The 72,089-nt window shown below is 44.7% G+C and overlaps 2 protein-coding genes across 3 annotated transcripts in view; both read right to left on the bottom strand.

Annotated features, from left to right (window-relative positions):
• The window catches only part of LOC311134852 (neuronal cell adhesion molecule-like), a gene marked incomplete at both ends in the record, with an annotated part of 41,722 nt that extends 37,025 nt beyond the window's left edge, over positions 1–4,697 (bottom strand). Inside the window, 2 exons of the mRNA XM_084168629.1 lie at positions 3,875–4,089; positions 4,597–4,697. Of these exons, the coding sequence (XP_084024755.1) occupies positions 3,875–4,089; positions 4,597–4,697 (316 nt within the window). The remainder of the gene's footprint in view (positions 1–3,874; positions 4,090–4,596) is intronic.
• A 30,094-nt stretch (positions 4,698–34,791) lies between these two features.
• Positions 34,792–70,067, bottom strand: LOC311134556 (calcium-independent phospholipase A2-gamma-like). 2 transcript variants are annotated; one of them, XM_084168261.1, is made up of 11 exons: positions 69,951–70,067; positions 69,392–69,479; positions 67,913–69,305; positions 66,789–66,938; positions 61,596–61,747; positions 61,225–61,319; positions 58,042–58,213; positions 57,777–57,834; positions 56,840–57,034; positions 41,014–41,209; positions 34,792–38,152 (listed from the first exon to the last, which is right to left on the bottom strand). In XM_084168261.1, exons 2-11 carry the CDS (start codon positions 69,457–69,459, stop codon positions 37,875–37,877), a joined length of 2,757 nt encoding a protein of 918 aa, XP_084024387.1. In that variant the 5' UTR covers positions 69,460–69,479; positions 69,951–70,067; the 3' UTR covers positions 34,792–37,874. The 2 variants fall into 2 exon arrangements, with proteins under 2 accessions (XP_084024387.1, XP_084024386.1); XM_084168260.1 differs by having other exon boundaries at positions 67,913–69,479.
• Between the last annotated feature and the right edge of the window lie 2,022 nt (positions 70,068–72,089).

The raw sequence follows: 72,089 nt of genomic DNA, 5'->3' as shown, positions 1-72,089 counted from the left end.
ACAGACAAGCTCCCTGGTGCCCCAGAGCGTCTGACCAGATCACGTTGAAATGCCTTCCAACCTACATACAGACCAGACAGACAGACAAGCTCCCTGGTGCCCCAGACAGACCTCTCTGCCACACTGGCCGCTTGATTGGGTTATCAGCCCAGCAGATAAATGAAGTCGCCACTCATCCCTTCATCCTCTCCTCTTCACTGCTGGGGCCAGAGCAGGGAATTATCTCAGTGACAATGACGTTCTTTCAGAGCCACCAAAGAGCCTGTCTGAGCTGAGAAGCAGAGAGGGAAAGGAAGAGGACGACAGACACAGAGGAAAGAGATCCCACTGATTGATGTTCCACTGTAGTGTGTTTGATCGAAATTGCTCTGGCGTAGGAATGTATTCTAGTCAACTGTGGCTGTTGTCGCCGTGGCTGTTGTCGCCGTGGCTGTTGTAGGACAAGGAGGGAGGGTTGTTGTAGGACAAGGAGGGAGGGTTGTTGTAGGACAGGGAAGGAGGGCTGTTGTAGGACAGGGAGAGAGGGCTGTTGAAGGACAGGGAGGGAGGGCTGTTGAAGGACAGGGAGGGAGGGCTGTTGAAGGACAGGGAGGGAGGGCTGTTGAAGGACAGGGAGGGAGGGCTGTTGAAGGACAGGGAGGGAGGGCTGTTGAAGGACAGGGAGAGAGGGCTGTTGAAGGACAGGGAGGGAGGGCTGTTGAAGGACAGGGAGAGAGGGCTGTTGTAGGACAGGGAGGGAGGGCTGTTGTAGGACAGGGAGGGAGGGCTGTTGAAGGACAGGGAGAGAGGGCTGTTGAAGGACAGGGAGGGAGGGCTGTTGAAGGACAGGGAGAGAGGGCTGTTGTAGGACAGGGAGGGAGGGCTGTTGAAGGACAGGGAGGGAGGGCTGTTGAAGGACAGGGAGGGAGGGCTGTTGAAGGACAGGGACAGAGGGCTGTTGAAGGACAGGGAGGGCTGTTGAAGGACAGGGAGAGAAGGCTGTTGTAGGACAGGGAGGGAGGGCTGTTGAAGGACAGGGAGGGAGGGCTGTTCTATGCTTCCCGTTCTTAAACCTAATTTTTGCATCTTTTACATTCGGTTTTGTACACCAGCTTCAAAAATATGAAAATACAATATTTTGGGGTATTAAAAAGATATTTCACAGCGGTTTAGATGGTAGAATAATTATCTACACTGTTTCTGTCACATAAACTGAAATTAGGAAAACTATTAGAATTTTTGCAACCAGGAAATGATGAACCTGCATAGTGCACCTTTAATACACCAAGCTGTAAACAGTTCTCTCAGGGATGGTGAAAAACAACATTCCTAATGCCAGCTCTACTCTGCTCTCTCCCCCTTCTTTTTCTTCCTACCCCTTCCCTTCTTTCCAGTCACTAACTGCTACAGGCTTGGAGTTGGTAGGTATACTGGTAAATGCCCAATATATTTTAAATTAGAAAAACAAATCAATATGGGAATATGGGATAAAATACAGCAAGCTGTTAACAGTCCTCTTAGGCAGAGAGAAAAACAACATTCCTGGTGCCAGCTCGGCTCTCTCCCCCTTCTCCCTCCACTGTCCTAACTGTGGCAGCACCCTAGCCCGAGAGAGAAGAATTATCATTGCTGACAGAATGCATTAGACTTCCAGCAAACATGTCTAATGATAATTCTTCGGACACTGGAGACGATTGGTACGTTTAAATGTTCCTCAACATGTGACCTGGAAATCTGGGTGTTTGATTGGGTGTGGTGGAAAAAAAAGGGGAGTGGCTTTAATGGGGGACTAATTTTTATGACTAATGGCTTTTTGACCTCAATCTTCTCTAATCATTTTGAAGCCCTAGACACACAAAGATTATGGTGGGTTATAGATTAAGCTTTTGAACAAAGTGCGTACCACAGACAAGGATGAGAACAAAAGGAAAAACAGCGTCCAGATCCAGCATTGTTTTGGTTTGAAAAAAGATCAAAAGGGACATGGATTGGAACATTTATTTTAGGTTGAATGGAGATAGAGGGAGAGGAGAAAATCTCTGATAGATTCGCAGTAGGATTTCTTCATCATCCCATGTCTTTTGTCTCTTACCCCAAGGGGAGAATTTTCCCAGGATTCCCGTGGCTGTGTTTGGGGGGTTTGGGGGGTGTTAAGGGATGAAAAAAGAATGAAGGAAGAAACAGAGATGGAGAGCCAATCTATCATCCCAGTCAGATTAACATCCCTTCAGTAGAGCAGGCTGAGCCCTTGACATGGTCCCTAACCCTGGACCAGGGGGCAGAGTGGAGAGGACACACAGACACACACACACACACACACACACACACACACACACACACACACACACACACACACACACACACACACACCACACAACACACCACACACACACACACACACCACACAACACACCACACACACACACCACACACAACACACACACACACACACACACACAACACACCACACACACCACACACACACACACACACACAACACACCACACACACACACACACACACACACCACACCACACACCACACACAACACACACACACACACACACACACACACACACACACACACACACACACCACACAACACACCACACCACACACCACACACCACACACCACACACACCACACCACACACACCACACCACACACACACACACACACACACACACACACACCACACACACACACCACACACACACACACACACACACACACCACACACCACACACCACACACCCCACACACACACACACACACACACCACACACCACACACCACACACACACCACACCACACACACAAACTGGGGGAAGGCAGTGGTATTAGAGAACCAGGACCTAAATGAGTCTCAAGGGTCAGTCGGCCCCCTGAACCATAGCAAAGCCACTTTGTCACCTTTATTCACGAGCTGACAGCTAAGTGTCTGGCGTCATCTGGTTACATCAATCACTGTTGCATGTGATTGGTCAAGGAGGATGAAACAAATCTTCTTATTTACCTTTATTTCACCAGGTTGTCCCATTGAGGTCAGGTTTTAGAAAATACCTATTTTTCAAGGGATAAATAGCCATTATTTACTATTTTACACCTAGGGTTACTATACATGATTTTAACCCAATTTATAAGAGATTGTCCAAAATTGAAATGCTCCAGGCATTTATATATAAACCCCAGTCGATCTTTATCAAATGCCTTTTCGAAGTCTGCTATGAATAGTAGGCCTGGTTTCCCAGATTTTCCATAGTGTTCTATTGTTTCCTGTACTTGCCTTATATTATCTCCAATGTATCGTCCATGTAAAAAACCTGTCTGATTAGAATGAATAATGTCCGACAATACCTTTTTAATTCTATGCGCTATACATTTTGTTAGAATTAGTTTATACCCAGTGGTAACATAACATCCATTCAATAAGAGACATCAACCACAGAGAATGGTCGTGTGGAAGGAATCCATGGCTGGTGGGTTTAATGTGCTCCTATCTTGGCAGGCCCGGCTCTTTAAATCTCAGACATGAAAAGCGGGTTAAGGGCTGTGGTGGCATATTTGCTGAGCAATTAGACAACACAAATGGGCCAGAGAGAGAGGGAGGAGGAAGAGGGGAGGAAGGAGGGTGATGGGTTCTTCTTAAGCCTATGCAAATCGAGGAAGGGAGCATGAGAAGGTTCTCGGGAGCGTTCAAGTGCACGTTCTCTTTCCCAAAGCCCCTACTTCCACAGCCATCATGCTGCTAGGGCTAGGGGCAGCACTCCTGTCCTGCTGTCTGTTCCAATTGGCAGACTAGAGGACAGCGTCAGGCAGCTCCTGTGGCATTCTTCCACTGTGACCCTCTTCAGAGCAGGTTTCTTACAAACATCTGCCGCCCATGCAGGATACTTGGCAAAAGCCTGGGGCGGGGGCTGGGGCTGAGATTGGGGATGGGGATGGAGCTGTGGCTGGGGCTGAGGTTGGGGCTGAGTTTGGGGCTGGGGCTAAGGTTGGGGCTGGGTTTGGGGCTGAGGTTGGGGCTGGGGCTGAGGTTGGGGCTGAGTTTGGGGCTGGGGCTAAGGTTGGGGCTGGGTTTGGGGCTGAGGTTGGGGCTGGGGCTGGGGCTGAGGTTGGGGCTGGGGTTGGGGTTGGGGCTGAGGTTGGGGCTGGGGCTAAGGTTGGGGCTGGGGTTGGGACTGGGGCTAAGGTTGGGGCTGAGGCTGAGGTTGGGGCTGGGGCTGGGGCTAAGGTTGTGGCTGGGGTTGGGGCTGAGGTTGGGACTGGGTTTGAGGCTGAGGTTAGAGCTGGGGCTGAGGTTGGGGCTGGGGCTGGGGCTGATGTTGGGGCTGAGGTTAAGGCTAGGGCTGAGGTTAGGGCTGAGGTTGGGGCTGAGGTTGGGGCTGACTATAGGCTGAGGTGGTTCTCCTCCACTATATAGGATCTCTGGTCTCTTCATACAAATATCAAGATCTTCTCTTCAAACAGAGAACCCAGCCAGCGCCCAGGTTTATATTGCACCCCAGACTCCCTAGTCCCCAGCCCCAGCCCTGACCCGGCAGCACACCCCTACTTCATAAGAAAGGCTCCAAGAACAACGGACCAGCCAGTGGGGACGGGGCGAAAACAGACACCTTTTGTTCCCCTCGCCCCTTTTCAGCGTTCCACTGAGGTGCATGACCCACCACAGCTCCCCCCCCCATCCTCCTCCCCCCCCCCCCCCCACCCCCGTCATCTTAGTCATATTCATATCACAGAGAATAAATTCAGTAACTCAGGTTTCGAAGAATGAATCCCCAAGTTAGCTAGCTGCCTAGAAGCTAAAGTGGTTTACGTTAGGTTGTTTAAATCAAAGATGGTGGGTTAGCTTAACCTGACAACTTGGTCTCTAATGGAGGGGAGGGGGAGAGAACTTAGAACATAAAACCCACAACATCACACTCTACTATGCTCAGATTCCTACCCACCACCCACTTCAAAAGGCGGCTTTCTGCTAGTCGAAACCTCACAGTCCATTTGAACAGAAAAGAGCATCGCTTTGCCTTTCTTCTCACTGAGGGGTATAATAACCTAACATGGGAGGGCGATGAAACCGTATCCTGGGGTAACCTTGCGCAATTGGGTCGGACGGCTATAATGGTGTAATAACCAGACATTGGTAATAATTCAGTCACAGTGGGGCTACTGCTGCCACTGCTGCTTCTACTATTACTACTGCTGCTGCTACTACTACTACTGCTACTACTACTACTGCTACTACTACTACTGCTACTACTACGACTACTACTACTACTACTGCTACTACTACTACTACAACTGCTACTACTACTACTACTGCTACTACTAATACTGCTACTACTACAACTACTACTACAACTGCTACTACTAATACTGCTACTACTAATACTGCTACTACTACGACTATTACTACTACTACTGCTACTACTAATACTACTACTACTACTACTAATACTGCTTCTACTACTACTGCTACTACTAATACTGCTACTACTACGACTACTACTACTACTATTACTGCTACTACTAATACTGCTACTACTACTACTACAACTGCTACCATTAATACTGCTACTACAACTGCTGCTACAACTGCTGCTACTACTACTACTACTACAACTACTACTACTCCTACTCCTACTACAACTGCTACCACTAATACTGCTTCTGCTACTACTACTACTACTACTACTACCACTAATACTGCTACTACAACTGCTGCTACTACTGCTGCTACTACTACTACTATTATAACTGCTACTACTAATACTACTACTACTGCTACTGCTGCTACTGGTTCTGATACTACTACTACTAATACTGCTACTACTGCTACTACGACTACTACTACTACTAATACTGCTACTACTACTGCTGCTACTGCTACTACTACTACTGCTACTGCTGCTACTACTACTACTACTACTACTACTACTACTACTACTGCTACTGCTACTACTACTACTACTACTACTACAAATACTACTACTTCTACTGCTATTTCTGCTACTGCTACTACTCCTGCTATGTCATCTGTCCTAGCAACCAAACAAATGACCACAAGTTAATAAAATAGTAAAATATTGAGGTATTAAAGAGCACATTTATAACACTAGTATATGAAACTGGGCTGCTACTACAGCTAGAAGGGACCAAGGCTGACCACTGACTAACTGGCCACTCCTGTAGCCCTGCCATCTGTCCTAGCAACCAAACAATGTCCTGGCCTGAGATGCTTGACCACGGAGTCATATAACTAACTAGGTAATAAACACACATAGACCATAACACTACTATATAAAACTCGGAATAGTCTCTTGAGACAGATAAAACATTACTATATGCTAGACCAGCGCGCATGGCTTTGGGAGATTACACTTTGAATGAATATTGCTCCAGATATCGTACGTGTTTTCTGTCTGGTACAACAAGCCAATCAATATCCTGATACATGATGTTGGTGTAATGAAAGGTTACACAAGGGACCTTGAGAAGAAGGCGGTGTTGTTTACAGCAACAGTAAGAGCCGTCAAGCTAACAACCAAAATAGAATGTTTCTAGTCGAGACAATCATGTCTGAGTCAGTCCAGCATCACTCAGACATCCCAATGCGTGGATCAACTAACAATCGCCTCTTTTTCTAAGTCATCAGTCTTCATCCGGTCATGATAATGGATTCCAGGTCTATGATTTAAGCAACAACAGTTTGTGTGCAGCTGTGTGGAGAGAGAGGAGAGGGCTCACAGGAACCCGTCATTCCCCATTAGGACCAATGGCTAACCGGGTGTGAAACTCTAATTGCACTCCCCAGCTTGCCACCACTCAGGCATGTGTGTGTGTGTGTGTGTGTGTGTGTGTGTGTGTGTGTGTGTGTGTGTGTGTGTGTGTGTGTGTGTGTGTGTGTGTGTGTGTGTGTGTGTGTGTGTGTGTGTGTGTGTGTCTATTTGCGTGTGCAGGTGAATGCCTGCCTATCTGTACCCAGTGGTGGAAAAAGTACCCAATTTTCATACTTGAGTGAAAGTAAATATACCTTAAAATTACTCAAGTAAAAGTGAAAGTCACTCAGTAAAATACTACTTGCGTAAAAGTATTTGGTTGAAATATACTTAAGTATCAAAAGTAAAAGTAAAAATAATTTTAAATTCCTTATACAGTATTAAGCAAACCAGACAGCACCATTCTATTTTTTATTTTATTTACTGTTAGCCAGGGGCACGCTCCAACACTCAGACATCATTTACAAATGAAGTATGTGGTTAGTGAGTCCGCCAGATCAGAGGCAGTAGGGATGACCAGCGATGTTATCTTGATAAGTGCGTGAATTTGACCCTTTTCTTGTCCTGCTAAGCATTCGAAATGTAACGACTACTTTTGGGTGTCAGGGAAAATGTATCAAGTAAAAAGAACATTATTTTATTTCCGAATGTAGTGAAGTAAAAGTTGTCAAAAATATAAATAGTAAAGCACAGATACCCAAAAAAACTACTTAAGTAGTACTTCAAAGTATTTTTTCTTAAGTACTTTCCACCACTGTCTGTACCCATGCATACATTTATTAAAATCTGTGGCTCAATCAGCTCCAGGTTACTAACAAACAAACAGGCAGGCAGGCAGGCAGGCAGACAGACAGACAGACAGACAGAGGTCCCCACAGAATTAAACAGAACAGTAATATAGGGTCCGTGTCCCAAATATCACCCTATTCTCTACATAGTGCACTACTTTTGACCAGAGCCCTTGGAATAGGGTGGGTATAATAGGGATAGGGCGCCATTTGGGACGCAGGCTATGTGTCTCTATGGTGGTCCTCCTAATGAGACATCCATCTGGTCCCACAGCGAGGAGGACAGGGGTGTGACAGAGACTCTGGACTAAAGCACTGTCACTGTGACGCCTGCCTGGCCCTGTGGGAGAACACAAGCAAGCGCACACACACACACACACACACAGCACACACACACACACACACACACACAGAAAGGCCCAGAACGTGGTGCCACTAATGGATGTACATGGGCCTCTCTTACTCCCCTGGGATTACTAACATCAGAACAGCAGATATTCAGATCATTGAGTAGCAGACAGGCTACATTCAGATCATTTAGTAGCACACAGGCTACATTCAGATCATTGAGTGGCAGACAGGCTACATTCAGATCATTGAGTAGCAGACAGGCTACATTCAGATCATTGAGTGGCAGACAGGCTACATTCAGATCATTGAGTGGCAGACAGGCTACATTCAGATCATTGAGTGGCAGACAGGCTACATTCAGATCATTGAGTAGCAAACAGGCTACATTCAGATCATTGAGAGGCAGACAGGCTACATTCAGATCATTGAGTGGTAGACAGGCTACATTCAGATCATTGAGTGGTAGACAGGCTACATTCAGATCATTGAGTGGCAGACAGGCTACATTCAGATCATTGAGTGGCAGACAGGCTACATTCAGATCATTGAGTGGCAGACAGGCTACATTCAGATCATTGAGTGGCAGACAGGCTACATTCAGATCATTGAGTAGCAAACAGGCTACATTCAGATCATTGAGAGGCAGACAGGCTACATTCAGATCATTGAGTGGTAGACAGGCTACATTCAGATCATTGAGTGGCAGACAGGCTACATTCAGATCATTGAGTGGCAGACAGGCTACATTCAGATCATTGAGTAGCAGACAGGCTACATTCAGATCATTGAGTGGTAGACAGGCTACATTCAGATCATTGAGTAGCAGACAGGCTACATTCAGGCAGAATAATACTGTCCATTCAAACCAAGAGTGCACTTTCATTAACTGACTGACTGACTGGCCTGTGAGGACATACTGTAGTGTATGACTAAATAATGTAATGTCCTGTATACACTACCAGTCAAAAGTTTGGACACACCTACTCATTCAAGGGTTTTTCTATATTTGTACTATTATTTACATTGTAGAATAATTGTGAAGACATAAAAAACTATGAAATAACACATATGGAATCATGTAGTATCCAGAAAAGGTGTTAAACAAATCAAAATATATTTTATATTTGAGATTCTTCAAATAGCCACCCTTTGCCTTGATGACAGCTTTGCAAATTCTTGGCATTCTCTCAACCAGCTTCATGAGGGAGTCACATGGAATGCATTTCAATTAACAGGTGTGCCTTCTTAAAAGTACATCTGTGCAATTTCTTTCCTTCTTAATGCGTTTGAGCCAATCAGTTGTGTTGTGACAAGGTAGGGGGGGTATACAGAAGATAGCCCTAGTTGGTAAAAGACCAAGTCCATATTATGGCAAGAACAGCTCAAATAAGCAAAGAGAAACGACAGTCCATCATTACTTTAAGACGTGAAGGTCAGTCAATACGAAACATTTCAAGAACTTTGAAAGTTTCTTCAAATGCAGTCGCAAAAACCATCAAGCACTATGATGAAACTGGCTCTCATGAGGACCACCACAGGAATGGAAGACCCAGAGTTACCTCTGCTGCGGAGGATAAGTTCATTAGAGTTACCAGCCTCAGAAATTGCAGCTCAAATAAATGCTTCACAGAGTTCAAGTCACAGACACATCTCAACATCAACTGTTCAGAGGGGACTGTGTGAATCAGGCCTTCAAGGTCGAATTGCTGCAAATAAACCACTACTAAAGGACACCAATAAGAAGAAGAGACCTGCTTGGGCCAAGAAACACGAGCAGTGGACATTAGACCGGTGGAAATTTGTTGTTTGGTCTAGAGTCCAAATTTGAGATTTTTGGTTCCAACTGCAGTGTCTTTGTGAGACGAGGTGTGGGTGAACGGATGATCTCCGCATGTGTAGTTCCCACCGTGAAGCATGGAGGAGGATGTGCTATGGTGTGGGGGTGCTTTGCTGCTGACACTGTCAGTGATTTATTTAGAATTCAAGGCACACTTAACCAGCATGGCTACCACAGCATTCTGCAGTGATACGCCATCCCATCTGGTTTGCGCTTAGTGGGACTGTCATTTGTTTTTCAACAGGACAATGACCCAACACACCTCCAGGCTGTGTAAGGGCTATTTTATCAAGAAGGAGAGTGATGGAGTGCTGCATCAGATGACCTGGCCTCCACAATCCCCAGACCTCAACCCAATTAAAGATGGTTTGGGATGTGTTGGACGGCAGAGTGAAGGAAAAGCAGCCAACAAGTGCTAAGCATATGTGGGAACTCCTTTAATGTTTGGCATTCTCTCAACCAGGTGAAGCTGGTTGAGAGAATGCCAAGAGTGCGCAAAGCTGTCATCAAGGCAAAGGGTGGCTATTTGAAGAATCTCAAATATAAAATATATTTTGATTTGTTTAACACATTTCTGGTTACTACATGATTCCATATGTGTTATTTCATAGTTTTGATATCTTCACTATTATTCTACAATGTAGAAAATAGTAAAAATAAAGAAAAACCCTTGAATGAGTAGGTGTGTCCAAACGTTTGACTGGTAGTGTACATCCTCAGCCAGCTTGGATTGTGCAGCAGACATGGTAAAACACCAGAGTACAAAAATGTGTCCTACAAGCAACAACCTCCGAGACACAAAGAAGAATCAATACTGTGGATCTGTGTTGTTTTGGTCATGTAGCGTACCTCCAAAGAAAGCATCAGGAACTGCATGATCAGTCAACTGCTCTGCCTTTACTAAACTGACGCACATCCATAAGTGTGATTCCATGATGTGAGACAACAGCTCCGAAATGAACCATCATGGCTGTAGTGTCAACACTTCCGTTCTGAACAAATAGCGATTGACTTGACGCACGCAGACGTCCATAAAACATGATTTTATATAATGAACCATCATGGCTGTAGTGTCAACACTTCCGTTCTGAACAAATAGCGATTGACTTGACGCACGCAGACGTCCATAAAACATGATTTTATATTAATGTGTCACAAGAGTTTATATTCAATTCTTCAGAGGAAACCGTTATGACATCAGCATGACTAGATAAGTCTGGGTAGGTAGGTTGGTTGCAAGATCAAGACACATTGTCCAGTCTTTGGGGAGGGGGAGTTGGTTGACAAGCTACTGCCTGGCAGACAACTGGCTGGAACTAAAGAATGAATCACTTCTCACAGAATAGTCTGCATGCTTCACCAGCCCACAGGGTGGAATAAGTGGCATTTTCTCTCCGCCACCACGGCCTTTCCCATCGCTCTAAGTACTGGCTACTTCCAGGTCATCATTTGGCTATTTGCTGGTAATCATTTGGCAACTTCCTGGTCATCATTTGGCCACTGCCTGGTCATCATTTGACTACTCACTGTTCATCACTTGGCTACTTGCTGGTAATCATTTGGCAACTTCCTGGTCATCATTTGGCCACTTCCTGGTCATCATTTGGCTACTTGCTGGTCATCATTTGGCTACTTGCTGGTCATCATATGGCAACTTCCTGGTTATCATTTGGCCACTGCCTGGTCATAATTTGGCCACTTCCTGGTCACCATCAACTGGGTGACTTGGACTCTCACAATACCACAGACACCACGCCCAGTCAATGCACGTGGGTCATGATTATGGTGCCCCCTTTTAGTTATGCAGATCTCTGTGTGGTGCCGTTTACAGTCGGCTGTGGTAGATAGTTACAGACAGTAGCCATGGACCAGAACTGGTCTCTTTGTGTCACATGAATGTCACAGGGTAGAACTGCTATGGTGACAAACTGATCTCAGAAATATATAGTGCCAGTTTACTGGACACAGATTAAGCCTAGACCAGGACTAAAAACCATGTTCAATGGAAATGTATGGTTTTTAGTCCAGGCTTATTCTGTGTCCAGGAAACCAGCCCTTATTTAGTATACTGCACAGTTGAATAACAACAATTAGGAAGCCAACAACAAGAACACAACAACAATCAAAATAAAATATAAAAGATGGCTCTGGGATGCACAGCCGCCATTTTACGGGCTCCTGACCAATTCTACTATTTGGTGTGTTTTTTTACGTTGATATTTTTTTTAAAGATAATGTTTCCGCCAAAAAAGCTTCTGGACATCAGAACAGTGATCATTCACCTCGATCTGGACGAAGACTTATCCTTCGGCACAGGACGTACCGCTCACCTCGGATCAGGCCCACATCCCGACACTCTGAAGAGGAAAAAACATCACTATAGAGGTCCCTGTGAGGGCACATTGGTGAGACTATGGCGAGACGAGTGAATATACTGCCCCTACGCTCTGTTCTATTGGCGAATGTGCAATCGCTGGAGAACAAACTGGACGAGCGCCGTTCGAGACAATCTTATCAACGGGACATTAAGAACTGTAATATACTATGCTTTTCAGAGTCATAGCTGAACAAGGACATGGATAATATACAGTTAGCTGGGTTTCCCGTGCATCGGCAGGACAGAACAGCAGCCTCTGGTAAGATCAGGGGGGGTGGGGTTTGTCTCTTTGTCAACAAAGACTGGTGCACGATCTCTAATACTAAGGAAGTCTCGAGGCTCTGCTCGCCTGAGTTAGAATACCTCATGATAAGCTGTAGACCATAATATTTATCAAGAGAGCTTTCATCTATATTTTCCGTAGCTGTCTATTTACCACCACAAACCGATGCTGGCACTGAGACCGCACTCAACGAGCTGTATAAGTCCATAAGCAAACAAGAAAATGCTCATCCAGAGGCGGTGCTCCTAGTGGCCGAAAACTGAAATCCGTTTTAACTAATTTCTACCAGCATTTACAGCTTCTAACCCCAAGCCTTAAGACTGCTAAATAGTTAACCAAATAGCTACCCGGACTATCTGCATTGACCCTTTTTGCACTAACTATTTATTACTTTATGCACACACACTGGACTATCCACACACTCACACATACTTACACTGGCACTCCAACACACACACACACACACACATACATAACATGTACACACAGGCACACATTCACAACACACACACTTCCACACTCATCACATACACTGCTGCTACTGTCTATTATCTATCCTGTTGCCTAGTTACTTTAACCCTACCTACAGTATACTGCTGCTACTGTCTATTATCTATCCTGTTGCCTAGTTACATTAACCCTACCTACAGTATACTGCTGCTACTGTCTATTATCTATCCTGTTGCCTAGTTACTTTACCCCTACCTACAGTATACTGCTGCTACTGTCTATTATCTATCCTGTTGCCTAGTTACTTTACCCCTACCTACAGTATACTGCAGCTACTGTCTATTATCTATCCTGTTGCCTAGTCACTTTACCCCTACCTACAGTATACTGCAGCTACTGTCTATTATCTATCCTGTTGCCTAGTCACTTTACCCCTACCTATATGTACATACAGTACATGGCCAAAGGTATGTGGACACACCTTCAAATGAGTGGCCCGTACTGAAGAGCTCAGTGACTTTCAACGTGACACCGTCATAGGATGCCACCTTTCCAACAAGTCAGTTCGTCAAATTTCTGCCATGCAAGAGCTGCCCCGGTCAATTGTAAGTGCTTTTATTGTGAAGTGGAAGCGTCTAGGAGCAACAAGTGGCCGCAAAGTGGTAGGCGACACAAGCTCACAGAACGGGGTAAAAATCGTCTGTCCTTGGTTGCAACACTCACTACCGAGTTCCAAACTGACTCTGGAAGCAACATCAGCACAATAACTGTTCGTCAGAGCTTCATGAAATGGGTTTCCATGGCCGAGCAGCCGCACACAAGCCTAAGATCACCATACGCAATGCCAAACGTCGGCTGGAGTGGTGTAAAGCTCGCCGCCATTGGACTTGTTCCTGTACCCAGGAAAGCAAAGGTAACTGAACTAAATGACTATCGCCCCGTAGCACTCACCTCTGTCATCATGAAGTGCGTTGAGAGACTAGTCAAGGATCATATCACCTCTACCTTACCTGTCACCCTAGACCCACTTCAATTTGCTTACCGCCCCAATAGATCCACAGACGATGCAATCGCCATCAAACTGCACACTGCCCTATACCTTCTGGACAAGAGGAATACCTATGTAAGAATGCTGTTCATTGACTATAGCTCAGCATTCAACACCATAATACCCTCCAAGCTCATCATTAAGCACCATAGTACCCACCAAGCTCATCATTAAGCTTGAGGCCCTGGGTCTGAACCCACCCTGTGCAACTGGGTCCTGGACTACCTGACGGGCCACCCCCAGGTGATGAAGGTAGGAAACAACATCTCCACTTCGCTGATCCTCAACACTGGGGCCCCACAAGGGTGCGTGCTCAGCCCCCTCCTGTACTCCCTGTTCACCCATGATTGCGTGGCCAAAGACGCCTCCAACTCAATCATCAAGTTTGCAGATGACACTACAGTAGTAGGCTTGATTACCAACAATGACGAGACAGCCTACAAGGAGGAGGTGAGGGCTCTGGGAGTGTGGTGCCAGGAAAATAACCTCTCACTCAACATCAACAAAACAAAGGAGATGATCGTGGACTTCAGGAAACAGCAGAGGGTGCACTCCACTATCCACATCGACGGGACCGTAGTGGAGAATGTGGAAAGCTTCAAGTTCCTTGGCGTACACATCACTGACAAACTGAAATGGTCCACCCACGCATACAGTGTGGTGAAGAAGGCGCAACAGAGCCTCTTCAACCTCAGGAGGCTGAAGAAATTTGGCTTGGCACCTAAAACCCTCACAAACTTTCACAATTGAGAGCATCCTGTCGGGCTGTATCACCGCCTGGTAAGGCAACTGCACCGCCCGCAACCGCAGGGCTCTCCAGAGGGTGGTGCGGACTGCCGAACGCATTACCGGGGGCAAACTACCCGCCCTCCAGGACACCTACAGCACCCAATGTCACAGGAAGGCCAAAAAGATCATCAAGGACATCAACCACCCGAGCCACTGCCTGTTCACCCCGCTATCATCCTGAAGGCGAGGTCAGTACAAGTGCATCAAAGCTGGGACCCAGAGAATGAAAAACAGCTTCTATCTCAAGGACATCAGACTGTTAAATAGCCATCACTAGCACATTAGAGGCTGCTGCTGCCTATTGAAATCACTGGCCACTTTAAGAAATGGAACACTAGTCACTTTAAAAATGTTTACATATCTTGCATTACTCATCTCATATGTATATACTGTATTCTATAATATTCTACTGTATCTTAGTCCATGCCGCTCTGTCATTGCTTGTCCATACACAGTATCTCACAAAAGTGAGTACAACCCTCACATTTTTGTAAATATTTGAGTATATCTTTTCATGTGACAACACTGAAGAAATGACACTTTGCTACAATGTAAAGTAGTGAGTGTACAGCTTGTATAACAGGGTAAATTTGCTGTCCCCTCAAAAATAACTCAACACACAGCCATTCATGTCTAAACCGCTGGCAACAAAAATGAGTACACCCCTAAGTGAAAATGTCAAAATTGGGCCCAATTAGCCATTTTCCCTCCCCGGTGTCATGTGACTTGTTAGTGTTACAAGGTCTCAGGTGTGAATGGGGAGCAGGTGTGTTAAATTTGGTGTCATTGCTCTCACATTCCCTCATACTGGTCACTGGAAGTTCAACATGGCACCTCATGGCAAAGAACTCTCTGAGGATCTGAAAAAAATAATTGTTGCTCTACATAAAGATGGCTTGGGCTATAAGAAGATTGCCAAGACCCTGAAACTGAGCTGCAGCACGTTGGCCAAGACCATACAGCGGTTTAACAGGACAGGTTTCACTCAGAACAGGCCTCGCCATGGTCGACCAAAGAAGTTGAGTGCAAGTGCTCAGCGTCATATCCAGAGGTTGTCTTTGGGAAATAGACGTATGAGTGCTGCCAGCATTGCTGCAGAGGTTGAAGGGGTGGGGGGTCAGCCTGTCAGTGCTCAGACCATACGCCGCACACTGCATCAAATTGGTCTGCATGGCTGTCGTCCCAGAAGGAAGCCTCTTCTAAAGATGATGCACAAGAAAGCCCACAAACAGTTTGCTGAAGACAAGCAGACTAAGGACATGGATTACTGGAACCATGTCCTGTGGTCTGATGAGACCAAGATAAACTTATTTGGTTCAGATAGTGTCAAGCGTGTGTGGCGGCAACCAGGTGAGGAGTACATAGACAAGTGTGTCTTGCCTACAGTCAAGCATGGTGGTGGGAGTGTCATGGTCTGGGGCTGCATGAGTGCTGCCGGCACTGGGGAGCTACATTTCATTGAGGGAACCATTTACATTCACATTTACATAATTTAGCAGACGCTCTTATCCAGAGTGACATTGAACCATGAATGCCAACATGTACTGTGACGTACTGAAGCAGAGCATGATTCCCTCCCTTCGGAGACTGGGCCGCAGGGCAGTATTCCAACATGATAACGATCCCAAACACACCTCCAAGACGACCACTGCCTTGCTAAAGAAGCTGAGGGTAAAGGTGATGGACTGACCAAGCATGTCTCCAGACCTAAACCCTATTGAGCATCTGTGGGGCAGCCTCAAACGGAAGGTGGAGGAGTGCAAGGTCTCTAACATCCACCAGCTCTGTGATGTCGTCATGGAGGAGTGGAAGAGGACTCCAGTGGCAACCTGTGAAGCTCTGGTGAACTCCATGCCCAAGAGGGTTAAGGCAGTGCTGGAAAATGAAGGTGGCCACACAAAATATTGACACTTTGGGCCCAATTTGGACATTTTCACTTAGGGGTGTACTCACATTTGTTGCCAGCGGTTTAGACTTTAATGGCTGTGTGTTGTGTTATTTTGAGGGGACAGCAAATGTACACTGTTATACAAGCTGTACACTCACTACTTTACATTGTAGAAAAATGTCATTTCTTCAGTGTTGTAACATGAAAAGATATACTCAAATATTTACAAAAATGTGAGGGGTGTACTCACTTTTGTGAGATACTGTATGTATATATTCTTAAATTCCATTCCTTACTTAGATTTGTGTGTATTGGGTATATGTTGTGAAATTATCAGATATTACTTGTTAGATATTACTGCACTGTCAGAGCTAGAAGCACAAGCATTTCTCTACACCCGCAATAACATCTGCTAAACACGTGTATGTGACAAATAAAATTTGATTTGATTTGAGTAGTGGAATCGCGTTCTTTGGAGTAATGAATCACGCTTCACCATCTGTCAGTTCGACAGACGAATCTGGGTTTGGCGGATGCCAGGAGAACGCTACCTGCCCCAATGCATAGTGCCAACTGTAAAGTTTGGTTGAGGAGGAATAATGGTCTGGGGCTGTTTTTCATGGTTCGGGCTAGGCCCCTTAGTTCCAGTGAAGGGACATTTTCACGCTACAGTATACAATGACATTCTAGACGATTTTGTGCTTCCAACTTTGTGGCAACAGCTTGGGGAAGGCCATTTCCTTTTCAGCATGACAATGCCCCAATGGACAAAGCCAGGTCCATACAGAAATGGTTTGTCGAGATCGGTGTGGAAGAACTTGACTGGCCTGCACAGAGCCCTGACCTTAACCCCATCGAACATCTTTGGGATGAATTGGAATGCCGACTGCGAGCCAGGCCTAATCGCCCAACATCTGTGGCCAACCTCACTAATGCTCTTGTGGCTGAATGGAAGCAAGTCCCCGCAGCAATGTTCCAACATCTAGTGGAAAGCCTTCCCAGAAGAGTGGAGGCTGTTATAGCAGCAAAGGGGGGACCAACTCCATATTAATGCCCATGATTTTGGAATGAGATGTTCGACGAGTAAAAGCGATCATTGACTTGGTACTGGTACCCCACGTATATAGCCAAGCTATCATTGACTTGGTACTGGTACCAGACGTATATATAGCCAAGCTATCATTGACTTGGTACTGGTACCAGACGTATATAGCCAAGCTATCATTGACTTGGTACTGGTACCACACGTACAGTGGGGAGAACAAGTATTTGATACACTGACGATTTTGCAGGTTTTCCTACTTACAAAGCATGTAGAGGTCTGTAATTTTTATCATAAGTACACTTCAACTGTGAGAGACTGAATCTAAAACAAAAATCCCGAAAATCACATTGTATGATTTGTAAGTAATTAATTTGCATTTTATTGCATGACATAAGTATTTGATCACCTACCAACCAGTAATAATTCCGGCTCTCACAGACCTGTTAGTTTTTCTTTAAGAAGCCCTCCTGTTCTCCACTCATTACCTGTATTAACTGCACCTGTTTGAACTCGTTACCTGTATAAAAGACACCTGTCCACACACTCAATCAAACAGACTCCAACCTCTCCACAATGGCCAAGACCAGACAGCTGTGTAAGGACATCAGGGATACAATTGTAGACCTGCACAAGGCTGGGATGGGCTACAGGACAATAGGCAAGCAGCTTGGTGAGAAGGCAACAACTGTTGGTGCAATTATTAGAAAATGGAAGAAGTTCAAGATGACGGTCAATCACCCTCGGTCTGGGGCTCCATGCAAGATCTCACCTCGTGGGGCATCAATGATCATGAAGAAGGTGAGGGATCAGCCCAGAACTACACGGCCGGACCTGGTCAATGACCTGAAGAGAGCTGGGACCACAGTCTCAAAGAAAACCATTAGTAACACACTACGCCGTCATGGATTAAAATCACGCATGGTCCCCCTGCTCAAGCCAGCGCATGTCCAGGCCCGTCTGAAGTTTGCCAATGACCATCTGGATGATCCAGAGGAGGAATGGGAGAAGGTCATGTGGTCTGATGAGACAAAAATAGAGCTTTTTGGTCTAAACTCCACTCGCCGTGTTTGGAGGAAGAAGAAGGATGAGTACAACCCCAAGAACACCATCCCAACCGTGAAGCATGAATGTGGAAACATCATTCTTTCGGGATACTTTTCTGCAAATGGGACAGGACGACTGCACCGTATTGAGGGGAGGATGGATGGGGCCATGTATTGCGAGATCTTGGCCAACAACCTCCTTCCCTCAGTAAGAGCATTGAAGATGGGTCGTGGCTGGGTCTTCCAGCATGACAACGACCCGAAACACACAGCCAGGGCAACTAAGGAGTCGCTCCGTAAGAAGCATCTCAAGGTCCTGGAGTGGCCTAGCCAGTCTCCAGACCTGAACCCAATAGAAAATCTTTGGAGGGAGCTGAAAGTCCGTATTGCCCAGCGACAGCCCCGAAACCTGAAGGATCTGGAGAAGGTCTGTATGGAGAAGCGGGCCAAAATCCCTGCTGCAGTGTGTGCAAACCTGGTCAAGACCTACAGGAAACATATGATCTCTGTAATTGCAAACAAAGGTTTCTGTACCAAATAATAAGTTCTGCTTTTCTGATGTATCAAATACTTATGTCATGCAATAAAATGCAAATTAATTACTTAAAAATCATACAATGTGATTTTCTGGATTTTTGTTTTACATTCCGTCTCTCACATTTGAAGTGTACGTATGATAAAAATTACAGACCTCTACATGCTTTGTAAGTAGGAAAACCTGTAAAATCGGCAGTGTATCAAATACTTGTTCTCCCCACTGTATATAGCCATTGTATATTTATTCCTAGTATTACCATAATTATTATTTTTTCGTTATTATTATTATAAAAATATATATATATTGTATTCTGCATTGTTGGGAAGGGCCGTACGTAAGCATTTCACTATTCACTAAATAAACAGAAAAAAAAACAGTTTAAACATTTTTGGCGCTCTCTAAGAGTGAATGGAAGATGCCATATGGTGGGTCAGGGAGTTGTTATATACTTGAGGAGATTAACAATAGTCTGCTTAGACTCAACAAACATTAAATAAACGTAACTAGAAAGTGTGTCACAGTTAGAAGAACGCTGGCTACAGACAATAAAAGCATTAGTCATTCATTATTAGTAATTAGCATTGCATTAATTGGACTGACTGAAAAGTGAAAGTGGCGCGTGTTTGGGTGTGTGTGTAGGGAAGAATGGGGAAAGGGGACACTGGGTACACTATGAATGAATGGAGCTTGTCTGACAAGGGGACAGAGACAGAGTGGGGGAGGTAGGGTACATGGGTGGGAATGTAATTGCAGTAATGCATTTGTTTGGCTTGAGTATTAACGTCTCAAACAGGCTATACGACGGATCTCCAGGGAATATTATAATTACATTTTTGTATTATAATTACATTTTGAGAAAATAGAGTAACCTAGATATTGTTGTAAATTAAACTAAATAAACATTTTTTATTTGTACAATTATATTTTGAGAAATCGTATTATGTGTGACATTTCTCATGTTAAATAACAGGAAACACATGATTTGATTTCGAACAACTGACAGGTCCAAATCCCCTCCAATTCCCAAACAGAGTTATGCGTGTATAAGCGTTTTACACCACGGAATTACATTTTGGCCGCTGCTCTGCTCTGTCTCTCTCTCTCCCGTTATGTGACGAAAACAAGGATTTGTAAAAAAAAAAAAAAAAAACCTGCAGCAAAGGTAAATAACATGGGCTGTCACATTTTGGGTAAAGTGTGAGTCGGGTTGACTCTATTATTTGATAACCAGCCGTAGCCGAAAAAATTTACAAATTATGCCAGGGAAAGTCGAACACTTGCCAGCAGTCCACCGGACCAGCCACACAGATGCACACACATAGGTACAGGGTTGTACAGCTGTTTTGAGTAACATATCACATTTCTGTAGGCCTACCACACAAGAAGTACAATAAAAACTGTTCTCTGTCTATTTCTACACAGCATGTCATTTCATTGTGTCCGGTAATTGAATGCGCCAAATGAGTTGTTGCCTACACACAACATTCATCCCTCGTTCACATGCATAAACTACTGAAGTGAATGACAGCGACATCCGACTCTGATCCTGTCTTTGGGTTGTTATGGCATAAAAACATTATTTACTCACCTAACCTGCAGTCTCTATGGTGCGCAATGCGATGGATGAGCTCTCGCTTCCAGGTTCTTGCAGTAGGCTAGTAGACTGATATATTTCCCCTGTCTGTATTTTCGTTGGTGCCCGGTCCGTCCGTTCAGAGTCTCGCTCTCTCTATAACACCAGTTCACAATAGCGCACGAGCAGCGGCGCCTTACAAGAGCGCGCACTGCAGAGCCGCTGCGGACAGATGGTGGAGGCCTTGAGCAATTATTTTGTCAAAGTAGGTTTCCAAATTCAAAATAGGTCCCCCTGTTACTGTCAACATCACAGATGGGGAACAGCTGTATGGGGTAAAGGATCATGTAAGCTAAACTAATTTTACATGCTGCGGTTTATAAATGATTCCCTGCTATACTTTAACCATTTATAAACAATTTATAATCCAGCAAAACAAATAGTCATGCAATGTTTGCTTATTATCCTTCGTCCTTCAGGCATAAACAGTAGGCCTATACATTTGTGCCTTTATATGATTAAGTCTCCTAAGAAACATGTTCTCAAACAGAATGCATTATCACCAGCAGGAGAGAAGCTACAGTTAGTCCCAAATGGCACCCTATTTCCTGTGTAGTGCACTACTTTTGACCAGAGCCCTATGATCCCTGGTCAAAAGTAGTGCACTATATAGGGAATAGGATGTCATTTGGGACAGAACCTGACAGCAAGCTGCTTCCCAGCTGTCCATCAGTAGGACCTTTCAGGCTATCTAGTCCTAATGGCAGAAAGCCCTAATATCTCCATCCTACTGTAGCCTCCCATTGTCCTGATGTCTCCTCTACTGTAGCCTCCCATTGTCCTGATGTCTCCTCTACTGTAGCCTCCCATTGTCCTGATGTCTCCTCTACTGTAGCCTCCCATTGTCCTGATGTCTCCTCTACTGTAGCCTCCCATTGTCCTGATGTCTCCTCTACAGTAGCGTCCCATTGTCCTGATGTCTCCTCTACTGTAGCCTCCCATTGTCCTGATGTCTCCTCTACAGTAGCCTCCCATTGTCCTGATGTCTCCTCTACTGTAGCCTCCCATTGTCCTGATGTCTCCTCTACAGTAGCGTCCCATTGTCCTGATGTCTCCTCTACTGTAGCCTCCCATTGTCCTGATGTCTCCTCTACAGTAGCGTCCCATTGTCCTGATGTCTCCTCTACTGTAGCCTCCCATTGTCCTGATGTCTCCTCTAAAGTAGCCTCCCATTGTCCTGATGTCTCCTCTACTGTAGCCTCCCATTGTCCTGATGGCATGGTGGTCGTGGTGGTCTGGTCCTGTGACTCTAGAAAGAGGGACACATTTCCTCTCAATTCCATCTGGAGTGAGTCAGATTCAACCAGGCATGGCAGTTCAGAGCATGTTGATGGTACAACACATGCATTATCTCTGTCTTAGTACGGGAAGTCATCTGCAGTCTGCCAGGATGGAACCATAGAATTATAATGACTGATTCTAATTCTATGGATGGAATCAACCACCAGGCATTCTACTGGAGATGTTCTACACTGTCTGCATGCAGGTTACTGTGGTTTAATGTTACTCTGTTATTACTGAGGGAGGGATTAAATAAGCCTGGTTTGGCAAAAAGGCAACACAATCCCTTTATTTAGCTTTAACTACAGCACAGTGTGCAAACACGCAATCTGTCTTGCTGCGAGGCAGCCACATTTTGATTTGTGGTTGTGTTATAAAATAAGGATGAAGTTCAATAACAGGAAGTTACATCATTTCCTTCCTCCTCTTATCTACAAGCTATAGGTTCTGTTCTGACTTTATCGTGACATAGTGTGAGGTTACAGATATTATCTTGTGGAAAAGACACAACACAACCAAAACCTGGTCCAGAATGAGAGAATACAGCCAGTCAGAATACATGGGAAATGGTCTCTATGCGCCGCTAGTCTTCCAAACATCCCTCTGCTATTCTGATTATGATTCAGAAAAGCTGTATTGTCCCAATATTGGGCAATTTGATTTGCTATTATTGTGTAAAAAACTGTACTCAAACGCACACTCTTAAAAAATAGGCTTCCAAAAGGGTTCCAGGTAGAACCCTTTTTGGTTCCAGGTAAAACCCTTTTGGGTTCCATGTAGAAAGGGTTCTACATGGAACCCAAAAAGGTTCTACCTGGAACCAAAAAGGGTTCTTCAAAGGGTTCTCCTATGGGGACAGCCGAAGAACTCTTTTAGCTTCTAGATAGCACCTTTTTTTCTAAGAGTGCAGGCATACAATAAAAACACAATAACAGTGTCTCCGTATCACACAAGAACAGATAAAAACACAATAACAGTGTCTCCGTTAAAAACATGACAATACCAGGATCTTATAATAAATACAATACAACCATAGCTATACATAAAGTGTAGCAGTCTGTGTCTTCAGTCCTACTCTCCTGTACACTGTAGTCCTACGCATTGTCCAATGTTAAGGGACCAGGGAAATTACTAGCCTATAATTAAGGCCTACTGTTAGCACAGAATTATTAGTCATTCTATTTCTTTGGACTTGAATGGGAATGTCCATTCTAGAACTGGGCCGGGTGGCAGGCACGAGTCCCCAGGCCCCTTACAACTGATAATGAATAGGAGAGTGTAGGAGGAGAGGATCGAAGACATAGAAATATAAGTTATAGAATGGACATTCCCATTTAAATCCATGGAAATAGAAGTACTATTTCTATGTCTTCGATCCTCTCCTCCTACACTCTCCTATTCATTATCAGTTGTAAGGGGCCTGGGGACTCGTGCCTGCCACCCGGCCCACATCCTCTCAGAGCCACATTAAGAAATACTGTTATTGTCCTCCCCTCGTCTCAGACTGCCTGCAGACATGTCTGTGGATCATCTCAATCCAATTAAAATATTCACTTAATTTTCTCCTGCACGCATATTATCTGGAAAATAGTCAGGAGTATTACTCTATGAGTTCATGTATAGAGTATTGGTAGCTATAGGGATGTACTGTATGGCCCTCTAGCATGTTCCTACCTGAACTCATTGTTGAGACACAAAGATAGGGGTAACAGAGTAGATCCTGTTTACGTCCCATCCTGGGATTGAACCAGGGACCCTGAAGAACAACACTTCATACTCAAGCACCATCAAAAAAGCCAAAAAGTCAGAAAAGCCAAGAAACATATACATGTACCTTATTCATTTGTTTGATGATGCTAAAGGAGGCATTATAAATCTGGCGCATGCAAACAGAGAAAGCAGGCGTCATCACCCTGCAGGAACCAGGTCCGTTTTCCTGAATGAGTCAGTGTTTCCCTGCCTTACTAAAACAACAAGCTAGAGAGACGAACACAGAGAAGGGAGATGAACACAGAGAAGGGAGATGAACACAGAGAAGGGAGATGAACACAGAGAAGGGAGATGAACACAGAGAAGGGAGATGAATGCAGAGAAGGGAGATGAACACAGAGAAGGGAGATGAACCAGTGAGGGGAGATGAACACAGAGAAGGGAGATGAACCAGTGAGGGGAGATGAACACAGAGAAGGGAGATGAACACAGAGAAGGGAGATGAACACAGAGAAGGGAGATGAACACAGAGAAGGGAGATGAACACAGAGAAGGGAGATGAACACAGAGAAGGGAGATGAACACAGAGAAGGGAGATGAACACAGAGAAGGGAGATGAACCAGTGAGGGGACATGAACACAGAGAAGGGAGATGCACACACACAAGAACCACCGCCGTCAAGTAAGACATCAAGCCGACCATGAAACAACCTGGCTGGCATTCTGATGAATGTGATCCTATAGCTAGATCAGAACCAAAGACCACTGAGCTGAGGCCAGTATAAAAAGAAATAAAAATAAAAAAATGTATTCACTAACTGTAAGTCGCTCTGGATAAGAGCGTCTGCTAAACGACGTAAATGTATTTCCATACTTTTGGAATATTTCCTGATAGCAATGTTAAATTAAAAATAAAAGTGGGTTATTGAGCCAACAATGATGGGCGCTGCATAAGTCAAGAGCTTTGACATTAACCTCAATGAGAAAGGTGGTGGAGCCACTGCCCTACTGCTTAAAGCCAAAACTGTAGTGGAACTACTGTCTGACAGATAACTCTCTTCTTTATGCTTATGACAAGGCGTAGAAAAGATATGCCTCGTCCAATCTATTTACTGTCATCAACTGTTCTGTCATTGTCAAGCTGTACAATATACTGTGTACAGATTCCTATGGGACCAATGATGGTGTATATACAGCACCAGTCAACAGTTTGGACACACCTACTCATTCAAAGGTTTTTCTTTATTGTTACTATTTTTCTACATTGTACATCAAAACTATGAAATAACAAAAAAGTGTTAAACAAATCAAAATATATTTGAGATTTGAGATTCTTCAAAGTAGCCACCCTTTGCCTTGATGACAGCTTTGCACACTCTTGGCATTCTCTCAACCAGCTTCACCTGGAATGCTTTTCCAACAGTCTTGAAGGAGTTCCCACATATGCTGAGCACTTGTTGGCTGCTTTTCCTTCACTCTGCGGTCCAACTCATCCCAAACCATCTCAACTGGACTGAGGTCGGGTGATTGTGGAGGCCAGGTCATCTGATGCAGCACTCCATCGCTCTCCTTCTTGGTCTAATAGCCCTTACACAGCCTGGAGGTGTGTTGGGTCATTGGCCTGTTAAAAAACAAATGATAGTCCCACTAAGCGCAAACCAGATGGGATGGCGTATCGCTGCAGAATGCTGTGGTAGCAATGCTGGTTAAGTGTGCCTTGAATTCTAAATAAATCACAGACAGTGTCACCAGCAAAGCACCCCCACACCTCCTCCTCCATGCTTCACGGTGGGAACCACACGTGTGGAGATCATCCATTAACCTACTCTGCGTCTCACAAAGACACAGCGGTTGGAACCAAAAATGTCAAATTTGGACTCCTCAGACCCAAGGACAGATTTCTACTGGTCTAATGTCCATTGCTCGTGTTTCTTGGCCCAAGCAAGTCTCTTCTTCTTATTGGTGTCCTTTAGTAGTGGTTTCTTTGCAGAAATTCAACCATGAATTTCTGCAAAGTCTCCTCTGAACAGTTGATGTTGAGATGTGTTTGTTACTTGAACTCTGTGAAGCATTTATTTGGGCTGCAATCTGAGGTGCAGTTAACTATAATGAACTTATCCTCTGCAGCAGAGGTAACTCTGGGTCTACCTTTCCTGTGGCGGTCCTCATGAGAGCCAGTTTCATCATAGTGCTTGATGGTTTTTGCGACTGCATTTGAAGAAACTTTCAAAGTTCTTGAAATGTTCCGTATTGACTGACCTTCATGTCTTAAAGTAATGACGGACTGTCGTTTCTCTTTGCTTATTTGAGCTGTTCTTGCCATAATATGGACTTGGTCTTTTACCAAATAGGGCTATCTTCTGTATACCACCCCTACCTTGTCACAACACAACGGATTGGCTCAAACGCATTAAGAAGGAAAGAAATTCCACAAATTAACTTTTAAGAAGGCACACCTGTTAATTGAAATGCATTCCAGGTGACTACCTCATGAAGCTGGTTGAGAGAATGCCAAGAGTGTGCAAAGCTGTCATCAAATCAAATCAAGTTGTATTTGTCACATGCGCCAAATACAACAGGTGTAGACCTTACAGTGAAATGCTTACTTACAATACCTAACCAACAATGCAGTTTTAAGAGAAATAAGTGTTAAGTAAACAATAAGTCAAAAATAAAAGCAGTCAAATAACAGTAAAAATAACAGTAGCAAGGCTATATACAGGGGGTACCGGTACAGAGTCATCAAGGCTGAAGAATCTCAAATATAATCTCAAATATATTTTGATTTGTTTAACACTTTTTTGGTTACTACATGATTCCATATGTGTTATTTCATAGTTTTGATGTCTTCACTATTATTCTACAATGTAGAAAATAGTAAAAATAAAGAAAAACCCAGGAATGAGTAGGTGTGTCCAAACCTTTGACTGGTACTGTAAATGCGTACGCTGATATAGCCTAATGTATAAGCACCATCATCTAAACCAGGGTTTCCCAAACTCGGTCCTGGGGCCCGCCTTGGGTGCACGTTTTGGTTTTTGCACTATCAATACACAGCTGTTTCAAATAACCAACTCATCATCAACATTTTATAATTATTTGAATCAGCTGTGTAGTGCTAGGGCAAAAAACAAAAATGTGCACCCGGGGAGGGGGTGGGGGGGGTGGGGGGGGCCTCAGGACCGAGTTTTGGAAACCCTGATCTAAATAACTCATCCCCCCTATACACCATCATCTATCTAAACATCTCATCCCCCCTATACACCATCATCTATCTAAACATCTCATCCCCCCTATACACCATCATCTATCTAAACATCTCATCCCCCCTATACACCATCATCTATCTAAACATCTCATCCCCCCTATACACCATCATCTATCTAAACATCTCATCCCCCCTATTCACCATCATCTATCTAAACATCTCATCCCCCCTATTCACCATCATCTATCTAAACATCTCATCCCCCCTATTCACCATCATCTATCTAAACATCTCATCCCCCCTATACACCATCATCTATCTAAACATCTCATCCCCCCTATACACCATCATCTATCTAAACATCTCATCCCCCCTATACACCATCATCTATCTAAACATCTCATCCCCCCTATTCACCATCATCTATCTAAACAACTCATCCCCCCTATTCACCAATAATTTATCTAAACATCTCATCCCCCCTATTCACCATCATCTATCTAAACATCTCATCCCCCCTATTCACCATCATCTATCTAAACATCTCATCCCCCCTATTCACCATCATCTATCTAAACATCTCATCCCCCCTATTCACCATCATCTACCTAAACATCTCATCCCCCCTATTCACCATCATCTATCTAAACATATCATCCCCCCTATTCACCATCATCTATCTAAACATCTCATCCCCCCTATACACCATCATCTATCTAAACAACTCATCCCCCCTATTCACCATCATCTATCTAAACATCTCATCCCCCCTATTCACCATCATCTATCTAAACATCTCATCCCCCCTATTCACCATCATCTATCTAAACATCTCATCCCCCCTATTCACCATCATCTATCTAAACATCTCATCCCCCCTATACACCATCATCTATCTAAACATCTCATCCCCCCTATACACCATCATCTATCTAAACATCTCATCCCCCCTATTCACCATCATCTATCTAAACATCTCATCCCCCCTATTCACCATCATCTATCTAAACATCTCATCCCCCCTATACACCATCATCTATCTAAACATATCATCCCCCTATACACCATCATCTATCTAAACATCTCATCCCCCCTATTCACCATCATCTATCTAAACATCTCATCCCCCCTATTCACCATCATCTATCTAAATATCTCATCCCCCCTATTCACCATCATCTATCTAAACAACTCATCCCCCCTATACACCATCATCTATCTAAACATCTCATCCCCCCTATTCACCATCATCTATCTAAACATCTCATCCCCCCTATTCACCATCATCTATCTAAACATCTCATCCCCCCTATTCACCATCATCTATCTAAACATCTCATCCCCCCTATTCACCATCATCTATCTAAACAACTCATCCCCCCTATACACCATCATCTATCTAAACATCTCATCCCCCCTATTCACCATCATCTATCTAAACATCTCATCCCCCTATCCAATATTCACTTCAAAACCAATTAAGAGCTAACGAGCGAGGATATTCACTTGGCCTGAATCCCAGGCATAATTGAGTAGCAGTGACACCCCAAGCGTAAACATCAACATTACATAAGTGTACAGATGAAAGGGAGGGAACAACATAACACATCTAACCCAAAGATGTGTTCTCAAAATCAATCTAAAAAAGGGTGAGGCGCTGCACAGTCAAGAGTTTATTTGAGAGGCGCCATTGATATGCAATCACAGGCAGCTAGTCCTAGAGGCTTGATACCATGGCCAAACGGTGCAAAGAAATAAAAGCCCTAATGCGCTTATTACGATGAAACAAGTCCACCAGTCGATTCGATAATTACTACCTCTACACTGAGTGCAAACAGCCTCTACATTCGGCCTGACTGTGTTTAAACACAGGGGGGCAAAGACCTGACCTGAGTGTACTGGTAACACAAATAGCACTAACCCTTTAGTACCTTCATATACTTGTCATTACGAGCTGTGCCAGGCGTCTGGGCTGCACCCATAGAAACATAATTACTAGATTGAACATGGACACTAATTTTATTTTATTTATATCACCTGGAATTAACGTCTGGCATGTCTGTAAATATTATCATTATGAGTGTGATTATATCTAAACCCAATTACTGAGGGCTATAACTCTAGTACAGTGGCTTGTGTATGTGGAGCTGTAGCCTATGGGCCAGGTATGTAGCAGTTTCTCGTGATATGGAACGATTTCTGTATATAAGACATTATGGTGGTGTGGTTGTTGTGGGGCTTTTCCTGTGCCTCCATGTGTGTACGCAGAACGTTGAGGATAGAGCTGCTTGTGGCCTCCCGGTGTTTATGCTCTAGGGATGGGGGGGGGGGGGGGGAACGTGATCCATCACCGGGTAGCAGCTGTCTCAGTTACCCAGGTGTCTGAGCACAGCCTTGCACAGTCATCTCATCTCACCTTCTCCTTCGGGTCGCATACGTGGCGCAGATGGGTAGGGAAATCGCCTTCAAATTACCTTCAAACTCGCACACACCAGCTGGTGGCTCCTCGGGTGCGTCTGTAGTTACAGTGAGGGAAAAAAGTATTTGATCCCCTGCTGATTTTGTACGTTTGCCCACTGACAAAGAAATGATCAGTCTATAATTTTAATTGTAGGTTTATTTGAACAGTGAGAAACAGAATAACAACAAAAAAAATCAAGAAAAACGCATGTCAAAAATGTTATAAATTGATTTGCATTTTAATGAGGGAAATAAGTATTTGACCCCCTCTCAATCAGAAAGATTTCTGGCTCCCAGATGTCTTTTATACAGGTAACGAGCTGAGATAAGGAGCACACTCTTAAAAAGAGTGCTCCTAATCTCAGTTTGTTACCTGTATAAAATACACCTGTCCACAGAAGCAATCAATCAATCAGATTCCAAACTCTCCACCATGGCCAAGACCAAAGAGCTCTCCAAGGATGTCAGGGACAAGATTGTAGACCTACACAAGGCTGGAATGGGCTACAAGACCATTGCCAAGCAGCTTGGTGAGAAGGTGACAACAGTTGGTGCGATTATTCGCAAATGGAAGAAACACAAAATAACTGTCAATCTCCCTCGGCGTGGGGCTCCATGCAAGATCTCACCTCGTGGAGTTGCAATGATCATGAGAACGGTGAAGAATGAGCCCAGAACTACACGGGAGGATCTTGTCGATGATCTCAAGGCAGCTGGGACCATAGTCACCAAGAAAACAATTGGTAACACACTACGCTGTGAAGGACTGAAATCCTTCAGCGCCCGCAAGGTCCCCCTGCTCAAGAAAGCACATATACATGCCCGTCTGAAGTTTGCCAATGAACATCTGAATGATTCAGAGGAGAACTGAGTGAAAGTGTTGTGGTCAGATGAGACCAAAATCGAGCTCTTTGGCATCAACTCAACTCGCCATGTTTGGAGGAGGAGGAATGCTGCCTATGACCCCAAGAACACCATCCCCACCGTCAAACATGGAGGTGGAAACATTATGCTTTGGGGGTGTTTTTCTGCTAAGGGGACAGAACAACTTCACTGCATCAAAGGGACGATGGACGGGGCCATGTACCGTCAAATATTGGGTGAGAACCTCCTTCCCTCAGCCAGGGCATTGAAAATGGATCATGGATGGGTATTCCAGCATGACAAATGACCCAAAACACACGGCCAAGGCAACAAAGGAGTGGCTCAAGAAGAAGCACATTAAGGTCCTGGAGTGGCCTAGCCAGTCTCCAGACCTTAATCCCATAGAAAATCTGTGGAAGGAGCTGAAGGTTCGAGTTGCCAAACGTCAGCATCGAAACCTTAATGACTTGGAGAAGATCTGCAAAGAGGAGTGGGACAAAATCCCTCCTGAGATGTGTGCAAACCTGGTGGCCAACTACAAGAAACGTCTGACCTCTGTGATTGCCGACAAGGGTTTTGCCACCAAGTACTAAGTCATGTTTTGCAGAGGGGTCAAATACTTATTTCCCTCATTAAAATGCAAATCAATTTATAACATTTTTGACATGCGTTTTTCTGGATTTATTTGTTGTTATTCTGACTCTCACTGTTCAAATACACCTACCATTAAAATGATAGACTGATCATGTCTTTGTCAGTGGGCAAACGTACGAAATCAGCAGGGGATCAAATACTTTTTTCCCCTCACTGTAGGAGCATGAATATATACACTCAGTCTGAATCCTCCATAAGCTCAGTGGAAGCCCAGTAAATTGAACAACCAGGGTTAAAGTGTAGGCATCAGCATATATTTACATTGCAGTGAGAAAACATTAGGAACACCTGCTCTTTCCGTGACAGACTGACCAAGTGAAAGCTATGATCCCTTATTCATGTCACTTGTTAAATCCACTTCAATCCGTGTAGATGATGGTGAGGAGATAAGTAAAATAAGGATTTTTAAGGCTGGAGACAAATGAGTTTAAGTGTGTCAAGAACTGCAACGCTGCTGGATTTTTCACGCTCAACAGTTTCCCGTGTGTATCAAGAATGGTCCACCAACCCAAAGGACATCCAGCCAACTTGACACAACTGTGGGGAGCATTGGAGTCAACATGGGCCGGCATCCCTGTGGAATACTTTCGACACCTTGTAGAGTCCAAGCCCAGACGAGTTGAGGCTGTTCTGAGAGCAAAAGGAGGCGCCACTCAATAGTAGGACGGTGTTCCTAATGTTTTGTACACTCAGTGCCGTCAGAAAGTATTCAGACCCCTTGACTTTTTCCACATTTTGTTAGGTTACAGCCTTATTCTAAAATAGATTAAATTGTTTTTTCCCCTCATCAATACCCCATAAAAACAGGTTCAGAAATTTTTATATGAAATAAAAACGGAAATATCACATTTACAGAAGTATTCAGACCCTGTACTCAGTACTTTGTTGAAGCACCTTTGGCAGCGATTACAGCCTTGAGTCTTCTTGGGTATGACGCTACAAGCTCGACACAACTGTATTTGGGGAGTTTCTCCCATTCTTCTCTGCAGATCATCTCAAGCTCTGTCAGGTTGGATGGGGAGCGTTGCTGCACAGCTATTTTCAGGTTTCTCCAGAGATGTTCGATCGGGTTCAGGTCCAGGCTCTGGCTGGGCCACTCAAGGACATTCAGAGACTTGTCCCGAAGCCACTCCTGCATTGTCTTGGCTGTGTGCTTAGGGTCGTTGTCCTGTTGGAAGGTGAACTTTCGCCCCAGTCGGAGGTCCTGAGCAGGTTTTCATCAAGGATCTCTCTGTACTTTGCTCCGTTCATCTTTGCCTCGATCCTGACTAGTCTCCCAGTCCCTGCCGCTGAAAAACATCCCCACAGCATGATGCTGCCACCACCATGCTTCACCATAGGGATGGTGCCAGGTTTCCTCCAGACGTGACGCTTGGCATTCAGGCCATGATTGCTCAATTTGGCTGGGTGGCCAGCTCTAGGAAGAGTCTTGGTGGTTCCAAACTGCTTCCATTTAAGAATGATGGAGACAACTGTGTTCTTGGGGACCTTCAATGCTGCAGAAATGTTTTGGTACCCGTCCCCAGATCTGTGCCTCGACACAATCCTGTCTCGGAGCTCTACGGACAATTCCTCCGACCTCATGGCTTGGTTTTTGCTCTGACATGCACTGTCAACTGTGGGGCGTTATATAGACAGGTGTGTGCCTTTCCAAATCATGTCCAATCAATTGAATTTATCACAGGTGGACTCCAATCAATTTGTAGAAACATCCTCAAGGATGATCAATGGAAACAGGATGCACCTGAGCTCAATTTCAAGTCTCATAGCAAAGGGTCTGAATACTTATATATCGGTTTTCTATTTTTAATAAATGTGCAAAAATACCTAAAAACCTGTTTTCTCTTTGTCATTATGGGGTATTGTGTGTAGATTGCTGAGGAATTGTTTTTATTTAATAAGGCTGCAACGTAACAATATGTGGAAAAAGTAAAGGGGTCTGAATACTTTCCGAAGGCACTGTATATAAGTGGTGCCTTGTGCATGTGCTGTATCACCCATGAAAAAACGTGATTTATAAAATGTACAAGAAAACATCAAGGACGTATCCTTCATTCTTTATGAACAATGAACAAGTTGTCTGTAAATAGAAAAAAACTGCAGTACTCAGATAATCATATACAGTGAGGGAAAAAAGTATTTGATCCCCTGCTGATTTTGTACGTTTGCCCACTGACAAAGACATGATCAGTCTATCATTTTAATGGTAGGTGTATTTGAACAGTGAGAGTCAGAATAACAACAAATAAATCCAGAAAAACGCATGTCAAAAATGTTATAAAATTGATTTGCATTTTATTGAGGGAAATAAGTATTTGACCCCTCTGCAAAACATGACTTAGTACTTGGTGGCAAAACCCTTGTTGGCAATCACAGAGGTCAGACGTTTCTTGTAGTTGGCCACCAGGTTTGCACACATCTCAGGAGGGATTTTGTCCCACTCCTCTTTGCAGATCTTCTCCAAGTCATTAAGGTTTCGATGCTGACGTTTGGCAACTCGAACCTTCAGCTCCTTCCACAGATTTTCTATGGGATTAAGGTCTGGAGACTGGCTAGGCCACTCCAGGACCTTAATGTGCTTCTTCTTGAGCCACTCCTTTGTTGCCTTGGCCGTGTGTTTTGGGTCATTTGTCATGCTGGAATACCCATCCATGACCCATTTTCAATGCCCTGGCTGAGGGAAGGAGGTTCTCACCCAAGATTTGACGGTACATGGCCCCGTCCATCGTCCCTTTGATGCGGTGAAGTTGTTCTGTCCCCTTAGCAGAAAAACACCCCCAAAGCATAATGTTTCCACCTCCATGTTTGACGGTGGGGATGGTGTTCTTGGGGTCATAGGCAGCATTCCTCCTCCTCCAAACACGGCGAGTTGAGTTGATGCCAAAGAGCTCGATTTTGGTCTCATCTGACCACAACACTTTCACCCAGTTCTCCTCTGAATCATTCAGCTGTTCCTCTGAATCATTCAGATGTTCATTGGCAAACTTCAGACGGGCATGTATATGTGCTTTCTTGAGCAGGGGGACCTTGCGGGCACTGCAGGATTTCAGTCCTTCACGGCGTAGTGTGTTACCAATTGTTTTCTTGGTGACTATGGTCCCAGCTGCCTTGAGATCATTGACAAGATCCTCCCGTGTAGTTCTGGGCTGATTCCTCACCGTTCTCATGATCATTGCAACTCCACAAGGTGAGATCTTGCATGGAGCCCCAGGCCAAGGGAGATTGACAGTTATTTTGTGTTTCTTCCATTTGCGAATAATCGCACCAACTGTTGTCACCTTCTCACCAAGCTACTTGGCGACAGTTTTGTAGCCCATTCCAGCCTTGTGTAGGTCTACAATCTTGTCCCTGACATCCTTGGAGAGCTCTTTGGTCTTGGCCATGGTGGAGAGTTTGGAATTTGATTGATTGATTGCTTCTGTGGACAGGTGTCTTTTATACAGGTAACAGCTGAGATTAGGAGCACTCCCTTTAAGAGTGTGCTCCTAATCTCAGCTCGTTACCTGTATAAAAGTCACCTGGGAGCCAGAAATCTTTCTGATTGAGGGGGGGTCAAATACTTATTTCCCTCATTAAAATGCAAATCAATTTATAACATTTTTGACATGCGTTTTTCTGGATTTTTTAGTTGTTATTCTGTCTCTCACTGTTCAAATAAACCTTCCATTAAAATTATAGACTGATCATTTCTTTGTCAGTGGGTAAACGTACAACATCAGCAGGGGATCAAATACTTTTTTCCCCTCACTGTAATCTCCATAATAACGAGGCAAGAAGTACCAGAGTGCTTCAGTGATGCATTTTAATTACACAATATACATGCTCACACACACACACACACACACACACACAGTCCTTACAATCAGATCAATAGGAGAATGGTAGAATTAAAGTCAATATCTATGTCCATCTTGCCTTCGGTCCCTCAGGAGTGATGAAGACATTATCATCATCATCCTGACTACACAGTCAGCAACCTGGGATCCTATTTATCACGTCTCAGTAGTATAGACTACTGATCTAGGATCAGCTTTGCCTTTTTGATCATAATTAATTAGATTATATGGATAGAGAGGACTTCAGCACTCCCACTCTGAGATGCTTGATGAATACGGACAGTTGAAATTAGTCTACGCTGTGTAAGATCTTTAAGCTATGTCATCATCATTCGCCAGCCACATCACTAATGTAACAGTGGCTGAGCAACAGTAACAGTGCAGTAAGCAGCAGCCTATAATCGAACACAGTCCCTCTGCTACACCAGCATGATTCAAACTAGCAGTATAACGCCACAACATGGCAGAGGATAGCATAACACAGGGCAAACAGCCACAACATGGCAGAGGGTTGCATAACACAGGGAAAACAGCCACAACATGGCAGAGGATAGCATAACACAGGGCAAACAGCCACAACATGGCAGAGGGTTGCATAACACAGGGAAAACAGCCACAACATGGCAGAGGATAGCATAACACAGGGAAAACAGCCACAACATGGCAGAGGGTTGCATAACACAGGGAAAACAGCCACAACATGGCAGAGGATAGCATAACACAGGGAAAACAGCCACAACATGGCAGAGGGTTGCATAACACAGGGAAAACAGCCACAACATGGCAGAGGATAGCATAACACAGGGAAAACAGCCACAACATGGCAGAGGATAGCATAACACAGGGCAAACAGCCACAACATGGCAGAGGGTTGCATAACACAGGGAAAACAGCCACAACATGGCAGAGGATAGCATAACACAGGGCAAACAGCCACAACATGGCAGAGGGTTGCATAACACAGGGAAAACAGCCACAACATGGCAGAGGATAGCATAACACAGGGAAAACAGCCACAACATGGCAGAGGATAGCATAACACAGGGAAAACAGCCACAACATGGCAGAGGATAGCATAACACAGGGCAAACAGCCACAACATGGCAGAGGATAGCATACACAGGGAAAACAGCACTTCAGGGTTACTAGGATGGAGATAAGAGAGACATTGGAAAACATACCTGGGTTTAAATACTATTGGAAATCTTTCAAATACTTTGAGCATTTGCTTTAGCCTGCCTGGAGTGCGGGTGGGCAGAGTTTGCCATTTTGGGACTATTCTATTGGTTTCATTGTGCCAGGCAAGCTGAATCAAGCACGTCTTAAAGATGCGTTATAAAAGGTTTTGTATAATTTCAGCCAGCAGTTTTGAAAGTAGCGCTCACGAGAAAACGGGTCCCCGAAATGTATGCACAATTGTGTACATCATCCATTTCGTATGATATGTAACAGACTTCCAATTCTTAAAATATGTCCCGAATTAGTAAGTGTTTAAGATCCCGTTAAATCTAAGTGTATTAAATTATTTTAAATAGTACTTGAGCCCAGGTCTGGAAACGGCAGATTGGAGATGGTGAAAGAGCTTATAACATGTTATTAGTGGATCCATAACATCAACATCGCTCACGCAAATAAATTATCGAAGCATTTAAATTACTGAGCAAAAATAAAATAAAACAGCATGGATTCAATTCTAAATGCAGCGTTGAAAGACTTCATTCAGGAGCGTTTTACATCTTAATGCATTTCAAACTATATCTACAATTTCAAAATAGTAATACACATAGTCAAGTCATTGTTCTATAACACTTAAAATCTTAATTTTATATAATATAATTCTTAAAATCACACAGAGTGAACATTTAGCAGCTTATAGGCTACATAAATTATACATCCTGATTAGAACTCTACTCTGTGATTTAAAGCAGCTGTATGTGCGAGCTAGCCAGGTCAGTGGCTAAATACAATTTTTAATAAAATGATTTATACAGCACATGTCCAGAAGTTGCACCCTCATGTATGTACCAATATCAGCATCAACAATAAAACAATCAAATGAAGGACCACTAGCTGCATTGGTGTTAAAAAGTGCAAGAAACAGAAATGTCAAATGACCAGCCATTATTCTTTCTCTGAGGCGTACGTTCAAGTAAAACCTTGATATCCAACCGTTGGACATGACAAGATAGTGATTTCCCCCCCCCAACATTTTTACGTTTGTTTACGGTCCTTAAAATGAAGTTATTGATTAACTTGAACCCAATCTGCCACCAAAGTAAAAACAACAAACTGAAAACTATTTAAATCCAAAATGTATCCCAGATATTCTCATATAAATGAATAGTGTCAGGATATACTGGCTGTGATAGCACCCTATTCCCTATATAGTGCACTACTTTTGACCAGAGTCCTATGGGGAGTAGTGCACTACATAGATATCTTAGCGGGGTATTGGTAAGTTATCTACTCTGGCTTACAGAGTATCATAATAAGCAAAATGATGTCGGTGATGTTGACAGACGGTACCGCGCTTCACCATTCAGACAGCTCTCTCGCTCTCTACAGAACACCTGTCATTTCTTCCAATAAAACAAAGAGTCCGTCCTCCCAAGTCAAGTGCTGCCAGAAGGCAGCATCCAGGTACACAGTCACTGTCAAGTGGGTGCAGTATAAAAACAGCAATGCTGCTGACAAGTCTATGGGCTGGAGTGAGTAGGAGGGCAGTGTTGAGGGTAAGTTACAGTATATTATATAATACATTATACTTTTATCCAAAGCTACTTCCATAACAGTAGACGGAGTGCATACATGCATATATAGTGTGTTTCCGATGTGATCCCTGCAGGAATTATAACTCCACACGACAGTAAACGTATTCTACCGATCTAAAATACACTGACTATAACCACAGTGGCTAATGTATGCATTCTATACATTCTATTGTTCTATGTATGTATTCAGTGTTAGGAGAGTCCAGATTTAGTTGAAGGTAGTTTCATGATGTGTGGTGGTGGTGGAGCCTGGGACCTACTCCCCTACAGCTTGGAGTTGAAGATGGGAATACCATCGTACATGTCATGTTTGAGCTTGGCCCACTCTGCCAGCCTCTGGACGGCAGTCTTGTCCCTGGTGAGTATTCGGGCAGCTTTCTGCAGCTTCTCCTGGTTCCTGTCCAGGTAGCGGAGCCCCTCGGCCTGCAGCAGGTTCAGCTTCTCACCACGGCTCTCGTCCAGGGCAATGTCCTCGTTCATATAGGGGTTGAAGCGGAAGTACGAGTCAGGGGGAAGGAGGGCATCCAGCATGATGTGGACTTCTGATTGGGAGAATACGGAGGGGGTGGGAAGGTTACACAAAAACAGGAAAACACTAACAGGTCAAAATGTCACAAATACATCAACTTTGAATAACTATTTCTAAATAATAAAAAAGTCAAATATATGCCAAATATCTTACAAATCCCAAAAACGTTAAGATAAATTGTGGGCCACAATGGAATATCCCAAGACACACACAGAAATAAACACATAACAGTAAACGTGTGTAAACAGTCTGAAGTTTGAGAGAGAGTCATGAGGGCAAGCTAGTCAGAACCATTCTGGAAGCAATATGACAGGACTGCATGCTTTCAGATGGACTAACATTTAGGAGTGGGAATGTTTGAGCTCACACACACACACACACACACACACACCTGTGTCTAGAGGTAGAAACAATAGGAAATTGCAGCTGACATAGTCTAGATGTGCCTGAAGGGGCTTGTTCAATAGGAAACAGCAGCTGACATAGTCTAGATGTGCCTGAAGGGGCTTGTTCAATAGGAAACAGCAGCTGACATAGTCTAGATGTGCCTGAAGGGGCTTGTTCAATAGGAAACAGCAGCTGACAGTCTAGATGTGCCTGAAGGGGCTTGTTCAACAGGAAACAGCAGCTGACATAGTCTAGATGTGCCTGAAGGGGCTTGTTCAACAGGAAACAGCAGCTGACATAGTCTAGATGTGCCTGAAGGGGCTTGTTCAACAGGAAACAGCAGCTGACATAGTCTAGATGTGCCTGAAGGGGCTTGTTCAACAAGTGTCAACGTTCTCAGAGAAATGGGAGTGAGGTTGAGGTTGGTGTTGGTTCAGGAGCTAAAACACTGCTTCTATTATAACTACAACACTATCGTCAAACTACACACCTGGAGACTAATTATCACTATATCTAACGATCACATCAATCCTCACTACTTTTCTCAGTAAGAACCCATCAAGTCAGTGGTTTTAGTTCAAACAATCCTGAAGCAGTTCACACTACAGCAGCTGTTATGTTCCCACGGAGACGTGAGTGAGGTGAGTCTCAGTTCAGGAGATAAGACATGTTCCATTATAGTACATAATAACTGAATGATTGAGTGAGTTTGACTCTTTTCAACACACCGTTCAGATGACATATCTGGAGGCCGTGTGTGGTGGATTCTGGTTCCCAACCAATGCTCTATATAATATCATTATCAACACAAGCTCGCTCAGATGATGGAAGAGGGACTGCTTTTTAGTGTTACATTTTTCACTGATCTCATTATAAAAACACACTCCACCCTAGAGATATAGATCATTACATTTTAGTCATTTAGGAGACGCTCTTATCCAGAGCGACTTACAGTTAGTGCATACATTATTTTATCGAACCCACAACCCTGGGGTTGCAAACGCCATGCTCTACCAACTGAGCTACATCCCCTGCCGGCCATTCCCTCCCCTACCCTAGACGATGCTGGGCCAATTGTGCGCCGCCCCATGGGTCTCCCGGTCGCGGCCGGCTACGACAGAGCCTGGATTCGAACCAGGATCTCTAGTGGCACAGCTAGCACTGCAATGCCTTAGATCACTGCGCCACTCGGGAGATCATCTAAAACTGCATTCACTGTGACTCTGGCCGTCCTCTGTGTTGCAGCACTGTGACTCTGGCCGTCCTCTGTGTTGCAGCACTGTGACTCTGGCCGTCCTCTGTGTTGCAGCACTGTGACTCTGGCCGTCCTCTGTGTAGCAGCACTGTGACTCTGGCCTTCCTCTGTGTAGCAGCACTGTGACTCTGGCCGTCCTCTGTGTTGCAGCACTGTGACTCTGGCCGTCCTCTGTGTTGCAGCACTGTGACTCTGGCCGTCCTCTGTGTTGCAGCACTGTGACTCTGGCCGTCCTCTGTGTTGCAGCACTGTGACTGGCCGTCCTCTGTGTTGCAGCACTGAGACTCTGGCCGTCCTCTGTGTAGCAGCACTGTGACTCTGGCCGTCCTCTGTGTTGCAGCACTGTGACTCTGGCCGTCCTCTGTGTTGCAGCACTGAGACTCTGGCCGTCCTCTGTGTTGCAGCACTGTGACTGGCCGTCCTCTGTGTTGCAGCACTGTGACTGGCCGTCCTCTGTGTTGCAGCACTGTGACTGGCCGTCCTCTGTGTTGCAGCACTGTGACTGGCCGTCCTCTGTGTTGCAGCACTGTGACTGGCTGTCCTCTGTGTTGCAGCACTGTGACTGGCTGTCCTCTGTGTTGCAGCACTGTGACTCTGGCCGTCCTCTGTGTAGTATCAGTGGTGTAGTAGTAGTGACCCAGATGAGTGCTGCTGTGGCTCTCTGTGTGGTGCTCCTGTAGTTTAGGATGAATCTTCCCTGCTCTACACCCCTCTCCCCTCTCATCAGAGGGGTTATTTATAACCAGCAGATTATAACCCTCTTTCCTCTTCAAAAACACTCTCCCCCAGCACCACGGCACTCACTGCGACAACCTCACCCCTCTCAGCGTGTAAGACAGTGTGGCTTTCAGGCTGTGTTGGTGTGTATAGAGATGAGGTGTGTACAGAGATGAGGTGTGTACAGAGATGAGGTGTGTACAGAGATGAGGTGTGTACAGAGATGAGGTGTGTACAGAGATGAGGTGTGTACAGAGATGAGGTGTGTACAGAGATGAGGTGTGTACAGAGATGAGGTGTGTACAGGCTGTGTTGATCTGAAGTCATGCAGGGGCTGTGTAGGTATACCGATTCTACTCTAACCACAGACTGCATTCATTTCATCCTTACTGGGAACATGTGGTGAGAATCAGTGTTCATTCGAACATAGTTACACGGGTGGTGTATTGCTGAAGTGATGTGGAGATGTACTATAGGATTTATATCAAAGGGTACATGGACCCACCCAGACTTACCCTCTGTGTCGGTGGCAGAGCTGATGACGTTGGTTAGCTTGGTCTTGAGGCTGGTGTAGGTGGTGTTGTTCTTGCCAGCAGTCTCCACGCGGCCCGTACCCAGTGACACCACACACTGGACAGGCGTATTGGGCCACAGGCATTTGCACTCATGGATAGCCAACGCTGTGGGGTTGTTGATGAGGAGACCTCCGTCCTGGAGACAGAGGGTGAGGGAGGAAGAGAGGAAACAAACCATTACGATACTGCTATTGCTATGCCCATTTGATACACAGTATAGTATTGAAATGTTATGGCTCCAGTTATGTACCAGCATCCAGCACCATTTAGCATTTAATAGTTATTGACACATTGTACGTTCATTTCAAAGGATTTCCATGCTGCTGCAGTTTGGAAAGTAGGAAAGGCCAAACGTTAATACGTAAAATAATTTATGAATATCTGCGAAAAGGAAGGAAACAGAAGAAATCAATGGTGCAGTTGTAGTACAGCGGGTCGTTTTCACAGATACACGGTTCTTCTGTCTGACTGCCTTTGATATCGAACAGCCACCCAGGAGCAATTTGGTGTGGATCCATGGTCTACCCAGGGCAATGGGAGTACAAGTATGGAGTCTGAGGTGTGTGTTGAATATGCATGAGGCTGGGGGCGCTAGGGGGGCTGGGGGCCTTCGGGTTGGCTACAGGATCAAACACTGAGGGGCCAGTCCTCATTAGGAAGGCCAGGCTGGGGGGTGGGAGCTCTGGGGCCCGGAGTGTCTAGCTAGGAACTCTCTGGGGGAAGATTTTGTGGTGTGTGTGTGTGTGTGTGTGTGTGCGCGTCTATGTATGTATGTTTTGCTATGTGTGTGCGTGAGACAGCTGTATGTGTGAATGTATTATTGTTTGTGTGTGAAACACCTGTGTAGTGTGCTTGTATGTATGCATTTGTGTGAGAGTGTGTGGGAGGGGCAGTCAGACGTTCAGGGAGGGGGGGGCAGTCAGACCTTCAGGGAGGGGGGGCAGTCAGACCTTCAGGGAGGGGGGGGCCCCTCACCCACCCATCACTATATCCCTCCATACCACTTCAGCAGCGGTGCGGTATAGCATAATGAGAAAGAAGCTCCCTGTTCAAATCAATGTCAATGTCAGAGAGCACGGCATGATGGGGGATTTTAGGGAGGGATGCTGCAGGTCTGTTAATCATCCAGGGAGCTGTACTGAGAAATTGTGTCATTACCTCAAGGTTCCCAAGAAAGAAAGAAAGAGGGAATTAGATATGGGAGCATGATTAGGATCCTGGCGCAGAGCGAGCAAGAGAGAGAGAGAGCCCTGTAGGATGGAATAGACAGAGGCACATTGACAGTGTGGACTCCACAGATGTGAAATCTTTGGCTCTTAATATCACAGCCCTCTCAAATGGGAAGGAAAGTGGGAATGATATTGAGGGATCGCAGGACATGTCACAAAAGCTCAACTACCAAGGGGAAAAAATATTTAGCATAAGGGAATACACTGCATGGTCGAAGGGGCGTCACGCAACCCAAAAATCTGAGGCGGCCGGCCCCCCCGTCTGGAAGTTGGAGAATTTTGAATTTTTCAAACACCTGAAACAGCTTTTTCATGAAATCTAGAGCCATAATCATTATTCTTAATTAAATGTCAAAACAAATGTCAATTCTTCTGCATATCTAATCATACCTCTTACATTTTAGTCATTTAGCAGACGCTCTTATCCAGAGCGATTTACAGTTAGTGAGTGCATACATTTTTTTCATACTGGTCCCCCGTGGGAAACTCTTGAGCTGTCTGTCTCCTCCTGACTTGTGGTTCTTTTTTTACAGAAACAAAATATGCTTCTCTGCATCGCTGCTCAAACTTGGATGTTTCGGTTGTGTTTCAGATAATTTTGTGCCCAATAGAAATGAATTTGAGTTGCTTTTATTGTAAATAAGAATATAATAATTTCTAAACACTTCTACATTAATGTGGATGCTACCATGATTACGGATAGTCCTGAATGAATCGTGAATAATGATGAGTGAGAAAGTTAGATGCACAAATATCAATGATGCTGCCACCACCATACTTCACGGTAGGGATGGTGTTAGACAGGTGATGAGCTGTGCCTGGTTCTCTCCAGACATAGCACTTTGCATTCAGGCCATAGAGTTCCATTTTTATCTAATCAGACCACAGAATATTTTGCCTTATGATCTCAGAGTCTTTCACGTGCCTTCTTGCTAACTCCAGTCGTGCATGTGCCTTTTTCTCAGGAGTGGCTTCCATCTGGCCGCGCTCCCATAAAGCCCAGATTGGTCTAGTGCTGTAGAGACTCTGTAGTTCTGTTAGAGCTGTCATTGGGTTCTTGGTCACCTCCCTGACCAAGGTCCTTTTTGCTCGGTTGCTCAGTTTGGGCGGACAGTGTGGGTAGTTCCATATTTCTTCAATATTTTACATTTACATTTTAGTCATTTAGCAGACGGTCTTATCCAGAGCGACTTAGAGTTAGTGAGTGCATATATATATATATATATTTCTCATACTGGCCCCCCGTGGGAATCGAACCCACAACCCTGGCGTTGCAAGCGCCATGCTCTACCAACTGAGCTACACGGGGCTAAAATATCCCAGTGATGGAGACCACTGTACTTTTGGAAAAATTCAACACGCTAGAAATTGTTTTATACCCTTCCCCAGATATACAGTGAGGGAAAAAAGTATTTGATCCCCTGCTGATTTTGTACGTTTGCCACTGACAAAGAAGTGATCAGTCTATAATTTTAAATGGTAGGTTTATTTGAACAGTGAGCGACAGAATAACAACAACAAAAATCCAGAAAAACGCATGTCAAAAATGTTATAAATTGATTTGCATTTTAATGAGGGAAATAAGTATTTGACCCCCTCTCAATCAGAAAGAGTTCTGGCTCCCAGGTGTCTTTTATACAGGTAACGAGCTGAGATTAGGAGCACACTCTTAAAGGGAGTGCTCCTAATCTCAGCTTGTTACCTGTATAAAAGACACCTGTCCACAGAAACAATCAATCAGATTCCAAACTCTCCACCATGGCCAAGACCATAGAGCTCTCCAAGAATGTCAGGGACAAGATTGTAGACCTACACAAGGCTGGAATGGGCTACAAGACCATCGCCAAGCAGCTTGGTGAGAAGGTGACAACAGTTGGTGCGATTACTCGCAAATGGAAGAAACACAATAACTGTCAATCTCCCTCGGCCTGGGGCTCCATGCAAGATCTCACCTCGTGGAGTTGCAATGATCATGAGAACGGTGAGGAATCAGCCCAGAACTACACGGGAGGATCTTGTCAATGATATCAAGGCAGCTGGGACCATAGTCACCAAGAAAACAATTGGTAACACACTACGCCGTGAAGGACTGAAATCCTGCAGCGCCCGCAAGGTCCCCCTGCTCAAGAAATCACATATACATGCCCGTCTGAAGTTTGCCAATGAATATCTGAATGATTCAGAGGAGAACTGGGTGAAAGTGTTGTGGTCAGATGAGACCAAAATTGAGCTCTTTGGCATCAACTCAACTCGCCATGTTTGGAAGAGGAGGAATGCTGCCTATGACCCCAAGAACACCATCAAACATGGAGGTGGAAACATTATGCTTTGGGGGTGTTTTTCTGCTAAGGGGACAGGACAACTTCACCGCATCAAAGGGACGATGGACGGGGCCATGTACCGTCAAATCTTGTGTGAGAACCTCCTTCCCTCAGCCAGAGCATTGAAATGGGTCGTGGATGGGTATTCCAGCATGACAATGACCCAAAACACACGGCCAAGGCAACAAAGGAGTGGCTCAAGAAGAAGCACATTAAGGTCCTGGAGTGGCCTAGCCAGTCTCCAGACCTTAATCCCATAGAATATCTGTGGAGGGAGCTGAAGGTTCGAGTTGCCAAACGTCAGCCTCGAAACCTTAATGACTTGGAGAAGATCTGCAAAGAGGAGTGGGACAAAATCCCTCCTGAGATGTGTGCAAACCTGGTGGCCAACTACAAGAAACGTCTGACCTCTGTGATTGCCAACAAGGGTTTTGCCACCAAGTACTAAGTCATGTATTGCAGAGGGGTCAAATACTTATATCCCCCATTAAAATGCAAATCAACTTATAACATTTTTGACATGCGTTTTTCTGGATTTTTTTGTTGTTATTCTGTCTCTCACTGTTCAAATAAACCTACCATTAAAATTATAGACTGATCATTTCTTTGTCAGTGGGCAAACGTGCAAAATCAGCAGGGGATCAAATACTTTTTTCCCTCACTGTATGCCTCATCACAATTCTATCTCAGATCTACAGACAGTTCCTTGGACTTCATGGTATAGTTTTTTCTCTGACATGCACTGTCAACTGTGGGACCTTATACAGACAGGTGTGTTTCTTTCTAAAAATCGAGTCCAAAACAATTGACTTGACCACAGGAGAACTCCAATCAAGTCAGTGACATCTCAAGGATGATCTAAGAAAATTGGATGCACTGGAGCTCAATTTGGAGTGTCATGTGAATACTTATGTCATGAGATATTTCTCAAATTTTACATTTTTCAATAAATCTGCAAACATTTCTAAAAACATGTTTTCACTTTGTCAATATGGGGTCTTGTGTGTAGATGGGTGAGAAAAATATACAGTGGCAAGAAAACGTATGTGAACCCTTTGGAATTACCTGGATTTCTGCATAAATAGGTCATAGAATGTGATCTGATCTTCATCTAAGTCACAACAATAGACACACAGTCAGCTTAAACTAATAACAAACAATTATACGCTTTCATGTCTTTATTGAACACACTGTGTAAACATTCACAATGCAGGGTGGAAAAAGTATGTGAACCCTTGGATTTAATAACTGGTTGACCATCCTTTGGCAGCAATAACCTCTACGAAACGTTTTCTGTAGTTGCGGATCAGACCTGGGCAACAGTCAGGAGGAATTTTGGACCATTCCTCTTTACAAAACTGTTTCATTTCAACAATATTCTTGGGATGTATGGTGTGAACCGCTCTCTTGAAGTCTGACTGGGCCACTCCAGAAGGAATATTTTCTTCTGTTGAAGCCATTCTGTTGCTGATTTACTTCTGTGTTTTGAGTTGTTGTCCTGTTGCGTCACCCAACTTCTGTTGAGCTTCAATTGGCTGACAGCCTTACATTCTCCTTCAACATGTCTTGATAAACTTGGGAATTCATTTTTCCGTCGATGATAGCAAGCTGTCCAGGCCCTGAGGCAGCAAAGCAGCCCCAAACCATGATGCTCCCTCCACCATACCTTACATTTGGGATGAGGTTTTGATGTTGATGTGCTGTGCCTTTTTTTCTCCACACATAATGTTGCCTGTTCCTTCCAAACAACTCAACTTTGCTTTAGTTTGATCTGTCCACAGAATATTTTGCCAGTTGCACTGTGGAACATCCAGGTGCTCTTTTGCGAACTTCAGACGTGCAGCAATTGTTTTTTTGGACAGCAGTGGCTTCTTCCGTGGTGTCCTCCCATAAACACCATTCTTGTTTAGTGTTTTACATATCGTAGACTCGTCAACAGAGATGTTAGCATGTTCAAGAGATTTCTGTAAGTCTTTAGCTGACACTCTAGGATTCTTCTTAACCTCATTGAGGATTCTGCGCTGTGCTCATGCAGTAATCTTTGCAGCACGGCCATTCCTAAAGAGAGTAGCAACAGTGCTGAACTTTCTCAATTTATAGACAATATGTCTTACTGTGGACTGATGAACATCAATGCTTTTAGAGATACATTTGTAACCCTTTCCATCTTTATGAAGTCAACAATTCTTAATCTTAGGTCTTCTGAGATCTCTTTAGTTCGAGGCATGGGTCACATCAGGCAATGCTTCTTGTGAATAGCGAACTCACATTTTGTGAGTGTTTTTTTATAGGGCAGGGCAGCTCTAACCAACATCTCCAATCTCGTCTCATTGATTGGACTCCAGGTTAGCCGACTCCTGACTCCAATTAGCTTTTGGAGAACTCATTAGCCTAGGGGTTCACATACGTTTTCCAACCTACACTGTGAATGTTTAAATTATTTATTCAATATAGACAAGAAAAATATAATAATTTGTGTGTTATTTGTTTAAGCACACTGTGTGTGTCTATTGTTGTAACAGATGAAGATCAGATCACATTCTATGACCTATTTATGCAGAAATCCAGGTAATTCCAAAGGGTTCACATATGTTCTTGCCACTGTATATTTAATCCATTTTGAATTCAGGTTGTAACAGCATAATGTGGAATAAGTCAAGGGGTGAGAATACTTTCTGAAGGCACTGTAAGTCTCTTAACTACAGGAAGGCTCTCTGAAATGAATAAGTGCATTCCTATGGAGAAGATCAATTAAACTCAACCATTTTGTGAAAATATGGAAACCCTTCCTGGACTATATGAAAACACTTTCATTGGGGTTGGTGGATGTGGGCTTGTAGATCGGTGTGTTTGCGTGCGCACTGGATGTCCTTTTAATGGAGAATTAGTGGGAGGAAATCATGCTGTAGCCAAAAGCACTAGACGACGTTTGGTCGACTGACCGACCGGCCCGAAACAACTCAGTGCTTCTCTTATCACTCGACCCACTGTGAGTGACTCCATTTTCTTTACTGCGGTCCGGACCTAGATGTACTGTGGCAGCTTCTTTTCCTTGATAGCTGGAGGGGCCAGATGTCAAAAAGCACCGAGCACAATGCCTTCCACTCATAACCAGTGTGACACACAGTCTCCCAGTGAGCTGAGAGTAGAATCATTCTGAATGCTACAACTTGTCTCAATGACTCTGCACCTGTTAGGGGCATTTAGGGGCTAATGGGCAGGAGTCGGGCATATCCCAAATGGCACCCTATTCCCTACATAGTGCACTACTTTTGACCTGAGCCATATAGACCCTTTAGGCCCCTAGTCAAAAGTAGTGCACTATGTAGGGAATAGTCTGATTTTAAACACTGAAGACTATGAAGAGATTCCATGGCGTTATTATATTATTATACTGGATCTGGGAGGAAGACTGGTTCCAAAAGACTGGTTTTGCCTGGCGGGTAGGAGCGTTGGACCAAATTCCCGAGCTGACAAGGCAAAAATCTGTCATTCTGCCCCTGAGCAAGGCAGTTTACCCACTGTTCCCCGGGCGCCGATGTCGATTAAGGCAGCCCCCCGCACCTCTCTGATTCAGAGGGGTTGGTTTAAATGCGGAAGACACATTTCAGTTGAATGCTTTCAGTTGAAGTGACTAGGTATCCCCTTTACCTTTACGTTTGGCATAATCATCTAACTCCATCTACAGCTGTCAGACTTCTGACACCAACTGATGCCATCGTATGCTTTGCAGTGCTGCTTGGGGTCTTTTCAGAAGTACACACACACACACTCAGCCCGTTTTTCATTCTCAACTGATGCCATCGTATGCTTTGCAGTGCTGCTTGGGGTCTTTTCAGAAGTACACACACACACACTCAGCCCGTTTTTCATTCTCAACTGATGCCATCGTATGCTTTGCAGTGCTGCTTGGGGTCTTTTCAGAAGTACACACACACACACACACACACACTCAGCCCGTTTTTCATTCTCAACTGATGCCATCGCCAGTGCTGCTTGAGGTCTTTGGGGGGCACTTTTCATCTGAGAGTCATACTGGTACTTGGACCGTTGCCATGTTCTCACAGAAAGGGTCTCTTCAGACCGGGGTATCATTTGGACAGGAGGGTTAAAGTTAGAAACAATTATTTACTTAGAGGCCAAACTGTGGCAAATGAGCTGGGCACACAGAAAGCTGCAACACAAGCTGCCTGTCAAACACTCAGAATGACACAGGTCAGGGGTCACTTCCCTTCAGAGGGATTTAGAGCTGTTAAGCAAGTCACATTTTAATACCACTATTCCGTAGCCAATGCCTGTATAGAAAGCAGCTCTTCCCACAGGTCAAAATGTCCTCCTTTGGGTGAAGGGTACAGCCCCTCTCTATTGAGGTGATTTGACAGAGTGTAACCCCAGAGCCAAAGGCTAAACTGCAATTGAAATATTGTAGAAAGGTTCAGGACGGCAACTTAGCACCCCTTCAAAGTATAACCCCCAGAATCAAAGGCAGAATAGGACAAAAGGGTGGAGCATGATGCAGAACTGCCCGTCTTGGATCTGCAAGCCTAAACATACTTACACTACATGCCCAAAAGTATGTGGACAGCTGCATATTATTCCAAAATCATGGTCATTAATATGGAGTTGGTCCCGCCTTTGCTGCTATAACAGCCTCTACTCTTCTGGGAAGGCTTTCCACTGTTCCAGACGTTGGAACATTGCTGCGGGGACTTGCTTCCATTCAGCCACAAGAGCATTAGTGAGGTCGGGCACTGATGTTGGGCGATTAGGCCTGGCTCGCAGTCGGCGTTGAAATTCATCCCAAAGGTGTTCGATGGAGTTGAGGTCAGGGCTCTGTGCAGGCCAGTCAAGTTCTTCCACACCGATCTCAAGAAACCATTTCTGTATGGACCTCGCTTTGTGCACGGGGGCATTGTCATGCTGAAACAGGAAAGGGCCTTCCCCCAAACTGTTGCCACAAAGTTGGAAGCACAGAATCGTCTAGAATGTCAAGATTTCCCTTCACTGGAACTAAAGGGCCTAGCCCGAACCATGAAAAACAGCCCCAGACCATTATTCCTGCTCCAAACTTTACAGTTGGCACTATGCATTGGGGCAGCTAGCGTTCTCCTGGTATCCGCCAAACCCAGGTTCGTCGGTTGGACTGCCAGATGGTGAAGCATGATTCATCACTCGAGATAACGATGGCGGCGAGCTTTACACCACTCCAGCCGACACTTGGCATTGCACATGGTGATCTTAGGCTTGTGTGCGGCTGCTTAGCCATGGAAACCCATTTCATGAAGCTCCCGACGAACAGTTATTGTGCTGACATTGCTTCCAGAGGCAGCTTGGAACTCGGTAGTGAGTATTGCAACCGAGGACAGACGCGCTACGCGCTTCAGCACTCTGCGATCCTGTTCTGTGGGCTTGTGTGGCCTATCACGTTGCGGCTGAGCCATTGTTGCTCCTAGACGTTTCCACTTCACAATAACAGCACTTACAGTTGACCAGGGCAACTCTAGCAGGGCAGAAATTTGACGAACTGACTTGTTGGAAAGGTGGCATCCTATGACGGTGCCACATTCAAAGTCACTGAGCTCTTCAGTACGGGCCATTCTACTGTCAATGTTTGTCTATGCAGATTGCATGGCTGTGTGCTCGATTTTATACACCTGTCAGCAACGGGTGTGGCTGAAATAGCCAAATCCACTAATTTGAAGGGGTGTCCACATACTTTTGTGTATAATGGTTGATTCACAAAATCAGACTTGTGACCTGATTAAAACATGATTCCTACCAGCTAATAAGGCTCTGCACTGCACCTGTGGGAGCATGTTTGACTGCTAAAACATTGGCGCATTAAACGGAATTATGTATGCATGTGTAAAAGAAGTTGCAGAATAAGTTCCATTAAGATGATATACGAGAGGGGATGAAAGGATCAAAAAAAGTAGCTACAATTTAAGGGAAGGTTAGTTCCTATTTAAAATGAATTCTGCTGCCATTACTGCCAAGTGTTGTTGGCTTATCTGCATTGTTCCACTAAGCCGTTTTTAGGAGGTGGGGGTGTGATTTAGATGGGAATGGGGTGCTACGCTATCTAGCGTTGTGATCAGTAAAAGTCATTTCACGCATCAGCGTTTGTCAGCTCCTATTAGCAACTTCCTCCTCACAATATGAGTCTCTCTCTCTCTCTCTCTCTCTCTAATAGCCCTTTGTGTGAGGGCCAAGATGAGCGGTCACAAAACATGGGACGCTCTGGTCCAAAGAGCCTGATCCAGTACATGCGTTCGACAGTCAGCTGCTCTGGTCATTAGGAGCTGCTCTCAGAACGTCTGCTTGTGTCCCAAATGGCACCCTATTCCCTATATAGTGCACTCCTTTTGACAAGGCTTGGACAAGGGCCCGCAGGGGCTTTAGGCCGAGCTGGAGCCCAGTGCTGCTGCCTTGATTTACCCACAAGGCCTTTGGCACTGAGGCTTCTCTCCGTATGGACAAGGTTTAATTGGGGAGAGGTTACATAAGTCATCATGGACCATCTGATGGATGCTACCCAGTGTGTCACAATAGCAGCCCTGTTTTCATGAGCTGATCATTCAGCCTACACGATCATATTCAGCTAGGCCCTCACGTGTATACTGAACAAGGTTTAGCATGAGTCTTCCTGTTCAACTCAGGTTGTTAAGCTCAAACAGATATAAATCATGTTTACTATGCAATCAAGTGAATTCATCTGTCTGTTCAATTAATTAGACAAAACCTAATCTTAGCTATGTAATCACGTGTATATTGAACAAGGTTTGCTAATCAAGGGTGTTTGTTAAAGCAGATATACAACCTTATATAATATCCATCCGATCAAGTGAATAAATCAGGCCGTTCAATGAATCAATTGTCCCGATAACAACTAATCCATATAGTCCTTGTCACCAACGAAGATGAGACACAGACAATGGTGTTAGTGTGATGTCACCACCACCATTGAGGAATGAGTGGCCAGGTCAAATCAAAGGTCTCCATGCCACAGTATGTAATTACACAGCCTGGTTCTCCTATTTTACCTTTGACCTGAGAGGGCAGAAGAGTTCGAACGAGGTTCAAGCCGTCATCCCAGGAAGAAAATGGCGAGGGATGAGGTACTCATCTATGTGTAAGAGAGAGACGGCGTGCAAAATCTGCCCTCAGGTTAGGGAAAGCAATTGAGAGCCACCCTCCCCCATTCTCTCTAACACATGCTTCGACTCCCTCTCTCTCACACACCCACTCACACAAACGAGAGCACTGAAACATCCGTTCCTCCTGCTTTGAACCCTGACATGTGACAGCGGTTGAAATGCCCCCAAATGAGCGAGGCTTCTCCTTCTAATATCTAAGTGATCTAGATTCACCCTCTTAGGCAATAGGTCATATTTGGCTATAGGTCATATTTGGCTACCTCATATGGAACATTTTCACAGTCCCATCATAATAAATAAAGCAAACTGATGTGCCACGTCCATTAATCAGTAATTTCCCAGGGGAGATCAGCGGAAGTACCGGTCTAAGTGACTGAACTCGCATATTAATACGTGATTGACGGACAGCCCGCTTTACAACAGCAGGCTTTAATGCAGAGATTTCTATGAGAGAATCTCATTTGAGCCACTCCAGAGAGATGGCTGGTGCAGAGGCAGCACTGTGAGGGGTAAGAGGGTTAGGGATAGATAAGAGTGATGGAGGGAGGCGGGCAGGTTCTCACACAGCAGTCAGTCAATGTATACCAGTGGACTGGCCCTGAAGAAGTGTGCTAGCACAACCAAGTGTGTGTGGCGTAGTGTGGGTGTAGCAGGGGAGGACGGCTCATAAAAATGTCTGGAAAGGAGCAAATGGAATGGCATCAAACACATGGAACCCATGCCATTACCACGAGCCTGTCCTCCCCAATTAAGGTGTCACCAACCTCCTGTAGTGTGTAGTGTAGTGTAGTGTGTGTGTGTGTGTGTGAGAGAAAGAGGAGAAATAGAGAGTGTGAAATGCGTGTGTATAATAACAAAGTGAATGTGTGTATCCCAGGGAGACGGTGAAACAGTGTCTTAATGGGAATAGAGGGATACTGCAGTTAGATAGTATCCTGGTTGAAAAGCTCCACGTTCCTCCAGGGTCTAACACAGGAGGAGACCAGGCCCTGAGGAGGAGAGGAGCAGACCGAGCCCAGAGAACATCTTTACTTCATATCCCTCCTTCATTTCTCGTCCCTGTCTGCCTCATCTGCAGTGCTGTGTGTGTGTGGTGCAAAGTCGATAATAGCACCCCTTCTGGCCAATGAGAACACGGAAAGAAAATATTTCAGTAGTACACTGCTACTTGGAGAGGTGAAACCACATAATCAAAATGTCTTCACCTTCAAAAAGGTATTTCATTGAAAGATTTCTGATTCCTCACACCAACAAAGCCCTCTCCTCAACGCTTCATTCTTAGTTATCATCATCTCCTCTCCCGTCCATGTGATTGACAGTGAATGTATAGACTAGAAGTGTTCATTCTGCCAGGCCGGTGAGGAGTCTTTCTGTTTGGGACAGCGCCATGTGGGGGGCTAGGGGTGGGGGGGGTGTACTGTGCTCTCAGCCACATGCTAGGGGGGTGTACTGTGATCCCAGGGCTCTCAGGACTCTCTCTGTCAAAGACTGAAGGAGGAGATTGCCACACATAAACATGCCCCATTCCTGCCCACCGCCAAGGGAGATGCCATGGCTGGCTCTTCTTCAGTTCTCCATGCATGGCATTCCCTGGCTGGCATCCTGGTATCCTTTGTCAACTTCTGAAGTCTTCTAGTTCTGTGGTCTTTAGAGGGGGGATAATGGCAGCTTTAACGTGATAACGGCTCCTTCCTCCATCTCAGAGGCATTCTCTCTATGGTTGTAGTGACTAGTGTTGTGCTGTAATATCACTGTAGCTCCTCTGCTTCAAAGGTCTTCTTTCTCCTATGTTGTTTACCACAGTTCTAGAATCAGAATCCAGTCAGTTAGTTTAAAATGTCCACCATTCCATGGCTGCTGAATCTGGAACTGGAATTAAATGAAAGCACAATCAAAACGTTCTTGAAAACGGCTGCTTGAGAATTCCAGAATTCATTCAGCACATGGACATGACTGTTTTATGGCACTTCCGACACAAGAAGGTGATTGTTTCGGGGTTGGGAGTTAACGGAATACTCTGTGGGAAGGGCGACCTATGACTCCCTCGCTGGGGAATCCTGACATCACACACACAGACGCCATGTTATGCAGACTCTTCGCTTCAGAAAAACACCCGCTCAACCAACAGAAGGGTATCTGAACGCTGGTGGGCTTTTATATATTGCTTATTGGACTGGAGAAATTATGAAAGATTTTATGGAATTTAGAAAATGTCATGATGTAATCTTACTCCAATGCAACCCCTATCTAAATACACAAGGTGATAACTTTACAACCACATGTATAATGGAAATGTTGGCTAATGGCATTCATCATGGCGGCAGGTAGCTTAGTGGTTAAGAGCGTTGTGCCAGTAACCGAAAGGTCGCTGGTTCTAATCCCCGAGCCGACTAGGTGAAAAATCTGTCGATGTGCCCTTGAGCAAGGCACTTAACCCTAATTGCTCCTGTAAGTCGCTCTGGATAAGAGCGTCTGCTAAAATGACAAATGTAAATGTAAAATCATATTCAAAGCTTCAATTTAAATGTAAGATTTCAGTTTTTCTTCACAGTAGAAGTAGTGGAATGGATAACAAGACCTTTTTGAAACCCAGGTGTTGTTTTTAAACATTTTAAAGTAACTAAGGTGTCCCACTTTCCCAGTGAGAGGTAAGAGCTTTCCCCAGTTAGCTAGCGCCTAGCGGGTTACTAGAGATTTGCTAAACACATCCATAATGAGGTTGTCTACTTGAATCTCTATTTTAAATGACACTGATGAAGATATAGCAGTCAAACGGTGTGTGTGGAGGTGGTTCTGCGTCAGGATAGTATATGCGTCTCTGGGAGAGATGAGACCAGGAAGCAGCGAGTTTACCATCATATCATTCACCTGGGGTTGGAGAGAGACATGATTTGATGTCTAGTAGCCAGCCAGATGTGCTTACTGATGAATAAGCCCCACCCAGCACTGTGTGTGTGTGTGTGTGTGTGTGTGTGTGTGTGTGTGTGTGTGTGTGTGTGTGTGTGTGTGTGTGTGTGTGTGTGTGTGTGTGTGTGTGTGTGTGTGTGTGTGTGTGGGTGTCAGGGCCATACGGTAAACAGGGGCGGAAGAGGGGCTATAATATTATTGATCAGTAAAATAGCTGAGTGGAGGGAAAGTATTCAGGATGTAGGTATTTGTTGTTGCTGTGCACGTCCTGTCTAATGGCATGTGTCTTTAGATGCCTGTTTAGAATGGATATTGACGTTAAGTGTCTCTCAGGCAGAGTGCGTCTCAAACACCACCCTCTTTCCTATGTACTACACTAATAGGGCTCTGGTCAAAAGTAGTGCACTATGTAGGGGATAGGGTGACATTCAGGCCAAAACCTTAGTTTGCCTGACTCCTCCTGCTCCCTGTCCAAATGTAACTGCCTGGAAACGAACACTGACGGGGGGGGTGATTTGAGCTGCTCCATTTTACCACGCTGATGATTTTCACATTAAACCAAAACTCCTGAAGTGTATTGAAGAGATTGGGAGGATACAGGATAATATGAACTAGGAACACACTGGAGGGAGGCCATTAAAAAATAATAAATCACTCAGTCCTTTAAATACTGAATAATAATCCTGTTACAATGCCTATATCCACCCCTGTCCATATTGGCTGAGTTAGCCCCTTGGTCCTGTATGACTCAGTTGGTAAGCCTGTGGAGGCTGTAGGCCTAAGTCACTTTGCATTAAAGCTCATGTTAAGTGGCATACATTATTTAAGTGATAATGCCCGAGAAGCAGGTGTTTGGAGGATATATTGGCACGGGTGTTGTTAAGCCCGAGATGAAGTCGAGCGCCGGCAAACCGTGCCAATATATTATTCCAAACACCGGCTTCGAGGGCATTATCACTTTTATACAATGGGTTACCAACATATTCAAATTATGATTTACATATTTTCATTAAAAACATTATTTTGATTAATTTATTCATACTACTTCATCCTTCCACAAGATATAGTCCCGATACAAATCTAGGGTTGCTACCCAATCCGGCTGGTCCTTCTTTCTATCGGTTCGGTTGCCAGAGACACGACCCAGTCATTCAGTCTTTTTGTTCTGTATCTATGGACGCGACCCAGTCGTTCAGTCTTTTTGTTCTGTATCTATGGACCCAGTCGTTCGTTCTAAATGTTCCATTGCCATACTAGCTGGCAACGTTCTTATCCCTTGCTTGCTAGCTAGCCAACTACGGCTAATTTACAGTCACGTCAAACAGTGCAGCCAGAATAACAGCGAAGTAGCTACATTTTCATAAGCTGTTTTCTAGTGAAATTTATTTGGATACATCCATAACAATGACCTAAAGAGGTGCGATTTCACCTGGCATAGAAAATGTGCTCTCATCAGGACACTGTTGTTCAGAGGAGCTAGCCAACAACACGGCTAACACAATCACTTCAAATTGAAGCTGGAATGAATGCAAAATAGCTGCTCTGAAATATCTATTGATATTTCTTTGTATATATCCATAAAAATTATGCTGATTCATGATTTCAACTGGCTGAGAAAAGCTGCCTACCTGTCTGTCTTGCCCTGACTCGTTCATTCCTATGGGACACCTGGAGATCGAATTTCAATATTGAAACAATGTTGCAAATATCGGAGAGACAGACAGCAAGGTTTATACAAATCTCTGCTGTTGAAAACTAAAATGTTAGTCTAAAAGAAAATGTGAGATAATGTCTAGATGCTTTTTATAGCGGAGATCAAGTTTATAAATTGCCTGGCTGGGCTGATGAGACAGTGGATTGCGCAGTCAGATGGAACTTAGTAAATAGGCATTTCAACATCATAGATTTAGCCTGTGGTAACTTGTGGAATAGACACTGGCTGGAATGCAGTTTTAACCAATCAGCATCCAAGATTAGACCCACCCGTTGTATAATATATTATATTACCACTAAGTAGGAATGGAGGGGGGGGGGAGACAGACAGGACAGAGAGAAAGAGAGCATGGCCGGGGAATATGTGGAGTATTGGTGGCAGCTGAAGTGTAGCACATTGTGAGGGTGAAAGCATTAGGGTTTTTAAAACTGGTCTTACCTGGTGAAGGTCGTGTCCCAGGGCAAACTCCTGGAAGTACCCTGGGGCAGCGGAGGATGCTCTGACGGCCTGCCACAGCTTGTGTTCACAGCCCCCCAGGTAGTGGGAGCGCACCCCTGGCTGCAGGTTATAGTTTCTGAACACATAGGCCTTCAGAGGAGTGCCCCTGTTCACAATGGTGCTCACTGCTGCCACCTGGAGGTAAGAGGAGGGTACATGAGATTTTTTGTTTTTCCATTTGGCCCCATTTGATAAGCTGCTGGTGACTTAAATGTAAATGTACATAACCCTGTATTGAATAAGAGTGACATTAACAGAATGTGTTGCTATATCCCCATAAGAGATACAGGAGGGGTGGCATATACATTACATAATAATATGACAGTGATAAGATTAACAGAACAAAACAACACAAATGCACTACTACAGAAGTTATAATCACCGTAGTGACAACATTTAGATCCATAAAAATACTTTAGAACACCGTAGTGCTGTGAGGATCCATTACAATCATTAGAACTGTTACAAGAGTATTTACACTAAAATATGACGTTATAAGCCTAACACCACAGACAAGCACGTATTCTGAGACATTCAGTGTAATCCTTACCGAACACCTCATTATTTCACTGCCTATCCTCAGCCTGGCTGTCGTACATGGAATTACTGTATGTGTGAATTCTGTGTCAGCCTAGCCACCGGAGTAGCAGCAGTAGAAGGGTGTGTGTGTGTGTGTGTGTGTGTGTGTGGGGTAGAAATAGAATGGTTCCAGCCAGCCAGTGAGACGATGGACAGAGGCTTTATCAGTGACCTCGTTATTAAGAGACTGAGGGACTACCTTTCTCACGGTTCTCCCTCAACCGTGAGGGTGTGCGTGTGTGTGTGTGTGTGTTTTCCAGCTCCACACTGTTAGACACGCCACGTTAGAGAAACTCACCTTTGGGCATTTGGGGTTTCTTGATGTTTCCACCATCAGATCAGAGCCCATTTTCTCTCTGGGAGAAAAGGAAAGAGAGGGGTGCTTAGTCTCTGGCTGAACAAGTTACTAGCCTTCAAATCTACTTGTTTCCTCCCTTCCCCTCAAAGCTCATTGGAGGAAGTCAGAGGAAGGGACCTTTGATTATCTCCTCCAATGAGCTTTGAGAGGAATTGAGCTGCTGTGCTGTTCTTAAACTTATGAAGTGAATCTATTCAATACTGACTTGAGGATGTTCTCCCAGGTCTCGGAGTCATAGAAGGCGTGGCTCCAGCCCATCTTGACGGTTCCCACGATGACGTTCTGCTTGAAGACGTCAGAACCCAGCTTCCTGTAGAGCACCTCACACTCATTTAGAGGGATCTGGAATACACCCAGCATGAACCCCAGGATGGCACCTGACAGAGAGAGAGAAGAAGAGGATATTTCAGTCACACGTGGAGGACGAAGGAAGTGCATTTTAAAAATGCTTCTTTGTTAGGCCAATAACACCAACACATTTGTGTCTTGATGCTTTAAAATCATTAGGCCTGAGGAGAAACATGCATAAACACTACCCCTTATAAATAGACACTATAAACAAACACTACCCCTTATAAATACACACTATAAACAAACACGACCCCTTATAAATACACACTATAAACAAACACGACCCCTTATAAATACACACTATAAACAAACACGACCCCTTATAAATACACACTATAAACAAACACGACCCCTTATAAATACACACTATAAACAAACACGACCCCTTATAAATACACACTATAAACAAACACGACCCCTTATAAATACACACTATAAACAAACACGACCCCTTATAAATACACACTATAAACAAACACGACCCCTTATAAATACACACTATAAACAAACACGACCCCTTATAAATACACACTATAAACAAACACGACCCCTTATAAATACACACTATAAACAAACACAACCCCTTATAAATACACACTATAAACAAACACGACCCCTTATAAATACACACTATAAACAAACACGACCCCTTATAAATACACACTATAAACAAACACGACCCCTTATAAATACACACTATAAACAAACACGACCCCTTATAAATACACACTATAAACAAACACGACCCCTTATAAATACACACTATAAACAAACACGACCCCTTATAAATACACACTATAAACAAACACGACCCCTTATAAATACACACTATAAACAAACACGACCCCTTATAAATACACACTATAAACAAACACGACCCCTTATAAATACACACTATAAACAAACACGACCCCTTATAAATACACACTATAAACAAACACGACCCCTTATAAATACACACTATAAACAAACACGACCCCTTATAAATACACACTATAAACAAACACAACCCCTTATAAATACACACTATAAACAAACACAACCCCTTATAAATACACACTATAAACAAACACGACCCCTTATAAATACACACTATAAACAAACACGACCCCTTATAAATACACACTATAAACAAACACGACCCCTTATAAATACACACTATAAACAAACACGACCCCTTATAAATACACACTATAAACAAACACGACCCCTTATAAATACACACTATAAACAAACACGACCCCTTATAAATACACACTATAAGCTCTAGCCTCCCTTGAGAATCCCTCAACAAGGTTTCAGAGATGCTGACTGACAAAGGGACCACAATGTAAATCTCATTCTTCCAGTCGTCCCTGGACCAGGGGCAGACCTGGGTTCAAATAGTATTTTAGAAAATAATTTCAAATAGATCTGTGATTGACTGAGCTTGCCTGGCTTAATTGTCCAACAGAATAGTCCCAAAACTGAAAAGCCTGCACATCTGTCAGCCCAGGCAGGCTAGAGGAAACGCCCAAAGTATTTGAAAGATTTCAAATAGTATTGGGGTCTGGGGCTTACAGAGCAAGAGAAACTGGATAGGAGGCTAATTGCCTGCAGGATCATCCGTTATGGGCATCATTACCCAGGGATGATCCATCCACAGAGACTGGCTGAGATTAAAATGGCCACCAATGAACCAACCACAGTGACAGTGACAAGCAGATCACTGCTAGTGTCCACGTGACCACAGCCATATACTGACGCTAGCTACGGCCATATAGTGATGTACAAGACAAGACTGTCTCCTGCCTTGAGACAAGACGTCTGTTGTCCTGTAAACACCTCCACTAACAGCCAAACCATGATCTATATCTCTCGCTGTTTCTCCAGTAGCACTTCCTCCACCTATCACCAGTCACCTGACCCAGGCTGCCTACTAGCTGCTCCACAATACCAGCCCATCTACTCCCATTAGCGCCATCCTCACAAAACACACAACCCAAATCTGTGCCTGCCTTCCTGCTGCACTCTCTCTGGGGAGAGGATGTCCCCCACCCATCCACCAGCCCCCATGGTTGGGGCAGCTGCTGCCAGCCACTATCCAAGAAGACAGGCCCCTGTCCCAAAGCTGGCATGGCGAACCCAGGGCGTGCCAGCCAGACCATCGTGCCCAGAGCGAGACAGGCAGCCAACACCAGACGTGGTGGTCCAGATGTGGCTGTCCTGAATGTTAAAAAGTGTGCACTTCACTTAGCTTAGCTGGTAGAGGGGATTACCCTGTCCATTGACTAACACACACTGGCCAGCCGTCACACACACGACGTCTGAGAGCCAAGGTCTTGGCTGGCTACCTCCAACTGGAGAGGATTAGGGAAAATTGATATATGGAGAGAGCGAGAGAGAGAATGGCCGGGGCAGATAGAGGTTTGGTGGCAGCTGTAGTGCAGCATTTTGTGAGAGGGAAAGCATTAGGGTTTCTAAGATGACAGAAATGGTCAGGCCATGATGGACCTTGAGAGGAGGAGCAGGGAGTTGTGGTAAACAGCACCCCCATCTGGTGGTTTAGCGTATGATCATGTTATATAAAACAGACAAGACATAACATGATGATAGCCTCCATAGTCTACTGGCAGGTGTGTTGGCTTGATAAAGATTTCAATTTCTCTGGAATCTCTGGCACTCAAAGTACTCCAGTCAGCTTCCTTCTAGTAGTATATAAACTGGAGACCATTAATCAGGTCTCAAATAAGAGAGGAGATCTGTTGAATTAAGAGCCTGCCCACAACAGTACAAAAGAATAGGATAAAAGAGGTTAGAGGTCAGATTAGAGAGCAGGGATGAGGGCTGAGAGGCCTGAGCAGAGCAGGAACTGGGTCAGCCATGGGACTGAGATGGTTTCAGCCCAGTACAGAACTGACTGGAAGAAGCAGTGAGCACCCTGCTCTGTTTAGATTCATCCACCCCACAAGCTAGGCAAGCTGCCCTCACACACACATATACACACACACACACACACATGTGCGCACTCTATAAGCCAGGGGACAACATAACATACCTGTGCTAACACCACAGATGTAGTCAAACAGTTGGTAGATGGGTTTGCCTGTCAGGGCTTCCAGTTTCTGCAGAGTCTGAAGGGCAATCAGTCCCCTGGAGAGTAGAAAACACACACAGGTCAAGAGCACTAATACAGATTCTCTACTGTATGTGAAAGTGAGTGAGGACTAAGTGCGCACAGAGACGGAAAATAACATCCGCCAGTGCCACACACACATTCAAACGGAGTACATTGGATAAACTTGAACGTGGTGAGTGTTGGCAAAATACACACACAAGCATGTCTTTCCATCTCTCTCACTAGCTCTCTTATTGCCCTTTTCTCTCATGCTACCCTCTCTCCTTCACATCCCCCCCCCACTACTGTACCTGGTTCCCCCTCCGTCGATGGACAGGACCCTGATGCCCTGGCCCTTGACAGGGTTGGTGTATCCCACCAGAGTGAGGGCCTCCATGACTGCGGCCTTCAGAGACGGGTCCTCAGCCTGGCGGAGACGCAGTAGGCACGGGATCGCCTTCTCCTGAGGGGCACACACAGCAAGATATTATAACAAGATATGGTTAACTTAACTGACAACAATTTGGTCAGTTCTAGAGTGCAAGTTTTAAATGTAAGCGGTTTTTATTTCAGTCAATTCAGGAACGACGCTGAAATTCCACATTCTTCTCAGACAAGAAGCAGGGGAATTGGAATTTAAATGTACTAACTTAAAATGTTAATATGTACCCCAAACCTGCCCCCAAGGAAGAAGGAACCATAGCTTGCCAGTGCCTGGTATTAAAAAAGTTTGAGAAACACAAACTTAGCAGAAGCTTTTATCCAAAGCCACAGAGGACAGCGAGTTAAATGCATAGGGCACGCATTTTAGTATGTGTACTGCATGTGACCCCTGTGGAACAGAAGTCACAACTCCAGCATCCACACACATTAACATTAACACAAACAACACCCCAGTGTCAGTGGGAATAGCAGGCACGATCTGTGACCAGTGGTCTGACGTAACTATACTGTAGCAGACCTTAAAACACTCTATTGTCTCCTCACTTGAGCCCTGTTGACTAGGTTATCCAACGTTTCCTCAGGCCAGAAACAACGGCCTTGGGTTAAGTTGTCCAATCGGACAGTCCCTACAGATAAGGGTATATGTAATGTAAATAACCAGCATGATGATAAGGGAACATCTCTGTGGAACGCTTTCGACACTTTAGAGAGTCCATGCCCCGATGAATTGAGGCTGTTCTGAGGGCAAAAGGGGGTGAACTCAATATTAGGAAGGTGTTCCTAATGTTTTGTCACTCAGTGTATAGGCCCACATACAAACCTATATAAACTCAGCAAAAAAAAGAAATGTCCTCTCACTGTCAACTGCGTTTTCAGCAAACTTAACATGGGTAAATATTTGTATGAACATAACAAGATTCAACAACTGAGACATAAACTGAACAAGTTCCACAGACATGTGACTAAGAGAAATTGAATAATGTGTCCCTGAACAAAGGGGGGGTCAAAATCAAAAGTAACAGTCAGTATCTGGTGTGGCCACCAGCTGCATTAAGTACTGCAGTGCATCTCATCCTCATGGACTGCACCAGATTTGCCAGTTCTTGCTGTGAGATGTTACCCCACTCTTCCACCAAGGCACCTGCAAGTTCCCGGACATTTCTGGGGGGGAATGGCCCTAGCCCTCACCCTCCGATCCAACAGGTCCCATACGTGCTCAATGGGATTGAGATCCGGGCTCTTCGCTGGCCATGGCAGAACACTGACATCCCTGTCTTGCAGGAAATCACACACAGAACGAGCAGTATGGCTGGTGGCATTGTCATGCTGGACGGTCATGTCAGGATGAGCCTGCAGGAAGGGTACCACATTAGGGAGGAGGATGTCTTCCCTGTAACGCACAGCGTTGAGATTGCCTGCAATGACAACAAGCTCAGTCCGATGATGCTGTGACACACCGTCTCAGACCATGATGGACCCTCCACCTCCAAATCGATCCCGCTCCAGAGTACAGGTATCGGTGTAACGCTCATTCCTTCGACGATAAACGCGAATCCGACCATCACCCCTGGTGAGATAAAACCGCGACTCGTCAGTGAAGAGCACTTTTTGCCAGTCCTGTCTGGTCCAGCGACGGTGGGTTTGTGCCCATAGGCGACGTTGTTGCCGGTGATGTCTGGTGAGGACCTGCCTTACAACAGCCCTACAAGCCGTCAGTCCAGCCTCTCTCAGCCTATTGCGGACAGTCTGAGCACTGATGGGGGGATTGTGCGTTCCTGGTGTAACTCGGGCAGTTGTTGTTGCCATCCAGTACCTGTCCCGCAGGTGTGATGTTCAGATGTACTGATCCTGTGCAGGTGTTGTTACACGTGGTCTGCCACTGCGAGGACGATCAGCTGTCCGTCCTGTCTCCCTGTAGCGCTGTCTTAGGCGTCTCACAGTATGGACATTACAATTTATTGCCCTGGCCACATCTTCAGTCCTCATTCCTACTTGCAGCATGCCTAAGGCACGTTCACGCAGATGAGCAGGGACCCTGGGCATCTTTCTTTTAGTGTTTTTCAGAGTCAGTAGAAAGGCCTCTTTAGTGTCCTAAGTTTTCATAACTGTGACCTTAATTGCCTACCGTCTGTAAGCTGTTAGTGTCTTAACAACCGTTCCACAGGTGCATGTTCATTAAATTGTTTATGGCTCATTGAACAAGCATGGAAAACAGTGTTTAAACCCTTTACAATGAAGATCTGTGAAGTTATTTGGATTTTTACTAATTATCTTTGAAAGGCAGGGTCCTGAAAAAGGGACGTTTCTTTTTTTGCTAGTTTATTTTTATTTTATTTTTTTATTTCACCTTTATTTAACCAGGTAAACCAGTTGAGAACAAGTTCTCATTTACAACTGCGACCTGGCCAAGATAAAGTAAAGCAGTGCGATAAAAACAACAACACAGAGTTACATATGGGGTAAAACAAAACAAAGTTTAAAAAAAATACAACAGAAATACATATATATACAGTGTGTGCAAATTTAGCAAGTTATGGAGGTAAGGCAATAAAATAGGCTGTAGTGCAAAATAATTACAATTAGTATTAACACTGGAATGATAGATGTGCAAGAGATGATGTGCAAATAGAGATACTGGGGTACAAATGAGCAAAATAAATAACAATATAGGGATGAGGTAGTTGGGCGGGCTAATTTCAGATGGGCTGTGTACAGGTGCAGTGATCGGTAAGGTGCTCTGACAACTGATGCTTAAAGTTAGTGAGGGAGATAAGAGTCTCCAGCTTCAGAGATTTTTGCAATTTGTTCCAGTCATTGGCAGCAGAGAACTGGAAGGAATTGCGGCCAAAGGAGGTGTTGGCTTTGGGGATGACCAGTGAGATATACCCGCTGGAGCGCAGACTACGGGTGGGTGTTGCTATGGTGACCAATGAGCTAAGATAAGGCGGGGATTTGCCTAGCAGTGATTTATAGATGGCCTGGAGCCAGTGGGTTTGGCGACGAATATGTAGTGAGGACCAGCCAACAAGAGCGTACAGGTCACAGTGGTGGGTATTATATGGGGCTTTGGAGACAAAACGGATGGCACTGTGATAGACTACATCCAATTTGCTGAGTAGAGTGTTGGAGGCTATTTTGTAAATGACATCGCCGAAGTCAAGGATCGGTAGGATAGTCAGTTTTACGAGGGCATGTTTGGCAGCATGAGTGAAGGAGGCTTTGTTGCGAAATAGGAAACCGATTCTAGATTTAACTTTGGATTGGAGATTCTTAATGCGAGTCTGGAAGGAGAGTTTACAGTCTAACCAGACACCTAGATATTTGTAGTTGTCCACATACTCTAGGTCAGACCCGTCGAGTGTAGTGATTCTAGTCGGGTGGGCGGGTGCAAGCAGCGTTCGGTTGAAGAGCATGCATTTAGTTTTACTAGTGTTTAAGAGCAGTTGGAGGCTACTGAAGGAGTGTTGTATGGAATTGAAGCTCGTTTGGAGGTTTGTTAACACAGTGTCCAATGAAGGGCCAGATGTATACAAAATGGTGTCGTCTGCGTAGAGGTGGATCTGAGAGTCACCAGCAGCAAGAGCGAAGTCATTGATATACACAGAGAAAAGAGTCGGCCCAAGAATTGAACCCTGTGGCACCCCCATAGAGACTGCCATAGGTCCAGACAACAGGCCCTCCGATTTGACACATTGAACTCTATCTGAGAAGTAGTTGGTGAACCAGGAGAGGCAGTCATTTGAGAAACCAAGGCTATTTAGTCTGCCAATAAGAATGCGGTGGTTGACAGAGTCGAAAGCCTTGGCCAGGTCGATGAAAACGGCTGCACAGTACTGTCTATTATCGATCGCGGTTATAATATCGTTTAGGACCTTGAGCGTGGCTGAAGTGCACCCATGACCAGCTCGGAAACCGGATTGCATAGCGGAGAAGGTACGGTGGGATTCGAAATGGTCGGTGATCTGTTTGTTGACTTGGCTTTCAAAAACTTTTGAAAGGCAGGGCAGGATGGATATGGGTCTGTAACAGTTTGGATCTAGAGTGTCACCCCCTTTGAAGAGGGGGATGACCGCGGCAGCTTTCCAATCTCTGGGGATCTCAGACGTTACGAAAGAGAGGTTGAACAGGCTAGTAATAGGGGTTGCGACAATTTCGGCGGCTAGTTTTAGAAAGAAAGGGTCCAGATTGTCTAGCCCAGATGATTTGTAGGGGTCCAGATTTTGCAGCTCTTTCAGAACATCAGCTGTCTGGATTTGTGTGAAGGAGAAGCGGGGGGGGCATGGGCAAGTTGCAGCGGAGGGTGCAGAGCAGGTGGCCGGGGTAGTGGTAGCCAGGTGGAAAGCATGGCCAGCCGTAGCAAAATGCTTGTTGAAATTCTCGATTATTGTAGATTTATCGGTGGTGATAGTGTTTCCTAGCCTCAGTGCAGTGGGCAGCTGGGAGGAAGTGCTCTTATTTTCCATGGACTTTACAGTGTCCCAAAACTTTTTGGAGTTAGTGCTACAGGATGCAAATTTCTGTTTGAAAAAGTTAGCCTTTGCTTTCCTAACTGCTTGTGTATATTGGTTCCTAACTTCCCTACAGTTCTCTCAATGAATTACTTACCTTATACAACATTTTTTACATTTTTTTTTATACAACACTATGTTGGCACATTTAGCAAGTCAGAGAGCTTAAGGATGTGCTCTGGTCAAAAGTAGTACACTATTTTGGGAATAGGGTGCCAAATTGGACATTCCCCCAAAAGAGCAAGACAAACAGAACTGCTGCCCCAGATATTCTCACCAGACAGAACATGATTATGTATGCAGAAAACACTGCTCTAATGCATACTGCTCTGAGGTGAGGTCAAAAATGTAAGATTTAGGTGAAGAATTTATCAGGATGGACAGATAGGAGACACTGCTGAAATACAGTGTGTGTGTGTGTGTTTGTTTCCAAACTATTGAACAGCAGTAAATAATGCTGATTTTTCCATTAAGCTAAAATCCACATTACTGAAACATTGATTTTATGACAGTGCTGACACAATAGGCCTTTTCAGCACTCAGTCAGCCCACCTTGACGGCCACCCCGCGGGTCTCTGGAAACTCCAGTAGATGATAGCTGAGCTCCTCCACTCTGTTGATGTAGACCCTGACATCAGACGCTCTGTGTAACGCCTTGACCAAGGCCCGCGTCCGGTTGTCTACACTCACCCTAGCTATGATCTAGGAACAGATCACAGACAGACAGGTTAGACACTTTCCCAGTCACCACAAAAATGAGTAGTCTGGCTTATCTAATACCGAATTTATTATTGAGTTATTGACATCATGGCTAAATCAAGCAGACACAATCTACCTACATTTACACTGTACATGTATTTAGGGGTGCTTACACTGAAATAACTGGTCTGTAAGCCTGAAAGAGTTATTTTATAAGAAGAACCATAAACCCTCTATATTGCTAGAAGGTTAAGAGGATTTCTTCTACCACAGGAGGTCGCTGGCACCTTAAGTGGGGAGGACTGGCTCGTGGTAATGGCAGGAGTGGAATAGGTGGAATGGTATCAAATACATTAAACAAATGTTTCCATGCGTTTGATGCCATTCCATTTGCTCCTTTCCAGACATTATTATGAGCCGTCCTCCCCTGATGCCTACATGACATACTTGTATATGGAGGGTATAGCCTATGGTGGAACATTGCCAGGACTGATATGTCCCACCAGTTGTGACTCCCAACGTATGATGTGACAGTGGCACGATGTGCTAGATACAGGGTTCCTAGAATCCCTCTTCAAAAATAACCCTGTGTGTGAGCCTTCTGGAATTGCTAGCCTAGTAAACAGGTGTTCTTTGCCTATGTATGTTGTTGTATTGATATGAAAACAGGCCACAATAGTGACAAAAAACTAGTTATTGACAAAAAACTGTGTGCCTGGCACCTACTACCATACCCCATTCAAAGGCACTTGAAATCTTTTGTCTTGCCCATTCACCCTCTAAATGGCACACATACACAATCCATGTCTCAAGGCTTAAAAAATCCTTCCTTGACCTGTCTCCTCCCCTTCATCTACACTGATTGAAGTAGATTTAACAAGTGACATCAATAAGGGATCAGTCTGTCATGCTTCAACAGGTTACATTCCTTTTCAACATGATTCCAAACAAACAGTCACACTATAATGTAGGCCTACCTTCTCCCTTTGGAGCAGCAGTCTCTTGGCTCTCTCCTCTGCCGCCTTCTGTTCCATATTTACCGCCACCTCTCCTTGCCATGGCTTTGCCCCTGCCTCTTCTGCCTTCAGCCTCTCTTGCTCTACAGCAGCACTCTTGGGTTCAGCAGCTGCCCTACTAAACCTGGGGACCAGGGGAGCAATGTAGCTCCCTACAAAGGCCTGTACCGTGTCACCAGAGTAGGACAGGTAATGGCCGATCCCCTTTTTAGAAGATGGGACACTTAAGGGTGTAGCAGCAGTAGCAGACCCTGGGGCCGTTTTGTCCGACATCGGCAGGAGGTCAGTGGAACCACGGTCTGTGTTCTGTGCTTTCTTCTCATCAGCATTTGTTATGCTGCTGAAGTAGGAGTTGACGTGGTGGGACAGGTAGTTGTATGTCTCATCCAGGTTAACAGAGAAGGAGCTGGGATGGAAGAGTTGTGTTGCTGTCTGTTTGGAGACCGTGTTGGTGGCTCTCTCAGGTGCACTACTCTCTGGTGGTGGTGGTGGTGATTTGACCTGCTTCACCCTTTTGGTGGTCCCGTTAATGGCCACAGTGGTTGGGACAGTGGATGCTGTGGCTGCACGCTGCACCCTCCTCTGTCTGACTTCCTGGACACTGGGGCCTGAGACAGCAGCATTTGCCCTGGCAATGTTGGAGCGAGGGGGAGCAATAGGAGGGGCGCTGGTGGTAATGCCAGGAGTAGGGCCAGGTGTAGGAGATGGAGTAGGTGTGGGTGTAGGAGATGGAGTAGGTGTAAATGTAGGAGATGGAGTAGGTGTAAATGTAGGAGATGGAGTAGGTGTAAATGTAGGAGATGGAGTAGGTGTAAATGTAGGAGATGGAGTAGGTGTGGGTATAGAAGTAGTGGCTGTAGTAGGTGGAGGACTACGGGCAGACACTGAGGCAGCGATTGGAGAAGGTGTAGTAGAATTAGCAGTGGTGTTAGCGGAGGTATAGGCTGGGGCTGGAGCTAGGGAAGGGTACGCTGCAGTACCCTGACCCTGGGGTGTTAGGCCCATCTCCGGGCTGGCTTCCACCACTTTCCCTGACTCAATGGCATTCTGTTTGGGTTTGGATTTGGATTTGAGCCGTGCTATCTTGGAGAGGAGCTCTGTGTGTGACCCGCTCACCGCCTTGGAGACTGAGTCCAGGGTGCTCCTGAAGCGCGACATGGTGTGGCTGAGACCAGTGGACCAGCGCGAGGTGGAGGCATTTAAGTAGTAGGCGCTGGTGTGGAGTCCAAGCCTGTGTCTCAACTGGCTAGCTCTGCAGAGCCATAGCTTATTGCGACTTCTACTCTTCGGGCTGTGGGTATACTTCCAGCTGAGATAGCCAACTTTGTGGCTAAGGTCTGGTCGGACATCGAACCTACAAGAAGGGTAACGCAGAGAAGACAATGGAAGTGATGCTGCTCGTTGACCTTGTGTATGCCAGAAGTTCACCGCTCTGCTTACTTTGAGCACACAAGAATCTGGAACCCATCTAAGAGACATCCCTCTTGGTCTTGGAAGACAGCTTTCATTTGTTTATTCCTTCATGAAGCTGGTGAACAATAAAAAAAACATTACTAACAACATACTAAGAGGTACTATGTAGTATCATCACATTGGAGATTTATGTAACTATCTGGTAAGTCCAGCTCTGGGCTAGGCGGCTGTTATCTTGATAGCCTACTAGTGGCGCTAGCATGTGGATTACATCACTGCAAATGAACCCAATGACCAATGATGTGTGCTAGTTAGCCACGGCCAGCCGCAGTTCAGTCACAGCTAATAATTAGCCACGTTATGTTATATCACCATGTTACAGATGTGTTATCCCATTGGAATACAATCATATTATTTATACCACGTGTCGATTAAAGCTGGGGAAGTAGGCCATGTATGAATGAACGTTCGCTAGCTAACAACAACAGCTAGTTAGCTAGAACTGCTAGCTACCAGTATTCCAGAAACAGCCGCTAAACGGATAATTAGCTACATTTAACAGTTTAGCCAGGCTATGATAACATACCAGTGTCCTGTTGACGGTTTCGTGAAATCTGAAGAATTCCTTGACTCGTAACAGAGAGATCAAACGAGCATGTAAACACGATTCACAACAAGCTTCTTGTTATGTGTTGCGGCCCATTCGACGTGACAGTTTATCTCCACGGCCCAAAAAAAACAGACAAAAAGCAGAGGAAAACAATGATCACGTGGTCTTTGATCTGACCTACAATTGGCTGTTAATCACTTGCCACTATCAGCCCACTGAGGGAATTCGATTAATGCACCGGATGAACCGGGTTAGCGTTGATTGCATTCGATTTGGAACCGTAGAGCCAGGAGTCTATTATACTGACAAGATAGTCTGACTGCTCTAACAAATGGGTGGATTCGATTATGCTGAGCTGCGGGGCACTGGTCTATGGACCGTGACGAGACCGGGCAACAGCGGAGAGGGAGGAGCGCCCTTCTCAAATCAAACAGTAATCTGCGCCGCTCGGGCATGTTGTAAACAAAGCAGCATGGTGCATCATCCAGAAACATACATCTCTTTTTTTATACATATATATATATATATATATATATATATATTCGATTTTTTTTTTCTAACTAGTTTTTATTGGGAAGGCAGATAAAGCGTTTTATCAAAGCAATCACTTTTGCATATGAAAACACAGAATCCTACTCATTACTCCACGTGCTTAATTATGTCACTTGTTTTGAGCAGACTTCGCCGTGGCCATTGAACGGGGCATCTGGCTCACGCCCGGGAGGCAGCCTGGTTCTAAAACTAATGCAATTAATTTTCACCCGGTGCAAAACACGCCCAGGCCAGATTAATAGAATCTCCTCAATGGAAATAACGTCCTCAAAGATGGAAGGCAGGCGGGAGGAGGAGGATCAGGTGGGACCATTCTAGCCAATGAGAGGACAGATACGTGAATTAACAACACGTCATAGAGATACCAGTGTCTATAGAAACACGTGTGCCCTCCATCTTCTGTGTGTGCGTGTGTGTGTGTGTGTGTGTGTGTGTGTGTGTGTGTGTGTGTGTGTGTGTGTGTGCGTGCGTGCGTGCGTGCGTGCGTGCGTGCCAGGCTGTTCCCTACCTCCCACACCTTTGTCCAGCCTGCTACCCCCCCCACCCCCTCTCATCTTTGTGTCTCTCGCTAGTTTGTAGTCCTAAACCCTGGAAATAAGTTTCCTCTAGTTCATTCAGCCATCCCTATGGGAAAAATTAATGGGCAAAGAATACGTTTTTGGAATAGAGCATCACAGTGGAGATATCATAATACCCATAAAACCTAGTGGTCAAACAGGAAAATGGTTCCAATCGTTTTTCCACCATATATTTTTCCCATAGGGAATTTTAGAAACACTTAAAATAAGGTCTGTGTTTCATGTAGGCTTACCCTGGCATAACATTTTGATAACCATGTAAATCTCTCTCGGACAAGGTCACGTTTATCAATATATTTGGCTCTATTTACTCTCAGATTCGAAAATGCTAATTAGCATCAAAGTAGACATCATGCAAGACTACAAATCCCTGCAAGCTCCTGCACGTCATCTCTAGCTGACACCTTTGCTAACAGGTATTGTATCAATTTAAAACTTGCACAAGACAGTTCACAGAATTGTCAATTTAAAGAAATGTAGCCAATTTATTCATTACAAAATGTAACTAACATTAGATAGTTAATCCAGAGTCTTACCTTTGCCTCGATTCGGCAATTTCGTCCAGATCATCCTGGCATTTGTAGTTTTTTATGATAACCACATTAGCAGCTAATTAGCTTTTCATTTTGGGGGGGACATACAGGCGAATAAATATATTGATAAAAGTTACCTTGTCCTAGATAGATTTACAAGGTTATCAAAACGTGACGCCAGGGTAAGCCTACACGAAACACAGCCCTTATTTTAAGTGTTTCTAAAATCCCCTATGGGCAAAATGAATGGTGGAAAAATGATTGGAACCATTTCCTTGTTTGACCGCTAGGTTTTATGGGTATTATGACTCATACTGTGGTACTCTATAAACGCAGAAAATAAGGTCTGAGGTTAACACAGGCCAAAAACGCCATTCATTTTCCTCATAGTCTTTGTCCAACAAACAATGCCGGAGTTAGTGTCTACAAAAAGACGCCATTACTATTTCTCT

The sequence above is a fragment of the Coregonus lavaretus genome (genome assembly GCF_964263955.1).
Source record: "Coregonus lavaretus genome assembly, chromosome: 9".
Taxonomy (NCBI): domain Eukaryota; kingdom Metazoa; phylum Chordata; class Actinopteri; order Salmoniformes; family Salmonidae; genus Coregonus; species Coregonus lavaretus.
This window is presented reverse-complemented; position numbering and strand designations above follow the sequence as displayed.

What these genes read in the sequence shown, in the direction of transcription:
- LOC311134556 (XM_084168260.1), bottom strand. Translation starts at nt 69,430, where the DNA reads ATGTCTCTTAGATGGGTTCCAGATTCTTGTGTGCTCAAAGTAAGCAGA. An exon ending in TGGGACACGACCTTCACCAG is followed by an intron (nt 41,210 to 56,839) that starts GTAAGACCAGTT and finishes CTCTGTCTCCAG; the next exon opens with GACGGAGGTCTCCTCATCAA. An exon ending in CTCTGCCACCGACACAGAGG is followed by an intron (nt 38,153 to 41,013) that starts GTAAGTCTGGGT and finishes TCTCCCAATCAG; the next exon opens with AAGTCCACATCATGCTGGAT.